Source organism: Cygnus olor, chromosome 3 (genome assembly GCF_009769625.2).
Source record: "Cygnus olor isolate bCygOlo1 chromosome 3, bCygOlo1.pri.v2, whole genome shotgun sequence".
In the NCBI taxonomy this organism is placed as follows: Eukaryota; Metazoa; Chordata; class Aves; order Anseriformes; family Anatidae; genus Cygnus; species Cygnus olor.
Genome location: NC_049171.1, coordinates 38,551,723 through 38,623,375, shown reverse-complemented (window position 1 = coordinate 38,623,375; position 71,653 = coordinate 38,551,723). Strand labels below are relative to the sequence as shown.

Below are 71,653 nucleotides of genomic sequence, written 5' to 3'. Positions count from 1 at the left end.
TCAACAACCTTCCCCCTTGCCAAATTGCTAAATTAGAAGCAAGATCTGGATAAACGCTGGGGGAGCACAAGGCACGAGGGGTCACAGGACACCCCACAATGAAGAAGGCTGAGAAGCTGGTGCTCGAGTCACCTCTGGCTACCGATACATCTCCTGCTGAACTGCTGCGCCTGTGGGCTGAACTGGCAGAAGCAACTGTGGGGGATTTTAGGGGAAAAAAAAAGCCACCTCAGTGTGTAGGCATGGCTACATTTGTCAACATCGCAATTTCCCTCTCCGCTCTCCGAGTTTAGAAGTGACACAAAGAAGGATTACCCCAAGATTGGAGTAAATCCCAGTTCAGGATGGGGATCTTTTAGCCAGCCGTGAGCACGGAGGTGGAACGAGCAGTAAGTAACACGTTGCCCTAAATTTACCCCGTGGGCTGACTTGTGTCCAGTGATGTCCTCTGGATGCAACTTGCCTTTGCCGAGGAGCTGCGCTCCTCCATGACTGTGGAAGAGAAGCTTAACCAAGTAGGTTCACATTAAAGGCAAAAGTACCAACCTTTCAGAGAAAAAGAATCAAATGAAAACTCTCAGTCCTCTGAGGGAAGTCGGTACTTTCTGAAATGTAAAGCCAGAGAGAAATCTGCTCTGATTTTACTGCAGTGTTAAATAAAGTTCTTTTTACACACCAGCACTTCTGAATTACCAAACAGACTGACTAATATCAGAAGCTTGAGTTGGGCACAGATGAGTTAGCCTTTTTTCTTCTCCAATTTTCTCACAGGAATGCCACTTGAAAATACTTCCTTTCTTGTTAATTTAACAATTATCATCAGGAAGAGCCAGCGGTGGGGAAAAAAAAAAGCAAAACGTAGGCAGTAATTACGATTGAGCAGAATCGGTATGGGACTAAGCACAAGGAAAAACGAGACCAAGGCAGCGGGTCTGGGATCCTCAACAGATGCACCAGCCCACTTCCCCAGATCCCTAAGATGCTGAGTGCCTCAGGCCCTGGGGGCCCAGCTGGAGAAACCTTCGAGGGGAAGGCTCACCATCAGATGGCTCACACCTCTCGGGTTGGGCACCCCCGAAAACACTGCCACCCAAAGTCTTTAATCCTCGCTCGTGAGAAACCCTGTGGGTTTCTCCTCTGAGGAATGAGGGATCCGGGATATTTCTCTGCCACGGGTGGATGTGGTAGATGGACCTGTTAATGTCTTTAGACACTATGTCAAACGATAAATATTTATCATGTTTCTGTATTAATACATGTGAAGACAAATACATATTTATGACACTGCAGAGGGAGAAGCACACCGAGCAAAGCCAGCTGGATATTACATTCTTTAAGAACCGTCTTTTGAACAAACCCCAGCCTGCTGTCCTTGCGCCTTCGGAGCCACCTCAGCCCTGGGAGATGGGGGATTCCCCGCTACTTCTGCCCGCCGCCATGACGGCTGTTGCACCAGCACAAGAACACCACAGCCACGTCTGTCGGGCTCGGGGGTAACGTGGAAGAGGGAAATAAATGATGACAAAACTCTGGTGCCACACGGCCGGGCGCCACCCCGCAGAGATGCACCAAGCCTTGAGGCACACCACTGAAGGGCGAAGCCCCTTGGGGTGCCGCCCCAAACCCACCCTTAAGCCCTCGGGAGCTTCTCCAGCCCCTCACGGGAAGCCGGGCTCCCTGCCCGCGGCTGCCCCGAGGCCTCGGCCCCTCAGCCGCCACCGCCACAGCCCTGCGGGGCGGAGAGGGCGGCGGGCGGGTCCCTGCCGGGTCTCTCCCTCCCTCCCCTCCGGCGGGGAGGCGCCGGCCGCCCCCGGTGGCCGCAGGCGGCGCTGCCTCGCACGTCGGCTGACGGCAGGCCCCGCGGCACGACGACGCTAATTATAATTAATAATTTAGAGCCCCTCGGGGACGGGAGGGGTGGGGGGGGGGGGGGAGAGAAGGGAGCGGGAGGCGGCCGCCCGGCGGGGTACGGGGCACGGCCGGGGCAGGGCGAGGGTCCGCCGCCCGCCGCCCGGTGCCCACCCCCGGGGCGAAGTTTGGCCGCCGCCGCCTGGCTTCCCCCGGCGCTGCCCGCGCGTGAGGAGCGCCTCCGGCGCTGCCAGGGCCAGGACAAAAGGCACATTAACACGTGATGGCAGCCGGGCTTCATAAATGGGACCGGAGAGGGGCGGCAGGCTGCGGGGGGTGACGGGGGACGAGGCGGCGGCGGCGGTGGTGGTGGCGGCGGCGGGTGCCGGAGCCCGAGCCCGCTGCCTGCCCGCCTCGCTCGCTGCCTGCGGGCGGAGGCGGCGGAGGAGGGCCGGGGGCGGCCCGCGGCGAGGGGGGGGGGGGGGGGGGGGAGGCGGCGGTGGAGGAGCGGCAGCCGCCCGTGGAGCGAGGGCGGCGGTGGTCGGAGAGGAGGCGCCAAGGGGGGAGAAGAAGTCTCCCACCTCCTCCTTCCCCTCGCCGGCACCGCCTCCTCGGCGCTCCCCAGTGCCGGGGTGCCCGGGCGGGGCGGCGCTCCCGCTCCCCGATCCCTGCCGGGGGTCGGCGCGGCCGGAGCAGGAGGGGGACACGCGGCCGGTGCCGTGCCGAGGGTAAGGAGGGCGGGGGGGCTGCGGGGACGGAGGGAAGGAGGGAGGGAAGGAGGAAGGGGGGTCCCGGCGGGGCCGAGCCCCTCGAAGTTTGTCGCCGGGGGAGCGACGCCGCCTGCCCCGACGGCGGGGCGGCCGCACCGCGCTGCCCCCTTCTCCGCCAGCCCGGAGGGAGCCCGAGCGGCTTTGGCGAGCCGGGGGTCGGGGACGGGTCCCCCGGGACACCCGAGGTTTGCTGCCCTCGTCCCGGCCCCGTCTCGGTCCCCGTGCGCTTCACCCTCGCCAAACTCCGCAGGGGTGCTGGGTGGGAGGGGGGCAGCCCCTCCGTAGGGTGTCCCCGCGGGGTTTTGGGGCCGGCTGGGGTCCGCCTGAAACTGGGAGGTGTGTGTGTGTGTGGGGAGCTCCGTAAACTTCAGGCGGTGTCTGTCGTGTGAAGCCTTCGGGCGGTCCGGCGCCGTGCCGAGTGACCGGATGGGTTTCTCCTACCCGGGCATCTTTTTGTTCCCAAGCCGGCTGCAGAGCTCCGCCGGGAGCACCCCTGGATGAGGTACGTACCCAGCCCCCGGCAGCAGGCAGCTCCTTCCCGTGATTTCGGTTCGGTTGGGGGAAAATGGTGTCAGATGATGAAGTCCGGAGGTTTTTTCTGGTTTTGTTTTTTTCTAAAATTATCGTGAGCGGTGCTTTCTGTATGCCGGTAAATGATCGCATTAACAGTTTTGGCGTGTGTCTTCTCCCTTCAAGAAGGAAAAGGGAGAGGTGCTCCATGGAGCCAGATAGCAAAATACTCCTTCTGGAGTACCCGCAAGTTTTTCTTAAAAAAAAAAAGAAGCCTAGCGTGGCTTTTTTGACCTGTTAAAGGTGTGCGACGTTTCTTTTTTTTTTTTTCCTTGCACGTATCATCTTGTTTTCATTGTTATTGTTCACCTTTTCTTAAAGGAATATGGCAATCTCTGCTGGGGGTGGCATTGCTGCTCACATGTATCGAGATCATGGGGAGGATCAGAGTGCTCTTTAGTACAGTATTTAATACCAAAATGTGCAACATAAAAAAAAAAAATACCTTGGGAGTACTTAATTCTCCTCAAATTACACCTAGTATCAACTGCTAGCGCAGGTTTTTTCTTCTAAAAAAGAAAAAAAAAAGGTGTGACTCTGCCTGCATAATAAATATTCGTACTAGAGTTTATTAAATCAACTGTAAAAGAAATGAATATAATGTCTTTAAACACTTTAGAGGATGAATGTGTAATTCCTGATTTGCTTGAGGTTAAAATTAGTTTTGTAGCAACCAGGATACATCTTTGCTTTATTATCCATTGGTCTTTGGAATGAGAGGCAAAGCCATTTGAATAAAAGCATTTTAAAACAAAACTGATAAAAGCAATAATCATTTGACTGAGCCAGCAGGCATCTATTGCTGAGGGGGGAGAAAAAAAAGTTGGCAAGGTAAAGAAATTGATTATTTGCTTTGAATTTATCTCATCAACTGTTCGGTAACACCTGAAACCACAGTAATGAAATAAAAATACCTACAAAACTCTAGGGGAAAGTGGAAACAGGTTTTAGTATTGTGAGGGTGGGCTGGTGGGTGCTTTGATCCTGGCTGTTGTTCTTTGGTGAATTATGTTAGCTCAGTTGCATAAAGAACGCTGTTAAGAGCCTTCATGCTCTGCTGAAGGAATGGCACATCTCAGCCAAGGCATGTCTGTCTTTCCATTTCTGTGTTCACAGGTTTCTGATTGGGCAACAAAAGTTTAGAAATGGAATAACTTTTTTTTCCCCCCAGTCATTTCTGACTTCCATCTTTTAATGTGGCCATCCCCCAGTGCTTGCAAACTGTGATTCCGCTCAGATTTTGGTGCTGACAGTGTTACACACTGGGGAGGGAGAGCTCGGGTGGCTTTCCTTTCTGTTGGATAAAAGTAGGTGAGGAGATTAAATGGCAGGGGAGAACCCAAACCCGTGTACTTACTTAGTGTTGCCTGGGCGTTTTGCAAATACATCACCGCTCCTGGTTCCTCAGGTCTGTCTCATGCACTGTCTCCCACTCCCCCGGTTTCTCTACTTGTGCGCTTTTTAAGGGGAATTACCTTCACTTCTCACGTGCAAACTTTGTGACCTCTCTCTAGCTGTTCAGTGGGCTCTGGAGGCATCGGCAGAATTCATTTTGTCAACAGTGATTTCTCTTCATTTCTTTGCAGATGTCTATATTGACTTTATCTCATTCTCCTCGTGAAACAGTAAATGGTTTTAGATACATTTTTGCTGTAATTTCCCAGATAGGTTGGGCTATCTACGATGATGAATGTTCTACAGAACCACTCATCAACCATTTAAGTGAGAATTTGGAGATTTTTCTCCTCCGTAGCAGCAAATTCGCACAGTCTGCTGCTGATTTAAAATATGTACTGCAGGCGACCCTAACACTGGGATTTGGCCAAGTTCAAAGCAGCTGTGCAGATGGACATAGAAGACAGAAGGCAGAGGGAAATAGACCCTTTTAATCATAACAAGGCTGCTCTTGTTTTCCTATCTATAGTGGAGATGCATGCCAGCCCCTTGTACTTAAAAGCAAGCTTGCAAATGTGCCAGAATAGACAGCAACAGCATTTGTTATTAATGCAAAGTTAAAAATGTGACAACCTGTCTTCTCAGTATTGCTCTTTATGTCTCCATTTCTACCCTGACGCTGCGCTGCTGCAAAAAAGCGCACAGCTAATTGCTGCTGGTGGGATAAGGATGCCCCCCAGAACTCAGGCTCGGTGAAAGTGCGTGGCTTTGTTAATGATCACTGAAACCAGCAATGACCTGTCCTTTTGAAATGGTCATAATGACTTACAAATCAATTGCTCGTTAGAAAGAACTTTTTTTTTTTTTTCTGAAGGTGCCATTGTTACCCATGAAAAATGATTTGGCTTGCAACATAAGGGTGGACCACGTTTTGTTACGACGTTGGTGCCTCATGCAGGGGCATTATGGTTATGCACACACAGTTCTGCCTCTCTCGAGTGGGAACATCCTTCTTTTTTCATCTAGCTGCCCACATCCAGATTACAGATAAAATAGATACTTCACTACTGTATTAGTTAATAAGATTTCATTCATTATACCTCAGCTGGACTGTTGGTGAAACCGGCTGCTTTGTGCCTTTCAGATGTTGTCTTGTTTGTGTAGATCAAGGCTAGATGGCATCGAATTTTACCTCAACCTGTATTAACCTCTTTTTATGGCAGTTGTATATTCTTCTTAGCGAAGGCGTGCTCACATACTACAAAGTACTGAGCAGCAGCAGTTCATTAGGGAATACTGTAAATTCCATTTCAGCCCTCGCTGGAATAATTTTCATATCTGCATTTTAGGAAAGCTTTTAAAGTTTGTACTTTGGGGTTTTGGGGCTCCCACCTTCCCTTTCCGGCGAACACGTGAAATGTGCTTGTTGCTCTGAGAAGTCATTATTTCTACCCAGTTCTGCCTCTGTTGAGCACAATCCAGTGCTGGATTCCAGACTGTGCCTGGAAAATTGTGTGGAATAGGTTTGGAGTGTGTGTATATAGATACCCATACGTATATATTCTAGCAAAATAATTTTTACAGGATCTCAGTGATAGATGTGCTAATTTTAGATGCTTGTTTTTCCCCAGGAAGGCTGTGTATGAGGGAATTCAAAAAGATACTCAGCAGTTATCTTGCCTGTATGTTTTGTACCTACACTGCTAGCTTGTCTGTCTGTCCTCTGGCACCAGGAATTTGAGTTTCTGCATGACAAACACTACTGCAGCGTTTGTGAGACTTTGCACAGTTGTTCCTCTAGGCATGTGTATGTGTTTGTGTATGTCTATCTGTAAGTTTATACGTGTATATATATATACACACACACACAAATCCATAGCTCATCCCTCAGTATCTTTTAACCATTTCTTCAAATAACCATGAAATATTGGTTGGAGTCTTCTCTGCATTTTGTTGTTCTGGTTACTTTGATACCAGATTCTACTGTAATTCTTTCTCACTTCTCCTTTTCTCTCCCTCTCTCCTTTTTTTAAAAAAGAAAAGCATCTGCATATTTCAAAGACATGCACCATTGCCAAGCAATCTGGTGTAGTAGCTTAATATGCTGGCAAATAATTTCACAAGTTGTTTGTGTGTGTGAAGGCAGTATATTTGAATATCATTATATTCTGAATGTAGATATGAAGAGAGTTATCTGAGCTTATTTAAATTTTATGAAAGGCCAGACAGCTCCAGAAATGAAAAAATGTTTTACATCTTTTAATTGGAGTGCATATTACCATCCTCTGCTGACGGTGTGGGGGACATCACGTTCACCAAAAGCCTTTCTGTCCCAGCATCTGAGCACGGCCCATACGTGGTGACCTAATAACAGTTTTCAGGAGAAGTAGGCTCCCGAGGGCTGAGCAGAAGGAACATTGCTTTGCAATGTGCTGCTGACCTTCTCGGCCATTATCTGTGAGCCCTGCGTTCCTATTTCCTTCTCGGTGTGTTTATCCACCGTGTGGGTCATCCAGTGGCCACGTTCGAGCATCCTGTCTCCCTTTTCATTCTGAGGTATGTATCCCTTGCTTCATTTTCCTACGGAGTCTGGCGGGCTCGGCTGGTCTCCGCTGACTGTCCCCAGCTCAGCGCTGTGTGTCAGTCCGTACAGCGCTCTTCCTCAGGGACCTTGCACAGGACGGCTTCGCAGGGCCCTGTGCGTCTTCTCTCACCCTTTGAATACAGATCAAAAATGGACTTTCAAAAGAGCAAGCTGTTGCCTACAGAGCAGTGGGTCTCTTCTTTCTTTCAGGTGAGATCTGAAAGTCCCACTAGCTACATCCTTCAGCCTGTGGAGGTGTCTCTGAAGTCCTCCTAGCTCAGAAGAGCAGGGAGGTTTTCTCTCGTGAGTTTTCTCCTTCACCCAATCTGCTTTCCCCAAGCCAGTCACAAAGGCAATTCTTCTATTTCCCTAAAATCCGCATCCCCTGCCTACCAGGGACTCCTTCCACTTGTCTTCCTCTCTTACCTTCCCCTGGTTTGCACCTGTCTCACTTGGAGACATCCTATTCCCTGTCTTGGTCATCAGTTTTCTTTCCCTTCTCTTTGCACTCCCATTCACACTGCTTAACCCCCATTACTTTGCCTTTCATCATCTCTTTGCAGTCTAGCAGAGACTTCAAATAAAACTTGTTTCAGACACGGTTTCTTGCGAGGGGAAGGAGGAGAGCAGTCATGCACTGTGTGGTTTATTAAGATTTCTCCCTGGAGCCTAATGTTTTTCCTGCCTTTCTGGTTCTAATCTGTACTCTTTTAATAAAGTTCACTAATATTTTCTGCTGCTACAAATTCTTGACCTTTTTTCTTCTGCTCTGGCTGTTATGTGGAAGCTGTTTTCTTGGAGTGGTTAACTCTTTGCTAATAAATGTGTTTCTCCCACAGCTTCATGATCTAGATGTCAGGTTCTTCTGGGGACCTCCAGCATTCAGCATCCAGTGGAGTCTGAGCCCTTTATGTCCTGTGCCGCTCTTTGCAGTTACTTCTATCTCTTCAGATACATCTTGTGTGCCAAGCTGCTGTCTCTTCCAGGAAATCAAGTGTTCGGTCCCCATCTCTTTTGCACCTTTCTGGGCTTCTCTTTCTCCATTTAACATTTATGTCGATTCTGCCCAGCAGTGGTAAGCATCTGCACCTCTTGGCATTAGAGAATGATCAGAAAAGGTGCAGGGAAAAAAAAATCCCCTTTTTTGGAATATTGAAATCCAAGATAAGTCCTCTTCTAAAAAAACTTTGAGAGTTCAAAACTGACCAATTTAATGAGTCCTCATCTGTTTTCCTTAATGTTCATTAAGGAATATGTATCAAACTACTCTTATTATGTTCTTTCTGTTTTATTGGGAAGTTGGTCCCTATACGGGAGCTGTTTTTCAGCAAATACCAGGTCACTCCAGTGTTTCCGTTTCATCTGAACTTGTTAGACTTCAGCAAGCGTCTTCATTGCCTCCCAAAACTGTCTTTCAATGTTAGGATACATAACAAACTGTGAAAGGTTGCCAAATCCCATGTTTGCACTATGTTTCTGTTATAAAAAAGCCACCTCTGCGTCCCCTCCTTTCTCCCCGAGGACAGGCAGGCTGGGTGGCTGTGCTTTCCCTGTCAGGACTTTGTCTTGCCCAGAACCGTGTAGGAAATGTGTGTGTTTCACAAGGAACACAAGGGGGTTTTGAGCAAAATCAGGAGCTTTGGAGGGTTTTCACGGCCAGGTGGGGCATTTGCCCCCCCGCTCTTTCCTCTGCAGCTGCATGATTCATGCGTTTCTCTGGATATGGGAGACACCAGTTGTAATCCTTGGTTGGCTTGATGAGAGAGAGGGCTTCAAACCAAGCTTCTCTCCTGCATGGCGTGCTGGAATATCCATCAGCGCCATTATTTCTGGGTGTTTAACTCGTGGTACGACGTGGAACAATTCCAACAGGTCAGAGAGTGACGGCAGAGCAGAGGTTGCCATCACGCTCACCTGGGGTGCAGGAGAGCAAAGTTCAGGCCCTTCTGCACCAGACGGAGCAGGACTTCAACCTCGTCTCTGCAGCACTCCGGCCTCTCCAATCTGAGGTACCTGGCCGTGTGGGAGTGAGGCGCGGCCTCTCCTTCCCTGTGCCTGCAGGCCCTGCCTGTGCTACGAGTGCACACACACCTCACCGACAGAACTTGGGAGGGAGGAAATAATGTCATTTCTTTGAGAAATGTTGTCAGTCACCAGATAACTCTCCCTATGCCCCCCGATTGTTTGGCGTTTGTCATTCAGACTGTCAGCTGCTGGGGACTGTCATTTAGGGACAGTTTGCCCCCAAATTAGAACAAGCCAGCTCCCATCCCGTTAGTGTGCAAATGGTATATTAATTAGCATAAATAACCAGGTAGCTGTGGCTTCTGGCTAATTCATATTCCACTTGAGAGAGGTACCAATCAGCATGTTGCATAAGAACCAAATTTGGTTCAGTACTTGCATGCAGTAGCTTACCCCATAGCTGGCAGTGCCTTGCTGTAAGAAGATATCATCCCTAATTTGCTCCTGTCCTAGCTTCAGCGCTCTGTCCTTCTCTCAGAGAAAATCCCCGCTGAAGTGAATGCAAGTTTTCCAGAATCAGGAGTGACAGTGTATTTGCCATTCATAGCCTAGGAGTTATGCAGTGTTGGCGTGGTAAAACAGTAAATAGGAAAGGGATAACATGGCTTTCATGTTCCCCTCAACATTTTTTTTTCTTGCTTGATGTTATTGAGTCTTAGAGTGCCATTTCTCAGGCTCTGTATTTCTTTCTCTGAGGCGTAGAAACCTTGCTCTGTCCTCGAAGCAGTATTGTTCCTCCTTATATGGGTTAAGGTAATTATTAACCATATAAATTTTCATTTTATAGGACAGTTCTGATTCCTGGAGGCCAACAGTTACTATAGTGGCTCCCATTTCTCTCACATGTTTTCAGCCGACTCCATATGAGTATAAATTATTCTGTTTCTCATGTGGCAGAATTTGTGGACCTCATTTGGCTGGAGTCTGAGTGTACTGGGTGCTGTGCAGACATATTAGCAGATAAAAGACCTCTGAAGGACTTACAAGCTTTATAACATGTGAGCAAGAAGAATGAATTTATGTATCTTTGCGCAATCAAAACTATGTTTCAATTATACCTACTTGTCCTTTAGCCTGTTCTTAATTAGCTGTAGATATCATAGAAGAAATGTATAAACATGGAGATCAAAATATTTTAAAATAGAAACTGGGAAGGTTTGGTTGTGGATTTCCCTTGTTTTGATTTCTTTCCACATCAACATTTTCTGCAGTTATCAGTAGCATCACTGTATTGCTGATAATTACTTTCTTAGGAAGAACGTCAAATGTTCAGTGTTTCTATCCAGGCTATTAAAATTGCTCTATCATTCAGCCTGTTTTGAAAATTGTAATAAATTCTGTCCTTTTATAAATGACTATAAAAACTTTCCAGCTCTCCCTCTCCCCCAGAACAGCAGGAGAAGCATTTTAAGGAGTCACCTTCTTGTTCCTCGTGTGAACTGGTGCTGTGGACCAGCTAGAAGTCCAGGGAAAGTGTAATTCTCCCTGTTGTCTGAGGTGGGTTTGCAGCCTTTTGCATATTACCTCATTTAGATTTTATCCAAGGGGTCTTGATATTCTGATAGCACCCCAGCTTCTTGTTAGGCTGTGTATAACCACACAGCAGAGGGCAGCAGAAAGATGTGCCCCTGCCTTCACCAATTCTTTCACTTTGAGGGTGAAGACTTCCCAACTTGGGAGTGTCTTCAACACTCAGCTGATGTTTTACACCTCGTATGTTTGGACCCCGGTAAGGCAGGCTGGAATAGGCTAGATGAAGTTAAATCCAGGTCTCTGAAGACGCTAACCAACGTGCTTGTAAGAGCCACTCCATCTAGTGGCAGTCCCTTTGCACAGCTAGTCTGGCAGTGCCAGCCGACAGCGGCAGGCTAATGGGAGAAGTGGCACAGTCTAAAATGGTGTGCAGCTATGGGCTTGCTGTTTTTATCCTTTGGGAAAAAAAGACACTCGATTTTTTTATGTATTTTTTTTTATCCTTATCCGTCGTCAAAATTCATTGCTTACTGCGAGTTGCTGCATGCACTCACATAAATACACTGAAAATGTTGAGCGCCGGCATCAGCGCAGGCTCTTACTCATCTCTAATCAATGTTTCTGTTCTTTTTAAAGCCATTTTAAAATGAGCAAAGTTGTAGAGCCCATTTAAGGAAGGGACCAAGCTGTGAGCTCGGGAGTCTCAAATCCTGTGTTAAGGAGCTCGCCAGGCAGGAGGGCTCGTCCTCTCCAGCTGCTGGTATCGAGGGACCTTGGCTGGGGAACGGAGCCCTCACCTGCAGCCTTCATCCAGAGAGGAGGAGGGATCGATGCAGAGGACCCTTGTCTGCCAGGGAGGCTGTAAGAAGCCGCAGAGGCTCCCAGGAGGGATGTTAGTGGGTCTCGGGCAGTGTTGGATTGTGTTGGATGGAAGCCACCTGGGAAGAGCAGTGCCTGCCACAGGTGTCTGGCTGCACACGGGGACAGAAGAGCTCAGAGCCAAAACTCTTGCGATGCTGATGCTTCCACCTCACCAAACAAAAAGATCAGCTTTTCAGTCGATTCTAAACCGTGCAGCGCCTCAGACTGTGACCTGGACACCCAGTGCCAAAAGCCCGGTCTTGTTTTCACTACGTGGCCGTGAAAAACCTCAGTGATTGCTTCACTGCATTTCAGTATTGTAGTTTACACTGGGACAAGCTCTATCTAAATTAAAATAAAGCAAATTCCAGTAAAGTACAATTCCAGATCACGGGAATGGCTGTTTTACTGCAACTTTAATAAAAATCAACTGCTACTTGAATAGGTGCACGCACACATACTGCTAGAAATTTCCAATTATGATTTTCCCAGCAGCAAACAAAAACAAAATTAATGTCAGCTGCATCCCCCAAAGCCTAAACTACACTACTAATGAACTCCCAAGTACTCTCAAAGAAAACTCTTTACAGAGACAATAAGGTGGAAATTACTGTAATAATCTCAAAGTAAAAATACAGAGGAAAAAAAGTCATTGAAATTCAGAGTAAGGCTTGCCTCTCCTGATCCCATTAACCACGTTGTTAGCATAGCATATGCATGCATAGTGATATTGTCACATAACTCACTGACACCTTTAAAAGAGCACACGGGAATTCGTGTTCTTTCATTTGTATTTCAAACAAAGGTAGGGGTTGTAGCACGGCTGGCACCTTATTATGAGGATGTATATACTTAACGTGACTCCAGCGGGGACTAGCTACCTCATAACAATTTGTTTGTCTGTCTGGCAGAAGTGCTCAGTCACATACAATTTTTGAAGCTTTACTCAAACATAATCTTCTCAACATGGGGCTGTGGCTTTAATCATTAAAATGGTTGTCTTTCTTCTGACAGAAATAAACTGGAGTAACTGAGTACCACAGCCATCTTCACATCTTTATAAAACTATTTTTTCAATAACAATTTACTCATCTCTGGTTTTAAACTGGTGGTGTGACCCTGAGTTTAAAGTTGCCAGATTTCACCAAAAGCAGACTTGTCAGCAGGGTCATTTTTACAACACGTAAAATCTGCAAGGTCTACCAGGAACAGCTGTAAGGCACCTTCTGGAAGAACAGTACCTTGCCTGCAATTAGATTATTGCAGTTCTTTTTTAATGTGCCCTTCAGTGACATTTCCCTCCCTCACTAATCAAACCCTCAAAATTTAATTCCTTAACGTATTTTAAGATTGTCTAATAATTCTTTTTTTACTTGCTGAGCAGTGGCGTCTGCAAAAGCTGACACAGCGAGTATCCGTGTTACGTATTTGACTGTCCTGTGCATCCTGGCTTTTCTGTAGTCCTCCTCATCTTCAGCACCAACATGGCAGTGTCTTCTGGAGGTTGGGGGTCATATGCTTCCTTTAATGCTCTATGTCCAGGCCTGCTGAATTAAATGGAAAATGTTGTGTTAATGAGCTATGGATGAAGTCTCAGGTGTCTAGATGCCCAGTGAAGGCACAGTATAAATATAAATCTCACCAGAATCTCAGCTTCTTTTGGAGGTGATCATGGCTTCTTCACTTTTTAAGTATTGGTATTGTTGTAGAGAGGTATCCTTTTCCTCTTTCTTTCAGTTTTTATGGAAAAGCTGTGGTACTTAGGGTGCGAGTCTCCTCTTTCAGAGTTGCAGTTCTCTGGATTTTGGCAGCTAACCTCTGGTGGTCTGGCCATTTATTGTCAGGTGTGTGAAGCGCAGAGATTAGGCCAGCACAAGCCTGTATATGGCATCGGGGATTTCTTGGGTGTCTCAGGCAATTTCCTCCATTCTAAAAGCATGAAAAAGATAGCTTTTGTTACTGCTGCTGACGCAGTCATCTAGATATCCCATAGCAGATACAGAATAGCTGTAGCACACCGAACCAGTGATTCCAGCTCTTTGCATTCAGGCCGCTCACTGCCACTCTCGCAATAGAAGGGGACCCTAAAGCAGATGTTCAATGCATATTCAAGGAGTGTTACATGGGCAAAGTTAAATAAAGGAGCACAGCATAAAAAGAGCTGTAAGACCTGTCTTACATGTTGATGCCTGTGTGATGCTCAGACACTGATGAGCGTGCTCTCCCAGGGGTACCCTGACCAGGAATTACATCCTGACAAATCACCACCCATGAGCACAGGCTGGGCATGACAGGACTCAGAGACCAGTGGCTACCTGGGCACCTTCTGCTGGGTTCCCAGTTTCTGGGGGGACCAAATGTCCCCCCAGAAATTGAATTAAATGGAAAGTCTCCAGTGGGAAGAGCTACCTTTCAATGTTTCTCATGGGAGCAGTGGCTCCTGGTCCCTCTTGCCTGTAGTATTGGCTGGAGTTGCACCCTGACCCAAACTCTGCACCTTGTTTTTCTACGCAAGTGTCAACTCTCCTGATTGAGGCTTCTGACCCAAACCGAATGGGTCACTGCTACACACACTGATTTAGCAGCCCTCTTCATTTTTCCTGAAATTGTGGAGAGAACTGGGTAAATACTCCCCTCCCTCCTGTAGTCCAGGCATCCCAATTGCCTTGGTTTGCTTAGCAGAAGGAAGGAACTGAGTACTGAAACTATATCCAGGTCCCCATATTTATAGATGAAACACCTTGCTAATAAACTTGCACTAACAAATTCAGGATCTTAGTAGACCTCAAATTACTGAACAGGTTAATATGAATATGCAAGGTGAAGTAGGAAACTTAGAATGCATGGTTCCTTCCCTGTTCTCTCTGTGTTGTCAGGTTTTCAAAGCCCTTGGTGCCTTTTGAAAGAAAAGCAATGAAGGTGATGATTCAGTTTAATGCTGTTCCTGCAGTTGCACTTGGTATTATCTAAATGAAGCAAGCCCAAGGAATATTAGTCTGCAAGGTACTTTGCAATCAGAAGCTAAGTTCAGATCTAGAGAAAAATATCTTTATGGTGGAGCGGCTTGGAACGTTTTGATGAGAAATGAAAATTACTTTTCTGTGGAATACTCAGTTCTCTGCACCTCCAATTTTTTTGCTCCACTGGTAAGGTAATTCAGTTTTAGTGAAATCCAGGTGATTTCTTTCTGAGTGCGCGACTCATTCTTACTTCAGCAGGTGGCAAAGGCTAGACCTGCAGTGAATACAAGAGAAAGGTTGATTTTGTTTGTCACAGTTCAACTAAGTTGTTTGTGGAGTTTGTCTCCCTGTTTATCTTAACGAGGTTTGGTCTTTTCCCCTTCTAGGACTTCCTCAGATGTGTTTTTCCGTCCTCCAAGTCTCTTTGAAACCAGCAAGACTGGGGTTATGAAGTCAATCCTAGATGGCCTCGCAGATACAACTTTCCGAACAATTACGACAGATCTCCTTTACGTGGGCTCCAACGATATCCAGTACGAAGACATGAAAGGCGACATGGCATCCAAGCTGGGATACTACCCCCAGAAGTTCCCCCTCTCCTCCTTCAGGGGTGATCCTTTCCAAGAAAAAATGACTGCGGGAGATGATCCCCTGCTGAGCATTATTCCCTCAGACCAGATCAATATCACAGAGTTTTACAACAAGTCCTTGTCCACGTTTAAGGATAATGAGGAGAACATACAGTGTGGGGAGAACTTCATGGATATGGAGTGCTTTATGATCCTGAACCCCAGCCAGCAGCTGGCCATCGCCGTTCTGTCGCTCACCCTGGGTACCTTCACGGTCCTCGAGAACCTCCTGGTCCTGTGTGTCATCCTCCACTCCCGAAGCCTCCGGTGTAGGCCCTCCTACCACTTCATCGGCAGCCTGGCTGTGGCCGACCTCCTGGGCAGCGTGATTTTTGTCTACAGTTTTGTTGATTTCCATGTTTTCCACCGGAAGGACAGCCCGAACGTCTTCTTGTTCAAACTGGGTGGAGTTACAGCCTCCTTCACCGCCTCCGTAGGTAGCCTTTTCCTCACGGCAATAGACCGGTACATCTCTATACACAGGCCGCTCGCTTACAAAAGGATTGTTACCCGACCAAAGGCTGTCGTAGCGTTTTGTGTGATGTGGACCATCGCCATCGTAATAGCCGTTCTTCCCCTGCTCGGCTGGAACTGCAAAAAGCTCAACTCCGTGTGTTCAGACATATTCCCTCTCATCGACGAGACGTACCTGATGTTCTGGATCGGGGTCACCAGCGTCCTCTTGCTGTTCATTGTCTATGCCTACATGTACATACTGTGGAAGGCGCACAGCCACGCTGTTCGCATGATTCAGCGTGGCACGCAGAAAAGCATAATCATTCAGACTACGGAGGATGGTAAAGTACAGATCACTAGGCCTGATCAAACTCGTATGGACATCAGGTTAGCCAAAACCTTGGTCCTTATTCTAGTCGTTTTAATCATATGCTGGGGCCCTCTCCTCGCCATAATGGTGTACGATGTCTTTGGGAAAATGAACAAGCTCATCAAGACTGTCTTTGCCTTCTGTAGCATGCTCTGTCTGCTGAATTCGACAGTGAATCCCATCATCTACGCTCTGAGGAGCAAGGACTTACGACATGCCTTCCGCAGCATGTTCCCCACCTGCGAAGGGACTGCACAGCCTCTGGATAACAGCATGGAGTCTGACTGCCAGCACAAACACGCCAACAACACGGGGAACGTGCACAGGGCTGCCGAGAGCTGCATTAAGAGCACAGTTAAGATTGCCAAAGTGACCATGTCTGTCTCCACAGACACGACTGCTGAAGCGTTGTAAGCCAGAGACTTCTCAGCATTGTGAGAAAAGGAGTTAGTTTAAAAAAAAAAAATCAACAACAGAGAAAACCAAACCCATGGCTTAATGTGTTTGTACCCTCCTGTAATATTTTTCTTTTTGGTTTGTCATTGTAAGCTAAGCAATGGTTGTGTTAAGAGCATTACCATCAGCCAGTTCTTCGAGTTTTACAATTAGGGATTCGAGCTAAATTTTCAAAAGTTGTTTTTGTTTTTCTCAAAAAGGGTTTACTGAATAATAGTGAGTTTCCTGAAAGAGCACAGAGAAAAATATCAAGCTAGCAAAAGTTCCTTAAGGGTGTGTAAAGAAAAATTGTGAAACCTAATTGAAAACTAATGCATCCTAAAACAATACCATCAAATAAGAAAAAGCCTTGTAATCATGCTGTTCATTTCAATGTGAAATGTATTTCATGTCTGTAAGTAATAGGAGTTTTTGATTTTTTCCAAAAGCGGCAGTGCTGAGTTTTAGAGGTTTTGTAAAAATGTGTTGTCCCGTGAATTGTATGCTGTTTTATTATGTGTTATTGATATTTGTCCGATTAAACAAAGTGATAAGGTAGATTTACGTGGAAATAATGTGAAACGTGATATGTAAACCCCATTGAAAACACTTACTGTATTTGAAGAATTCCTATGAGCTATTTTGGAAATTTTACACTTTTAGTGGTCTTCTGTGGACTTAGAGGAAAGGCTTTGTGTTCTTCTACTAAAATTATTTCCCCACTACCTTTTACTTTCACATGCATATGAGAATAACAGCAACAAAGGAATAGAGGAGGAATATAAGAGAGGAATGCACTGGTTCAGACTTATTAAATACCACTGCGTTTATACAGGAGGACATTTACTGTTGTACAGACTATCGCCCTTCCCATGGGCGTTGTGTGAATACGAACACTGAAAGCGAAGGTCCCGGATTTTGGCTCCTTGAGTCGCATGCTGGTGCTGGACCACTGAAGACAGCATGTGTCTGACTCCATGTGTGATGTTATCACTGTGCCGTCGATGTATACTTGAAGTGTGTTGCATTCCTGTATCCCAGGTTTAAGCAGATCCAGAGCCTGAGATGCCAAACTCCAGCCTTCACTAAAAGAGGAGGAAATACTGTCAGGTTTAGGCATTTTCTTATCGTGTGAGCGTGTATATAAATAAATATCTGTGTGTGTGTATGTGTGTATGTATGCGTGTGTGTAAGTACACTAAGTGTGAGTCATGGTAGCATAACTAAGATAGGACACTATGACCAAATGTAAGCTGTATTTCTTGTTGCACGCTTTGCACACAAATTCTGTTTCTAAAATTGAGTTCTTCCAACTGATTACCGATGAAGGTACCGTGTCGCGAACATACAGATCCACGCTGAGGGGTGTATCCATGTGCTAGAGAAAGCAGCCTTCCAGTTGTGTTTGAGAATAAGGTGAAGCAGGAGGCAGAGCATGGCGTGAGCCAGCCCTGACCACCGCAGTGGCTGTTGAGGGTGATCCTGAAAACAGAGAATGCCAGGAATAAGGGATCGTTCACATCCTTCAGTACTCAAATCCAATTGCTTGAAGCAAGGTGAGCCTCACTGTGAAACCAGGATACAGATGACAAGTTTTGACACCGTGATCTTCAAGGAAGAAGTTGCTGATGAAAATGGTGACTGTGCTGCACGGTGGGATTGTTCTTGCAGCCTGGGACTTACACAAGGTGCACGTTGCTAGATAGTCTTTGAGTCACGGATGTTCTGTAACATCAAGGGTACTGGGTCCTGTTCTCTGCTGCCTTGCTTTTCTGGACCGTTTCCTCACCCTTCTTCAGCTGAGTTCTGCCAGAATAGCTGCGAAGGAGGCTTAGCCAGCTAGCTGCCTGACACGTGCCTGAGGTTGGCTCCCTCAGTGGCAGCGGGTCAGCAGAGCCAAATCCGTGCCATCCTGCAGTGGGATTACATAGCGAAAGAGAGCAGGGTGGTGCCCCTGGGGTTGCTGGCCACCAGGATGTCCCCGTGGCGTTTTGGATACGGTAGCACAGGTCAGAGCAGCTGGTAGCACAAACATCCAAGCTGAGTTCAGCTGGTGGCTCTTCAGTGGCTTAAGAGGCTGTGAGTTCAGGGCATGAAGACCTTGTGTGGGGTGGCACCTTCTGAAGATCTGGGCAGCAGAAGATGCAAGGGTATTCTCCTCCTCTGCCTCCCTCCCTGCAGCTAACCTGGGTGGTGGGACAGGGCGCCCTGCTCCCCAAGGGGCCAAGGCTAATCCTTCTCCTATCTAGATGTAGTCCATCCTAAAGCAATCCTCTTGGAGGGGAGGGGGGAAGCCCATTTCAAATGTAAAGGTGTTTTAAGAGCCATTTTTTAAACCGTCTTCTTGTGAATTAAATGCAAACTTTGTGGACTTTTCATTGTGCATTCAAGTTCTAAATTTTACGTGATAAATCATGGGACAATGGGGCTGTCTTGGCACTTAACTTGGTGCTTATTGATATAATAAGAAATAGCATCCTGTGAAACGTTACCGTCTATCATCAGTATCTTCATTTGCATAATGAGTTTTTCTAAAGCTCTGGGAACTGTGTCGGTTCACTTCGAACCATTTATTCAAGGGGTGGCAACCATTCCCCTGCAAGTTGCAAATGGAGTAGGATGACTGCTTCATTAGGAAAATCCGCTGCCGTCCCCAGATAAGCTGTGCTCCACCTTCAGCTCTAGGTATTCCCCGTTTGCAGCTGCCTGCCTTCACCTGGTGATAGCACAGCCACCCTGTGTTCCCCGGCCACCCACACCGTCACCATCCGACCAGCGATAGTTGCCGTTACGTGTCCCTGCCCACTCCACGTGTCGTGTAGCTAGACAAAGACCATCCGTGTTATGTTGCGTGCAGAGTTAGATTTCTCAACAGTCTTGATTGTATATTTGTAAAATATAATTTCCTCGATGCTGTGCAATCACTATCCACGTTTTTCTTGCACTGGCCTTTGGATGAAAATTTTTGTGTGTCTATTGTGAGATAGCGCATTTTACCTGCTGTTACTGGGCTGAATGTATGTAAATAAGTGGGGAAAAAAAAAAAAAAAAAGAAAAAGTCATCTGTACAAGCAGTGGCCTAAAAAGTCTGTAATTGTAGACTAGGACAATTGTTGAAGTTGCTGTGACATCTCAAATACTACCTTTGAATAAACTGTTTACAGGGTCTCTTGGGATGCTGTTTGATGGTGAAAGGAAAAAAAAAAATCCTCGTGATACTATAAGGTAAAGAAATTGGGTTACCTGAGCTTTTTATTTCCAGTGTTTCAAAGTGGAGAACATAACTCTTTATTGTCTGTAAATCTAACATTATTACTTCCTCTTAGAAGAATATTGTATCATTAGATGTTTGTTTGAGCTGGTAACATCCTTGCAACTGCTGCAATATTTTTCATTAGCAACCTGTATAATAGTTTGTACACAAGTACTGTTCAGATTGTCATGAAAAGTAGCTTTTTCCATTTACCTACCAGTAGCAGAATAGTATTTCTGTAAGATTTCCAGTGTATTACTACCATATCATATTTTATTTCTATAATGTAATTAAACTGTTATTTATTCAAGGAAAAAAGAAAAAGCATTCCTCTACTTTTTTTTTGTTTTCCAAATTTTGAGATAACTGAGGAAGCCACGTGATGATGCTGCCTCATCCCACAATCTGGTGCTCTACGTTTTGTTTATAAGTTTGTCTGTCAGATTCTGAAACAACTGCTTAAACAACTTGACAACAGGTTGTCAAGCTTTGTGGGGTTTAATTGTACACTGATATCTTTGAAGGAGGAGGTAGATTGTGTATTTCATATTTGTGTATTCGGTACTGTGGAGACAAGAGAGAAATGACATAGTTAAAGCTGAATCTCCTGCTCCATTATGTAGGCAATTTCCCCTTTCCTCTGTATTAGCCAAAATGCAATAAATCTCTTTTGCCTTCCTCAGATGCATATGTTTGCACAGAGACATCACGTTAGGAAAAACCCGTACACTTCAGAAAAACAAAACACAAAAGAACAGAAGAAAGGAATACAAATAAAACAGTGCTGCCAATACCAATGGCAACCTAAATTACTTATTGGTGGTTGCAAAAGTAATAAAAGATGAGAGACGACAAAAAGTTGTCTGGTTTTGGCCACTGACAGTGGGGACAGAGCTATGGGGGTGAAATGAGCATGTCCTGTGGCCTTGGATCATGGTTTTGCCACAGGGCATGTGCTGGGGACAACGGAGTGGTCAGTGATGCACAAAAGCTGTGCAAGAAGAACAAGCTCAGCCATTGCACTGCCTACCGGGCACACTACCGGGCTCCCACCGCTGCCCATCCACAGCTGAAAAGAAGGGTTGAAAAACCACTTCTGCTCGCTTTGCAGTCTCACGCACCCAATCCAAAGCCCACTAAATGCCACAGGAAGATTGCTGCTCATCCAGAGGGTCAGTTTTCCTTATGACTCCATATGAATCTCAGATTCACGTTACTTGGGTGTTTTTCCTTCTCAACACGCATAGTTTCAAAATAGTGGGTGTCCTTAGGGGGGGTGAAATGAGCATGTCCCGTGGCCTTGGATCGTGGTTTTGCTACAGTATTTGTATTTTTAAAAATCAGATAACTGATAAATTGAGATATCCTTGACAAAACAAAAGCAACTAGAAATGAAAGATTAGATCTTAATCTTTAACTGTATAGTACATTTTAATGAAGAAGTGGGAATATTTCTGCTGAAAGCTCTCTTCCAAGACAGCCAGGACAATTCCCTCTGTATTCACATGTTCACTAGAAAATAAAGGCTGTACTGCTGCAAACTGACAGTTCCTCTTGACAGTGACAGCTCACCACATCTGTAAGTCTATTCTGAACAACACAAGAGGAAATGATGACAACTTTGCAAGCAACTGTTTTCCCAGCCTAAACCAACTCTGGAAGTGTGCAGGCAAATACACCGTCATCATTTCAGCCTTTCACGATGACATCCATTACTATTTCTGCTCTTCTGATAGTTGTTTTAAGAAGTCACAGGATCATCATGCACACACAAAACAATAGTTTTTGTCAGTAAAATATCTGTGTTTGTTTGTTTGTTTGTTTTTTGAATATGATTTTCCCTTGGTGAAAGACTGGCTCTGGCTTGATTTAGAAATCTTAATATCTGGGAACAGATTAGAAAAGAAGAGAGAAAAAGCATTACTATCATTTTTTCCTGTGTTTAAGAGGACATCAGGGTGAGGGGTATTATTTGATAGTTTAGAGTAGACCTCCTCCTCCCTACTGCCTTTATTAATTTGTCTTTTTAGGTAATGAATATAAACAGTCTCACCAGAGTTTTCTTTAAATAGCAGCACAACATATGAAGAACATGATTGCCTTTAGCAGGTCTCCTTAATGTGAATGGCCATCTATTATTAATCTTTAAAATTCAGTTAGCAGAAATAGTGATAATAAGTCCAAGGTAATCTTAGTGACTAGATATGACATGTCCTGGTATTGCTTTTCAATAAATCATCTTTGGTATTCAGAACAGCACTCAGTTTCACATTAAAGCATATTAAGGGGCGGGATCCTGCCTCAATGAAGCCACTAAGAATTGTACATTGACTTCAGCAGAAACGATAGCTTACCCCAGGTTTTCAAACTATGTCTGCATTTGGAAAGTGCAATGTTATACTCCATTGTACTTGCATCTTCACTGACATTAAAATAAAGCTGAGACAGAATAAGTAACAGCCTCTACACTCCTTTTACTTTTTTTTCTTTACTTCCAAGATAATCCATGTTGAATTCTGGTGGGTCAGTGCAGAATCATAAAGCCTTTTGGGAGTTCAGTGGACTTGCCATGTGTAGCAATTTATTTACCCATGTGTGTGCAGATGGGTAGAGAACGTCATGAACAAAACATCTCTGACTGTGCTGCTGCTGACACAGTCACTCATGACCATACGCACCGATGCTGTTTTGGCACTGTTTTCTCTCCCTCTCCCCGTATATATGCTTATATGCGTATGCATGATGAAGACAGGATATACAAGCATTCAAAATTCCCCCCGAATCAAGGTCTCTGCACATGTATAATAATAATAATAATAACAATAAAGTAATGCAAGTTCACGGCCACTGATTGCACAAAAGGAAAACCTCTTCTGCCATGTATAGCCATAATGGGGTTCATGGATCCCAGCCATTGCTCTATAAACCATTTTTTCTTCTTCCCCCTAGATCTTACTGAAAGTCCCTGCAGGGATCAGCACCATTGGGATGCCCAACTCTCCTTCAAGCTGAAGAGAAGGAGAAATATCCCAGTTATCTGTGGTGGCCCATTCCTAGACCCGCTGTGTGTGTAATGCTGTGAGGGTCTCTGGGACACCCCCATGGCTCCCCATCCTCCAGGACAGGGCTTGGTGGTTGCTGTAACCTGGTCCAGAGCAGAAACCTCATCAGGAGGGGTGAAGAGCAATATTTGCTGGATGAGACACCAAAAAGGAAGGATTTAAGGAGTAAATCAGTGTAATGCAGAGGTGGGAACTTCACTAAGCATCATTTCTTAGTTAAGGAATGAGGATTAGGGGTATTATTTTAATAAAAGAACATGAGGAATTATACAGACTATGGATCCATCCAACAAACACTCCTCCCAAACCTTCACAAGAGTGAAAATAAATCCAGTAAGGCCTTTCATCAGCAGCCTGGGAAAAAAATATACTCATTGTCTCTGCAATGCTTAACTTGTAACCTAATTCAAAGTCATTTTTAAATTATACACCTGCCTGCTACCAATGCAGCCTGAATAGGCAAAATTAATAACAGGCATGCTCAGTAAATCTGAGGTTTAGAGCTTTAGCTCAAATGTGAATGTCTAAATTGAGTAATACCATCAGTCATGAGAATTACAGTTTTCTGCCTCCTTATCTTCTCCTATTTATTTCAGGGCTTTTATTTATTCCTATTATAAAGCTGGCAAAACCCAGCTGGCTGGCGGCACTGGCAGGGGGACTGCCTCCCAGCATGTGGCTGCTGGAGCTGCTGCGTGGTCTGCAGGACCAGGGATGGGGATGGTTGGTGGGAGAGAAGGGAGATGAGACACAAGCACAGCTCTCCATGATCTCTACTGGATCACCATTGGTTGTGGGTCATGCATAGTTTGCTTCTTTTTTTTACTCCATAATGGTAAGGAAAGCTTCCACTTTTGTATATATATATATATTATTATTATTACTATTTGCCCTTCCTTTTCTGTCCTATTAAACCATCTTTATCTCAATCCATGAGTTTCACCTTTTTCCAGTTCTCCTCCCCATCCCACTTGGGAAGGAGGGCGCAAACAGCTGTGTGATGCTGAGCTGCCTGCTGGGTTAAACCACAGCACAGCAAGAGCAGCACAACGGCAAAATGCCACAAAGGGTTCAAAAAGGACCGCACTATCCGCCTAGGAATTTGGCATTTAACCCAGCTTCCTTTGCACCTGATATCTGCAGGTAAATTGTTTAACCTCGTTAGCTCTGAAGGTCTGGCTGAGCTTCGATAAAGGGCTGAGTTGTCTCCTGATGGCAATGCAGGCAGCAGGACTACTCCTCTAGTGACTGGCAGCTGACCTCCTAAACAGAAGTACAAGCTGAGACCTTTTGGGTTCCCTCATTCAAGAAGCTCAGCCCTGATCTGATGTGAAAGTGCCCATCATTTCATTTCCTTTTAACCCCATCCGAAATACCGCTGGGCCCTGCAGACGCTTTACTTCATTACCGCAGACACGATGAAGCTACCGGCTATCATACGAAAGGACAGACGGAGCTTTCAAGCTCAGCACTGCTCTATTCTTACGTTTTTGCTCTTTGCCCTTTCTTGCCAATTACATGGGGTTTTTAAATAGTTGTTTGTGATCTAATCTTAGCTGGTGTGTCAGCTGGCCCCTGTTGAGGCTTAAATCCTTCTACTGACTGTGAAAGGGTAGACTGAAGTCTCAAAATGGAGCAGGGCACTCGCCTTCAAGAGAGCAGTGTGTGGAGGTGGGGATAAATGAAAAGTGTTTCTTGTAGGAAAGTGAACTATGGTGAAACATGAGAATATGGGCTGATGTACATTTTCTGTGGCCCCTTGCCCTCCAGCAGTTTGCTTCATCTCCTCCCTCGTGCCAACACAAGTGCTTGCAGGGATGTCCAGTGAGCTGAACTGATCCAGCTAAAAACTAAAACTGCTAAAAACTTTCTTTATTGGACACCCTATGTCTGCCAGATTTTTTCCAGGTGTGTGACCATAGCCTGCGTTTCAGAGCTGGGGAATAGTGCTGGAGTTGTCACATGGACAACTCAACAGCTCCATCAAACCAGGTTCCTGCTGTGCCAAGCGTGTAATGGGAATTTGGGGTCTTGGTGTTCATTACTGGAGCAATCTAAAAGTGTTCTTCTCTTCCACACAGGCAGCTCTGAGGGAAACCTGAGTTTCAGAGCGCGTTTAAGCACCAGAACTGCAGGGCTATTTTGGAGCTGCAATCTGTGACCTTCAAAGGCAAAGTCCTCAACAGAGCTAGGAAAACTCTTCCCATTCTCTTTGCAGGTGTGAACACCTAATTTTTTAACAGAAGCGACTCTTGGATTGGAAAACTTCTATTGTCTTTTCCTTCTCTTGAAAGATACCTGTGCTTCTGGTGAGTCTTTGGAGGTTCCTGTGCTCAAGCGGATGGGCAGAACACACAAGTGATCCAGGTGGCCAGCCTTGCACTGGGCATGCCATGGTCAATGCCTCTTTCTCATTGCTACACCAAATCCCAGAGCAGGCAGGGTGAGCTCGGTGCTGCAGCAGCCCTCATATGGCAATGGGAGCACCCCTGGGTGCAGATGCCCATCGCCACCTGCGCAAACCCACAGCACTGCCTGCATTGTGAAATCCCTCTCTCTGCTGCTGTGCCTGCTTCTGCACTGTTGCTACTGGGAATCAAGGTGGTAAGCTACTGGGAATCGAAGCAGTCAGTTTGCCATTGCTGCAGAAAGGCACAGAGATGCTGTGCAGCAGGAACTGCTGGCCTGTTGACGGGCAACAGTGGGCACAAACATCTCACAACAACTACAACCACTACGTCCTCTCTTGTACCATGAGCTCTTGGTGCCTGTTTGCTCCTCTAATTTTATTTGAATCCCTACCAAGTACAACATGAGCGCATGGGAAATGCTCACTCTTAGAAAAAAAACAGGTCAAACATTGATTTTACAGGAAATGTTTGCAGACCTGGATTGTTAAAAAAAGAAACCGTTTAGTTCTGTATCAAAAAATAAATAAAAAATAAAATAAAAAAATCAATCTTCTCTAGAGGCTGGGTAGGGAAATAAATCAGGAGGAGAATCTGCTGTGAATTAGAGGAGCTTTACCACATTCCCAAGGAGTGCAACAGAGGCCAGCCGTACATCAGTCAGTCACGCTGCTGAGCCGTGGATGTGTTTGCTGCACAGAAGTAATTGCAACCACATCCTTTCACAGGAGGGCAAAGCACCCCACTTGTGCCCTGGGGTGCAAAGATGCACATGGGGAGCTGGTGCGGGTTGGCTTCATCCCTGGCTTCAACCTAAACTGGGGACCCAGCGAGCCAGACATTAGCAATAACGTGTAGGCTCTCTGGCCAAAGAGGACTAGACTCATAATATTCTCCTTTGCAAGCCACTGAGTTAATGGCCTGCTTTTACATATATTGCTGTTATACCTGGCAATTCACGATAATAGGGGCTTGGGGTAATAGCAACAGCACAAAAAAATAAACAGCCTTTATCAAGCCATTCCTGTGAGAAGAAAAAACAGCACTGCATATGTCAAAGGCTGCATTATTAGAGTGGTATTTAGTCTGTAGCTAAAAGGCCACACAAGCCTTTACTTTTAACTGCTAACTCAGGTCTCCTCAAGAGACTTGACTAGGATTTAAAGGGTAAGTATTGTGGAATGGTCTGCAGAGGAGAGAGCAGTCCCCTTAATGCTGTCTTTTCAGGACATAATTCTTTCCATTTGTATAGAGACAATTGCTCCAGCTAACCTGCCTGTCCTGTACCCTAGGCAACCTGACAAATTAAAACCAACTGCCTAATCCATCAAACAAATGGTTTTCACTGGCTCCATCAAAAGTAAATAAATAGCTATCCCCCCTCCCTGGAAAATAAAATGTTTCGACAGCAAGGAAAGCTTCTTCCCTGCCTCATCTTTCCCTTCTGCAGGTGCCCAAGGGGAAGGCCTCGCACCATGGCCTTGAGTTTTGCAGAAGACCAAGATCCAGAGAGTATACCCATTAGCATAGATATTTTCTTTCCAGTATGTCCATGAGCTCAGTGATCCAGGTAGGACTTGGGTGAGACAGATAATCCCACCTTGACCCCTCTTGTGGGGCTCCAAGACATGAAAACAAAACCCTGAAGCTGATGGCCTGTCAGGGCAGGCCTGGCAGAGCAGCCAGCCTCACCTCCTCCTTCCTCTCTGCCTTCAGCAGCCTGCAAGCACAGTCACTCCCAGTGCCCCCCACAGTATCCAAATCTGCTTTGCGAGGCTGAATTTATTCACTGCCCTTGATTTCCTGGCTGGGGATGTGTGCTCGGAGCCTGCTAATGAAGCTCAAAGGGCTTCCACAGCACGGGCTGGCACAGGCAGAAGGAAGCTGCCTGGCACCAGTTGCCATCCCTACATGCGTGCTAGAAGACAGTACCGTGAAACACCATGCAGCAAGGGCAGGCACGGGGCTGGGGCTGGTGCACCCCTGCACAGGGAACTCTGCCCAGTGCCTTCCCTGCCCTGTACTGCCACGAGCCACAAACAGGTCTAAATCCCATCACGTGCCAACTTCAGGCACCCAACACTTCATTAATTCAGCATGCTTCGGGAGCACCTAATACCTAAAAGCACCTAAAACCATTAGCAACCACCACTCGCGCCTCCGTTCTAGAGCATCAAGGTTTACAAGCCCTGCATGGGAGCTCTGGGGTGACATTTTGGTCCTGGGATGAACTGATGGGCAAAGGCTGCTGCCTCAGGCACCTACCCATTGCCTGCGACTCCAGCCACATCTAACCTCTTCCCTCCAGCAGTAGAGCCAGTTTTGGCAGCAGGCACAATGATGGGTATTGGTAGCTGGCTGGGATTTAGTTGAACACAGATGGAGCTGAGGCAGCCTGAGCCTGATGCAAAGTGCTTCCAGTCCTTGTTTCCCTTGGGGTCCTCAAACCGCAAAAACAACAGTGCGTTCCAGTTCAGCCATAAAACTTCCTTAAAGATATTTTTTTGTTGGTGGTGGTTTTTATGTTTGTTTTTGTTTGTTTGTTTGTTTTTTGAGTGAAGCTTTCATAATCTAGAGGAGACATTCAGAGACACAGCTACTTATCGCTAATAAAAATAAACATTAGCCCTGGACATGCTAGGAACATCAGTGCACTTGTTCAGTAACTGCCTTTTCCTCACCCAAGTACCGGATGGGAATGGCCACTCAAGAGCTTCTTCTCTGGAAGTACCAGAATTTGCAGAGAACTTGCCAGCCTCTGTGGGAGCAGAGCACAATACAACAAAACAAATTCTCCATGGTAGATCCCCAGCAGACCATCTCCAAGAAGCCTATCTACCACACCACTGTGCAGTAATGCATCCCTCACACCACACATTGTACCTCGACACACGTCTTGCTATGGGAGGTTTGCTTCAGAAGAAGAACAGCAGAGGCCAGGAGACCAGCATTGGAGAGGCACACCGCCAAGCTGCTGCAGGTTTTCCAGCCAGCTTGGCCAAGGGAGTTCACAGCACCATGGGACTTCTTGCCAATCTCACGATGACTTGGGAAAGTGGGAGGAAGGAGGCACATCTGGATAACGACTGTGCTATTGTCCTGAGCCTCCTCATCCTGGGAAAGGCAAGACTTAGTCTTCAGGCTGTGTTGAGCTCCTTGAGAAAGCTCATCAGCTGCCGGGACTGGACCCTGAGTTTTGCATTTATTCGTGACCATGTCTTGATAGCATTTGGGTTGTATCTTAAATGGATGGAGAAGAAGGCAGCCAGGCTTCCTCCTGCACATCACAACACAGAGGTGACTTCAGACACATGAATGTCATTTCTCATGAGGGAAAATTGAAGAGGGTGCCAAAAAAAGCCATAGAAATTATTTAATAGCTTGAGAAACAATTTTTCTGTGAGATACTTTGTTCATAATTTATTTTATTTATTTATTTTTTTTTTTTAATCAAATAGAAGACTGAAAGACAACTCTTTGGTAGCACGTGAAGCATTTCCATGGGAGAGAAGACCAGCTACTGAAAGGCTCCTTAACCAGCAGAAAAATGCATAACAAGAGCCAGTGGCTGGAAGCTGAAGCCAGACAAATTAAAATGGGAAATAAGGCATATGTTTTTAAGAGTGACGGTAATTAACCACTGGAACAAATCCTCAAGGGAGGCTGTGGATTCTTATCTCTAGAGAGTTTTGAATCATGGCTGGATGCCTTTCTAGGAGATGTACTTTAGCCAAAGAATCTATTAGGTTCAATAGATGGGTAATTGTGTGAAATGTAATGGCCTGTGATGCACGGGAAGTAAGAACAGATGATCTAATGGTTCTTTCTGGCCTTAAACCTAAGAAGCTATTCATCTAGATGGGAGCCCTGCACCTATAGCTGAGAATTTGATCCCAGGCCCCCACTGCAACATTTATAAACCTGTGAAAAATGAGTGTATAAATGTGCTAAAGAGAATAGAATCAAACGATGGATGGGGAGCTAAGGAAGAAGAAACACGCCCATAAAATCACCTATTCCTATTTTTTATGAATTATGTTGGAATGTAATGAGCACCTATAGAATCCAGGACTGTGAGGCAGTAATTTACACTGGAGAAATTCAAATGAAATGGGAAGATATGAGGCTATGTTTGGAGACTGTCAGTTTTCTGCGATAAAATTGCGTTAGTAATTAATAATCTCCCAGAAAAGAGAGAGAGAGAGATCATCTGCTGCCGTGTGTCTATTAGCAGATAAATCCAAAGTGAAAGATATCCCCTCTGGGACTACTTGATGGATTATATTAAATTTAATGGTAATGGAAGGCATACTGTAATTGGAAGATGCTGGAGGGGAAAGATATGGGGGGAGCAAGAGCACTGCTGATATGGAAGACCCCATCTTATAGAAATGGGCTCAGTTCCTGCCAAACTGCACCCAAAAAAAAGCAGAAGAGGCTCCATTCCTCATAGGCAAGGACCAGCAAATGTACAGGATGATCTTAGCTGATATGGAAGCCAACCTATAGCATCCCCGAGGGAGATACGTTTGGCAACTGCTATGTGGAAAATAAATACTAGAAATGCCAGGATTTTTTGAATCTATGACTACATTTCAGAGGAATAAAATGACAAGTTCAATTAGGTTCCTCGAAGCAGAGGAGAGAAACTGATTAATCAGGCATGGAAGTTCCTAAGTAACCAAAACAACTGTGTGGGCTTTCTCCTCTTGACTCATGTTACAGGAGGAGGGTGTATCTATTTGGAAATGGAATACATTTCCACATGCTCTATAAAGGAATGTCCAAACACATCTAGATAGAAAATGGTCCCTGTTACCCAGGTCTCTCCAGAACATCTTGTACATCGTGTGAAACTCCGGAGTATGTACAGGAATTTTAGGGTGTTTGAAGATAAAGCATCTTTTTAAATAATGCATAGGCTCAGTGCCAGCATCCCAAAGGGGCTACAGAAACTTCACAAGTAAACTTGTATTGAGCAGAGAGATACCTGCAACAAACGGGAGTCAAGATTAAAATAAAACAGCAAGGCATTTATTATGTCTGGAGTTCAAAGACGTCTTGGAAAAATAACAGTGCCTGTCAGAATGGCAGGATGCAGAGAACCATATCCCTGCAAATTGCCAGCAGAACAGCAAGAGTTACCATCCTCGGCCAGTGAAACATCAAATGATTATTGCATCTGAGCTGGCTCTTTCCCAGAGCATTGGATGCCGTCTCTACCAGCTTCAGAAAGCTGCCTTCCGCAGATGGGCTTTTTCAGAGGTGTCGTACACCTCACCGCTCAGGGGGAGAGACAAACAAAAGCCAACGCATGTGACACAGCACTGAACCATGCAGATAATATCATGCAAGAGGACACATCCTGATCATAACGCCACAGGAGGCCTGCAGAAAAATTCAGCTTCCCGGTAGCACTCTGTTTGCTCACTTCGGCTGAAGGCTGAGGCAGGGGGAAATGAACCCCCCCTAGTCTCAAAAAACCCTCATGTTTTAAAAGGGATTTTTCTTTGGGTCATTTTTATGTCATTTTTGATGACAGCTGATTGAATTTAATCACGACAGGGAGTAGGAGGGTGACCACGGTAGGGCTGTACTCTTCGGTCATGAGCCTGGCAGAGCAGAAAGTCACAACAGGGCTGCCGTGCTCGCCTTGTTTTGGGTTTTTCTCCGCCACCCAGCACCCTACCCTGCCCACCGCTGGAGCACGAGGGTGCGTGGCTGCGTGGGCACCAGCATCACAAGCAGCATCACTGATCCGCCTGGCGTTGCCTCTCCTCGACAGCCCCAGCCCCTCCAACCCGGGGATGGCAAGTCTATTTTTGTGGGATATGTTGTTGATGTGGACTTGTAGCTGCTTCCCACAGGAGCACGCCTTGGAGTAGGAAGCGTTCCAAAAAACATACGAGCTGCTATGTACATCCACCGCAGAGCAGGGAGAGAATAAATGAAGCACAAAGCTCGGTGCCCAGCACTCGCAGCGCTTAACCCTAAATCCGCCAGCGACACACTGCAGGAGCAGGGATGAATTTTTCAGCTAATGCCTCTCCCCACTGCCTACGGGGCTTATTATCAGGATGAATTATTTAATGTGTGTGCACAGCTCTGATGCTGTACGCACCATTTCATATGTACATAAGTGCTAAAGATTACTGGGCGGTTCTGTCGTCACTAAAACATCAAACACACATTTCTGGGTTTAATTAGGTGTGTAAAAGCGGCTGTACAAGGCCACACTCGAAAATGTGAGTCCTGATGTATTAGTAATTATGGGGCTGAGGCAAAATGGATGTCGGCAAGAGGATTCATCCCATCTGGGTATAGCCCTGGCCGAAGCCTGCTCAAGTGCTTCTAATGGCCTCCAGGCTCTTAAGTCACCCAGAGAAGTTCCCATCACGGTCTGCCCAGTGTGGGTTTGAGCAGAACAGGGTGATCCTTTCATTGTAAAAATGAAATCAAACAGAAACCTGGCCAGAAGTCTCAAAAGCTCCGCTACAAGCCCAATTCTTGGGCAGGGGCTTATCAGAGGTATTGCAGAAGCTCCTGGGCACTCTGGGAGGAGGCTGGTGGGATGTGAGCTGCCTGCCTCACATGTGTGTCAAGCTGTCCCTAAGCATGTTTTGTGACATCCAAACACCTACTAGCCTTTAGCAGCCCTGTTGAGATGCTCCACTTACATTTCCAATATACTGACACTGGAGAAACCCTTCCTGCAGGTTAGCAAGGTGCGGCAAGCTGCGATTTGCATTTGTGCAATTTACGGCTGCTTGGGGGCCTGGTAATCTCCACCAGCACAAATAGCAGCTTTGCCTCTATGCGCTTGGGGACAATGCAGACAAAGCCCCGTCAGCGCTGTCACCAGTGGATATAATATGACCAAATCCCCAAACCAAACAAGACCTTAATTTCTCATTGAGTTTTGGGTTTCCTGAAATCTAAACTTGAAAGAGGTTTCATCCCTTGCTCAAGGGGTAAAATCCTCTGGCGAGGAAGAGCAAATAAAGGTTCACAATGCACAGGCTTTCTGCAAATAAATGGCTGAGTATCTCACTAATGGGACCACCGCAATCTTACAGCTACAGCATCTCACCCTCATCTGTGGTGCAGGAGCTTGGGAAATGTAAGTTCAGCTTCTTCTGATGAACCTGTGCTAACATGGGAACGTTTTCAGAGTATATTCTTCATACATTAATAGTTTTGCACGTTGTTAAACTGAATATAATTATATTGGGTTTGCTATGAGCAGCAAATCATATTCACAATTGTGTTTTCATTAAAGAAATTATTCTATATAAAGGCTTCATTAAGACGTTAATTGCTACCGGAATTATATGCACATAAATAATAAACAAGAATATCTACTCATTATTGGAAAATAATTTCCACATCTCCCAAACCATTTGCTGTAATTTGCTTTAGGTTTTAGTGGGAGGTAGTGTGCTTGGCTAGAATTAACAAAAGACCCTCTGTTATGAAATGTGACTTTATCTCTTTCTGTGTAGAGAGCAACTTACTAGGCCATGCTTGGCCATACAACTTGCTAGGCCTTGCAACTTGCCAGGCTATAGGAGATGTCTCATTATCATAGCTAAAAAGAATAGCTCGTGTGAAAATACCAGTGATGGGAAACATTGAGCAGGTTTAAATCACTGAACGAGTCGACACAAAGACCAAGCATGGGCTATGAGAGGCCTCACTATGTGTGAGGCAGCAGGCTCTTCTCTGTCTGTAGGCCCTCTCTTTTCATCAGTCAAGGGCAAACTCTCAGCCTTCCAAGAGCTCCGCATGCTGCACCCACACCTCCTGCCAGAATCCCTTAGAATTTCCCGGTCCTCACGTGTGGAGGTGAGATGGCGAGGGAGCTCCCTGGTCCGTGGGTGACCACCAGACCCCTCACAGCACGGGCAGCAAGGACAACAACAGAGGACGAAATCCTGGCCGTGCTCCCTCCTCCGCTGATGTGGCAGCCGCTGGAAATGACACCAGCAAGCTCAGTCACGTCACATGGCAGGAAATCATCTGTGTTTCTGCCAGTTGTCTCAAGGCATAATGATGCTTATTTCTGGCCTCCAGAAAGAGTATTTCTCACTCTTGCAGAGAATCTTGGACAGTGAGATCAAATATACTGTATGTAAGCCCTGCGGACATGCCCTGTTGGGCAACAGCCATCTTCGGTGGCATGGAGAGGAGAATGGAAAGAAAAATGCAAAAGGTCTGGCAGTATCAACAAATTCTCCTTTCTGCGCCTTTCCTCTAGCACCGCAGGCTGACTCTGTGTGGGGGAAAAGAGAGCTTTCACTCGGGAGGAAGGTGGAAGGGAACAAGAGGAATGTAAATGCAGCGTGAATCAGAAGGCACACGCAGAATTACAAGAAGTCTCCGCTTCGAGAGGAGCCACAATAGAAGCCTGAAAGCCTGAGCAATAGGAACTAGGAAATAGCAAGAGGAAATTAAATTTTTAAGACCCTGTATGTTTAGTTGGTGTTATCTTCAAGACAACAAACAGCAAGGGATCAGGAAATTCAAAATTAAATCCAACACTCTCCTTATTTCCTGATTTTCTCTTGTTAAGCATAAAAAGCACAGCCAGGATCAAGTTAATGTTATATTTCCTGCCATGTGATTCTATTGGCATCGTTTTTGTTGCTGTGTATATGTAGACTGACCCACACTGAAATTAATATAAAAATACATCAAATGCATTGACTTACAGAGAGAGGTAAGCCAAGAGCTGTAGTTCACGAGAAACGTAACAAGGCCAAGTGCTGGTCCTACAACATGTTCTGTACATCCAGGGTGCATGTCTTGTGAATGGAGTTCACATCTGACGGCAGAGTCTGTTGTTATGAGATGACATTTATCAATTAGTATGAGCTATCTGTCAAGTGTTTATCACACCACAGTTAAGTCATGTAGCTCTTTGGTGCTGTTCCAATACAGGTGCCACCTTCTGGATGGGTCTTCAAGCAACCTGGTCTGGTGGGAGGTGTCCGTACCCATAGCAGGGGGGTGGAATCATTAAGGTCCCTTCCAACCCAGGCATTCTTTGATGCTGTGATTTTGTGATTCCAGAGAGCATTAACTGCTGGGATTTGATTGTGAAAGGCAGGAGGAGAACTTCATCAGCTCAGGCAGGAAATCCTGGAGTGAGGAAGCAATACCCACAATCCCAGACAGCGATGCGAGGAAACCTGTGCCTTCCTCAGGCTCAGCCTCAGCCTTCCGATAGCTTCACAATTATGAGGAAAAAATTTGGACTCCAATCTCATTAATAATAACATTTTGCCTCCAGGAGCTCTAGAGCTCAGTGGCCTCAAGCTCAAGGGCTTGCTTTCCTCTGTGGTTCCCCCTGCTTTGATGGTAACTTTGATGTAAGCCTAAAAACATAAAATGACTTTTACTTTCTTGAGTGAAGTCTGTCACCTGCCCTGATGGCAAACTGCAGCCAGGAGGTGTTGCAGACCCTGTGGGAAGAGCAGCTGCTGTCCGGTCCCCCTGGCTGTGCCCTGTGTCCTCAGGCAATGCCAGGCACACAGGTCCCAAAACGCGGCCCAGGAGCTTGGCCACAGGCTTCAAAGCAAAGCATTGGACTTTGATTATTGCTTTGAGATTATTGTTACTGAGCAGTTTTAGTCATCATGACCTGACTTTTCACTGATATCTGTGAGAGTTGACCCAGACTCCTGAGCTAATTCTGTGCTTTCAAAAACTATTTTTGGACAACCCTGGAATCCTGAGAACGGAGGATGAGAAGTGGCAGTACATTGTACTTTTCCCTGTGCCGATTTTAATTTTAAAAACTCCTTTTACCCAGAGTTGATAGTCTTTGAAAGGAAGGAGGGGGAGAGGGAGCAGGCAGGAAGGAGGAAAGGAGGGATGGGGAAAGAGAGGAAGGAGGAAAAAGACAGAGGGGGAGAAAAGAAAGGGAAAGAGGGAAAGAAAAGAAGAGAATACATTGACAGAATGAGAGAAGGGGGAAGGAAGGAAGTTAGGAAGGAAGTTAGGAAGTTAGGAAGTTAGGAGGGAAGGAGGGAAGGAAGGAAGGAGGGAAGGAGGGAAGGAGGGAAGGAGGGAAGGAGGGAAGGAAGGAAGGAAGGAAGGAAGGAGGAAAGGAAGGAAGGAGGGAAGGAGGGAAGGAAGGAAGGAGGGAAGGAAGGAAGGAGGGAAGGAAGGAAGGAAGGAAGGAAGGAAGGAAGGAAGGAAGGAAGGAAAGGAGGGAATCTGCTCTGTAGCCAGAAAGATAAGGTGAATTATACTTGCATTTAAAAGTGACACCTGTAAAGGATTCTACACTGCATTCTGATCCTTCCATTTTGCTTCCTAATTTAATGTGTTTTCATTCACATTTGAAAAGCCTGGCACTACAGTTCATATGTCAAACACCACTGTGAATCAGTCTGCCAGAGACAGACATCTCTTTTGAGAGGCAGGGAGAGATACAATTCTTTATCTCAGGTCTGACATGTCACTGCCTGATGAACCAACCTTGCCCAACACCAGCTGAAATGTTAAGACATCACTGAAGGGTACGGCAGGTCCTTTCCAGGATTTTCAAGGAAGTTTTATTGAAGAGTTAAAAGTCAGGCATAAAACCCATCAGAGTTGTTGGTCTGGAGATGATATAAGTGATGCCTGGATACAGCTTGACCGTGACATGATTTATGGAAACCATGAGCAAGAAAATTTGTGAAAATGCAACACTAAATTTGCCATTTTAACTTCTGAAACTTTAAAGGTTTACAGACTTTCTTTTTGCCACTCTGCTCTCTGGTTAAAAGAGCTTGAGCAAAAATCATGGAATCATAGAATAGTTTGTGTCAGAATAGACCTTAAAGGTCATCTAATTCGAATCCCCCTGCCATGGGCAGGAAAGAAAGAAAAGTAAAGATGAGAAGACCACAGTCATGGACCATTATCCACTTTATTGGTCCTGATTGGAAAAAAAAAAAGAGAGAGAGAGAGAGAGAGAGAGAGAGAGAAATGGAGCTAGAACTTTTTAGAAAAATCTGGATTTTTCATTATTAAAGATGCTGAAACATATATTTCATACCCAGAATGAAAGACAACATGAAGAATCTATCCAGTCTACCCAAGACTAGCCCCAGGCAGAGGCAAGGAGAGCTTCACCAGGTGCATGCCTCATGTGGCAATTTGTACGAGTCAGGAGGCAAGGGAGCAAGAGAGGTCTCCTACAAAGAGAAGAGGCAATTCCTGCCTGACAAAGCACCCAAAAGCACTTCTGAGTGCAATTTTGTGGACTGTTCTCTTTATTAACTAACCTGCTGTGCTGCTCACTGGCACAGCAACCAAAGAACCATTCTCTCAGCTGAAGGAAGGGCAGGTTTATGTCCTCCAGGAAAGTACATCAGCTACCAGGCTGGGGACTAACATCCACGGTTTCTCCCTGCATCCCATGCCCTACCGATCTATTCAAGTTGCACCAGTGTGTAGAAACATGAGAGATTCCTGGGGTATGACAGGAGGGGAATCAGAGACCTACCCTTATTCAGCCTCTCTGCTAAGAGGCTGTGTGTGGTGAAATGGTGACCTGTGCTGCTTCTGTAATTTTAGTGTACAACCATGTAATGCAAAATGCAGACACAGGCTTACTCTTCAGACTGAACAGGATTCAGGGTTGTGTTCTTATTAGCATCTTTTCACATCCAGGCCAAGGAATTTTGAATTCTTCTCTGAATAGTGGCTGTGCTCCAATAGCCACCACTGCTGAAATGGGTGGAGGACGTGAAGATAGAAGAAGCAGTGACATGAAGATGGAAGAAGACATAAACAAAGATGGGACAGATATATGGCACAGTCAGGAACATATAGGAACAACTCATCCCTGTGTGATTTACCAGGGCCAAATGAGAAGTTGGTCCAGGAACACAGAATGTAGGGTGTATCAACGTAATGAGGAACTGTGTTTTATGAATATGTGACTCTGCAAAGAGTTTAGGATGTGGATACAGCAAGCAGTTGAACATGGCTATCAGTGTCATAGGGCATATATTGTTCTTGGCTGAAGAGAGGGTGCTGAAAAAAACAGAAGCTGTCAAAAAGGGAGTCAGAAAAAATGCCTAAGTACAAGAGAGAAAGGCTTCTGAGATGACTTTTAAGAAGCTTCGTCATAAAAGAAGACTGAGAAGTGATTGATTAGAGTGTGTTAGTGAAGAAAAATTTTCCCATAAAAAAAAAAAAAATGAAGCACTAAACGACTGCTGAATTTAGCAGAACCAAAAAACAGTGGCTGCAAGATGAGGCCAGATGTGTTCATATTTTGAAAGAAGAGCAGTTCTTATTTAGGATAGAAGGCAATAAACCTCTGGAACAAATTGCCAAGTGCTGGGCTTCCAGTCTTTCCATGTTCCCCAAGCAAGGCTGAGTGATTTTCTGGCAGATATCACTTAAACACAAACTTCAGTTGAGCTACCAGGCTCAGCATGGGAGTAGTAGAGAGATGGGGAAAAGCCTCTTGCAGGCACAAGATCAGAGCAGATGATCCAGTGGGTCCTTCCGGACGTGTGCTCTGTGAACACACAAACTCAACATCTTTTAAGATTTTTTAGAAGATTGCAAACATTTTCCCCCAAGACTAGCAAGTGCAGCACGTGAGCAGCCTGGATAAAAACAGTGCTGCAACAATAAAAATAAGAGATTCAATTATACATGACCTGCTTCTATGCTGTTCAAAGGGAGCTGTCATTTTGACTTCCACTGGCTGAGAACCTGCTGTGAATATCACTCGGACCAGGAAGACTGATGACATTTTGAAAGAACCACATCATTCACCCGCTGAACATTTTATGAGACAAATAATTTACCTTTATCTATTTATCTATAACAATAAAAATTTGCAGGCTTTAAAAGGTTAAAAGTTTTTTTTTCAGGACCATTTACAATGAGGTAAATAACACACATGAATCTACCAGATTGTGAGGTTTGTCTCTCAGTGTCCTACCACATCAAATGCTCCAGTGTCCTTTCTTATCCATTCAGTCCTGGTCTTCCCCTCCAACCTTGCTTTGTCGATCCCAGTCTCATCCCTCCACTCCCCATCCATTCTGTCCCAGCACTCAGATGTGGTTTCCCCAGTGTGAATGTCTTCACCCTGTCTTTCTTCTCTGCATATTCTTGTTCAACATGCCCAGCTCTCTCTCCCAATCTCTCTCTGCCACTCAGGATCTCACAATCCCAGTCTCCCTCCCCATATTCCTCACGATTCCCATCTGGCCAGTTCTTCCACTCAGTGAAGGTCCTGCTTACAGGAATCTCCCTTTTCAAAGCATCTGTCCCTTCTCCCCACTTCCATTTGGTTTCTAGGCACAGCCTCTTTGTACCACCAATTTTATGATGCTGTTCCTCCTAGTTTATTTTTTACCTCAGCCCTCCTTCCACAGCCACTTCTTCAGCACTCCCTGTCTCTGTCACCTTCCCAGTTTGGGAACTAGGAAGGAAGCAGAAACTAGGAATGCTAGAGAAATAGTCAGGATGGGATTAGCAGCCTATTTTTGCATAAAGTGACTACCCAGAAAAATAAAACATTTGGCTGTACTTTCTGCGTTCCCAGAAAGAAAGATAGTAGCCTGAGGACCACATATTCAGCATGGAAAATTTCTGCCTAAAGACTAAAATTTGGCAGTTCTAAGCAACAGAAAATTAGATCATTGCAAATATCAAGGGATCTTAATTAACAATTTGCCATTATTCTAGGTGTAATACAACATAATGTTAGATGAAAATAGTAACTGATTCATCTGCAACACAACTTCATACCATTATTTAATCCTTATGTTGTTATAATGTGATACCCTCAAAAAGGATCAAGACACTGTGTTATAAGACTTCGTAGGCACATGTAACCCAAAATCATCTCTTTGGGAAAGGGTTTGCAGTCCAAAATGAAAATTTAAAAGGCTAAAATCTTCCCATTTTGCCCAGTAACTTTCTCCTTGTAAGAACAAGAGGACAGAGTGCAAAACACATGTAGGTTAAGTAATTTTAAACAACCAATTATCCACAACCAGCCATGCTGGATTTGGGGCTTAATTGCTTCAGACATGCAAGCTTTTCCTCCAGTTATCTTTTCACAGCCCACAAACACAATTTCCTGTTAAAGTAGCGTTGTCCTGAAAATTTGCCATAATGAATTTTCCAGTCTGAGCACTCTGACCTAGTTCTAAGTAAAAAAAATTTTCTATACAGCTAAGTAAAAACTTAGGAAATCAAAAGTGAACAATATTGGCTTAATATAACAAGTTTCTCATAATAAAGTAGAAGCTGAATGCCCAGCTCTCCTGAAAAATCCATCTCTAGACTTTACAGAAACAACTGGAAACCGCAGAGCTCTATTTCCAAAACCCATATAAAATGCTGTACGTTTGACTTAACGGTTAGCTGTAGCTTTCTGATTCACAGATCAAATTATTTGCTTATTTATTCCCTGTAATATCTTCACAATGCTTAAATTTTGCCACCAACCATGGAGCACTATATCTGTTTTGAACTATCATTTCTTTATTTTATGCTATATGGCATCAGGTTAAAAATGACCAATATTTCTGCAGCGATTTCTCTCCTGCGTGCATAGCAGCAAAGAAAGAAAAAAACATTAGTACTTACTATTTTAAGTGTTTTACTAATTAAGTTATAAAGAAATAATCAAAATCTCTGCAATTCACCATAAAAAAATCATTTCCAAAAAGAGCCAATTAAAGCTGTCAAAGAAAAAAAAAGATCATTTCTACAGCATATACTATTAGACCATACATAAATGAAAGCGCATATACATCAAGACCTAAATAACTATATAAATGCATCCTAAATTTCCTGAGACAGATGGTGGATCATATACGGACAAGCTATGCATTCCAAAAAGATTTTTCTTTAAGAAGAAAAGGAAGATGAAAGAATGGTGGGGAAATGTTTAAAACACTACTAAATTAAAGCAAAACCCACAACCTTATGCAGAGATATTAAACTATGCAAAGCAAGTGAAAGCAAGGGTTGGCAGATCATTTTGGCCCTGATTTAGGAAATCACTTAAACACATGTCCAAGGACATCTGAATTCAGGAAAGGACATGAGTACCAGCTTGAATTTAAGCATGATGAGATTTTCACCTTCGCTCTGGCCCATGCACGCTGGATCCAGCAGCTGGAGCAGCGGGGTGGGGGGGGGGGGCAAATGCTGCAAGCCCTGGGTGCAGCTGAGGCAGGCGAAAAGGTCCCCTGGAAGATGTGTTGTAGCTGACAGCCCTCCAAGGTGTGCTGTGGGAGGACGTCAGAAGGAGGGCAAAGCTACGAGCTCCCAGGACACTGGGATTTCTGTACGGACTGCACTTTACAGAGCAGACTAGAGAGGCTGCCTAGACTGCATCGGCCAAAAGCTCTTGCAGGCAGCACAAACTGCCGAGATCACACCAATATTTTCATGTGACCTCTGCCCCTTCTCCTTCTGGTTCCTCTGTGCCTCTCACAAGTGGAGCAAATCTCACTTCAAGTGCTGAAGTGACACGGGCTTTAACAGGAGCTGGGCACATGCTTCAGGCCTGAGAATAAGCAAACTTCATTGCTTGGGGTGAGCAGCAGACATAAGGTTTCCACTGCAGTCAGCAAGCTGGAGGAGGTGGAAATACTGTGCTTAAACCTATGGAAATGGAGAAACCCTTGTCGGTTCTCTTAACTAATCCACTACCGGAAAATAACAAAAACAATCTTTGAATTTCTTAGGCATTGCAGACAAAAGGAGTTGCATCAAGGACAGTTATATATCGTAGATGGTGAATACTTTTTGTCAGAAGTGCTTGAGCAGATCGTAGCATGTTCTTCATCTCTTTAGAAATACTTACAGCATTTATTTCTGGATGTCCTTTATCTGTCATAGCTGTTCACTCTGTTGCCAAACTATTAAGTATATTTTTCAGATTATGGGATCAAAAGTCAGAGAAGGTTGATAGGGGTTATATTAAGACAATTATTTTGCACTTTCTGTGTGCTTTATAGTGCATGCGGTACAAAGAGCGATCCGTTCAGGTTCACATTTAGGGCGAGAGAATGATAACACAGTGGTTGTGTGATGACTGCTTGGCCAGAGTAACCTTCAGGAATTTCCCCACTTCTTTGAGTTTCTGATTGCAGCTTCGGCAGCAGAACAAACAGCACGTTTACCCTATCTGTTGAGCAGCAAGGCACTCTTCCACATTTTGTGCTACAGTTTCTGCATCAAATATTCTAGAGATATATTTTTTTTCTATTTTGTAGAAAGCTCTAAGGGGTTATAAGAGAGTGAAAAAAGGCAGAAGGTAATCATATTTTATAAAATACGAGCCAATAAAGAGCAAAAGCTGCTTGATCTACCCTGAGGCCCCCCACGCTCCAGTGTGGATTAGTTCAGCCTTTCCTGAATTTCATTTTCTGAATACTCAGACTATGTATCTATTACTTTTCGGTGGACTTGCCAGCAAACCATGGAAATCTAAAACCTTCAAAACGTCAACCCAAGGAAGTCTGGAGGTTCTTTGCTAATGCTATTAAAATACAAAAAGGTTGTATCCTTTGCATCCTTATGAAAAAAGAGTAGTCTAATTCCCTCTCTTTTGGTTATGCCCCACCTAAATTACAGCACGAAAACAAGAGTTCAGAAGTCACAGAGCTGGTGGTAGGGCTTCATATTTCCCACAACTTCAGTGGGAACAATTCCCTGAGTAACAACCACTGGTTTGGGTCTATTTTTGAGACCTGCATTTGAGACCTAATCCCAGACTCACCACAATAGCCTGTCTTTGACTGCATGGGATCAAAAACTCACCTGGAATGCATAATCTAGTTTTGCAAACTGCAGAAGTGCTATTGTCTGCTCTTTCCTTCTCTATGTATTTTCTTCTTAACATTGCCAGACTTGTAGGTTTGTCCACCAAATGATATGACATAGCTAATGACAGTGTTACCAAAAATACCATTTCCTTTTGAAAAAAGATATTTTTATAGAATTAAGTGCACGTCATTTTTGAATATGATGTTTTATTGCAAAAATGTAAATGATCTTTTCACTAAACAGAAAACAAAATGATGTATCTCTGAAAAATATGATAATGCTTTTTAAGGATGTGCAGATGGTGCAGTTAAACATCTGCAGCAATAGAGGAACTGAAGAGAACAGGAATTCTTCGAGAGGATGAGTTACTACCTCCAATCTATTTTTTTTTTTAATGTTCTTTACTGAGAAGCATTCTTTAACCTGGAGCGCTTAATATTCGGCCTCTTTTCAGAGTTTCTACCAAAGAAAAAAAATCAATCATAAAATCTATTAAATATTTTAATCACTCCGCAATCCATTTTTCAATATGTTATCTGCTCTTTTTTTTTTACTTGCATCAAACAATGTTTTACACAAATAGAAAGCACCTTCATAAACACTAGAATCACATAATTGAGGATGGTTAGAGAAGGTCAGCAAGGACAGTCAGAGGTATGGTACAGCTTCAGGATGAAGAATCACTAAGAAAGCTTACACTTTTCAGGCTAGAAAGAAAATAACCAAGGAATATGTTAGAGACCTAGAGGACAGTCCCTTTCAGGGAGAGGATAGTACCGATTGACAGTTCACTGCCCTTTCGAGAAGTCAGGAGCAACAAATGAAGTTACCAGGAATTGGGTTCAAAATGGACAAAAGATGTTTTTGTGCTCTGGATCTCCTCATCAGAGGATGTTTGATGTGACAGAAGCTTACTAAGTACAAGGGGACATTCAAGATTCCTAACTGCTTGCAAATTGCGTCTGGTTTAGAAAAACTTTAAGTGGCTGGAGGCTGGAAGAATACATGGGGAAAACATCATACAACCTTGTCTTGTTTTTGTACTCTTCCCTTCACATCCTTTTTTGTCCATTGATTTGATTGAGGTAGATGAACCCTTGGTCTGAACCCAGGGGACTACTCTTCTGTTCACAAGCTTTGGTGCCCTTGATGGCAGAAATGGTTACATGTGCAAATGTGAAGATAAAAAATTAATGACGCTTATGAAACACCTTTTATTGATCTTCCCTAACAATACACACTACCCTATGTCTCTAGAAGACACCGGATTACAGTGACTACATATTTGAGGACCACCAGGGAGATAAGGAGCATTTTACAAAACATAGTCTTTGCCTAGACTATGTGCCCCGTTTCACACAGTGTAGATTAACCACCTCCAATTTAAGAGGTGTTAAATAAATTGTTGTCAACATCCTCACAAAAATTTGGGTTTGGTTCTCCAGTTCAGACGTGCTCAGACTATTATACTACCTGGAAGTGCTCAGACTATTATACTACCTGGAAGTGATGTCCACCTTAAAATAGGAGTATTTTTACACATTTTATTTAAAGTTCAGTAATCCAAAACAGTGAATGAACTGTAAAAAGTATTTCTTAAAACCAGTATTCCAAGCATATATTAATCTTCTTTATATCCTGTTCCTGTGTAATCCGATTGTTCTTTTTTCTCTAATTCTGTTCATTATGCAACTGCTGGAAGGACTTCTGTACTTCATTCTCTGTGGGTGATGGCTCTGGCACTTCTTGTATTGTGGCTAATGCAGATGGTGAGAACACTGTAGCTGCAGCTGCAGACTCCCAGTTCCTCCAAAAAGCAATGCTGACCCTGAGCGGGACGCTACTTACTACATGTTACTCTGTGAACTTTTGATGGTCAGCTTTTCGACCGTGTCATCTTGCCCATTTTTTGATTCCAAAACAGTTTTTACAATTGCCCTGAAATGGAAAAAAGAATTAAACAAAAACGCACATTTAAGTAGGTTTACAAAAATTGCTCTAATCATTTCCCTCCCATTAACAGTCACTGTAACTGCTTTGTAAAGTACTTCTGCCTGATCTCCAGAAGCTTGTTCATGTTTTCTTTACTGGCAACACAAATATTAAACTATAGAGAAACTTAAATAGTTCACCCCAGGTCATGTTTGTCATCAGTAACATCATATTTTGATCAAGTAACACATAAATCATATTGTATGCTGTCCACCTACCAGTGAAGAATTATAAAGATGATGGCAAAGATCACGCCAACCATGAAAATGATTCCAGTTACCAGGCAAAACACCAGAATGGCGTCTGCCCTTTTTTTCCTTGATTGTCCTGTGTCTATTCTCTCTGATTGTTTTGTTTGCAGCTCTGAAGAAAAAAAAATACATGGTCATTATTATGTTCAAATTTTCAGATGAATCAGGCTTTTAATGTCATGAACAGAAATGAGAAGGAACAGGATTTTATTCTTTACCTCGCTGACATCTTTTACGACCTTCATGCCTTTATGAAATCAGCAGAAGTCAGAATAGTAACATTTTCTACCTTCTTTGCATCTAACCAAAGAAGATGCAAAGAAATGGACATCAAGGCATGTGGAGTGGAACACATCTCACTTAAGATAGTTCACTATGTAGATATTTGTGATAGCTGTCTTAGGTTGTCTCTATAGGCTTTGGAAAGGAACTGGCACTTCCAAGCTACCTTCCGTTGACTTGGTTTAGGCATCCAGGACAAGATGAAATACTTTATGATTCATCAGTAACATTCCAATAACTGTAAAGGAGTCTGGATACAGATCTCAGATGCAAACATCTACATCTGGCTGGAAGAATTCCACTCTTTCCACTCTTAACATCTGAGAAGATCTACTGTTTTAAATGGCAGACCGAAAGATCAGACCTTGGAAAGCCATATTTCGGCAGGAAATAACTAGCCAAAACATTAAGAGTACGCAAGGGATTTCACTACACACATATACACAAGCTAATCTCAGTGTTAGTCAGAGTGGGACAGCTCTCAGAATACTACCTATAGCTGTGTAACACAAGGGACTGCAGTTCCTAAAGACCAACAAGGAAAAAAATCAAGGAGAGGAAAATGTATCTACTTAGTACTTGTTAAGAATGACTGATACAACAATGCTTTTGCTTTGGGAAATGCTTTAATGTAAGATTTCAAGACATGTTCAAGTAAGATAAATGAATGACAGAGAGACAAGAATTACCACAGACTGTCTGCGGCTCAAGGCAGGCTGACTTCTTTGTTCTGTGCCGGGTACCAGGTGCTCTGTCATCCACAACTGAGGCACCAAGGAACCACCGTGATACAGGAGAATGCTAACAACGTTAATTGCTGCAATACTAACACTAATAACGAAGCAGAAAGAGAGTACGCTAACAAAGAACTGGATTCAATAACTTAAGCGCTGCTTTTCAGCTCCCTGTCTCTATCTAGGTCTGCGATGCCTTTATTTAAAGCAAATAACCACTGAGCACGGAATGGAGTTGTTCTGCATGGCCCAGGAACACATAGCGAGGAGCAGCTGCATGAAGATGAGAAGTGAAAAACGTAGAAAGGATTTCAAGTAAAAATGCATTCTGCAATGCTACAACCTGTTCAACCTTGGAATACTTTGAAGGAAACCAATGGCCCTGCCATTATTTTAGCTGTTTATCTAAGACCAAAGATTCCAGTTAGGAGATGACTCTAACAAATCCAGGAAGAGTGGAAAATGTTGAAGATGGTCAACCAATTTCCCCCATCTATTTTTTGACCCTAGATAAAGAAATGCCTGGAAACCACACCCAGTCACCTTGGTCTGAGATTTAATTGAAATTATTTGTTCAACAACACTCAGCCAAATCAATGAACTACAGTGCATCTTTCCAGATCCCTCCAGGTTTGACAACTGTACACAGGCCAACCTTAATTTTCTTTCATTTTCCCTGATAGGAGTTTCTAGGACTGTAATGTGGTATCTCATTGCTCCCTGGTACACAAAATTCTTGTTACGCTGGTTGGTATTCTCTGTAACAGAATGACTGTAGGAAAACCATTTCTATTTCTATTGCATTGCTATTTCTACAGAAGCTCTGGTGCCACTGTCATCACTGTAGTATCTAAGCAACTCTTCCATCACATCATTTGAGTTTCGTTCTCCTGCATCACAGAATTTGTTGACATTCTTAAACCGCAGCTTGCCTATAGGATTCTCCTGATCTTTCTGCAAGATACAAGACATGTAAGAATGGTGAACTAGCTAAGAATATCATACATGGTAAGTCTAAATACTGGGGTTTTCACACAATGCAGAGCTAATTGCTTTTAGACCAATTCATTTCAATGACTGGACAGTCTTTTTAGAATTACACGCAGTTGTGGGGAATGGACATTAACAAAAACTGCCTTTGATTTTGCAATTTCATTAATGTAATGTATTTTTCCCCTTGACAAAATGTGAATTTAGACCTCTAAGAATACCTCTTTTTACAGGCTGTAACAAGAGCCTGCTGAAGAGGAAAACAAACTTTCTCTTATCCACTGCTGATCTGCTCGTTTTCTTCCTAGGCAGGAAATTCTTCCAGTAGTCAAGATCTAGAACTGCCCAAGAGACAACCTGATAATACAGAGGGAGTTCCTTCCAAGTAAACGCACATTTAAAATGCAAACAGGAAACAAACCAAAAAGCAGCTTCCCGATAAGCTGTTTTACGATGAGCAAAAACTGATTCACATCAGGAGCACTTTTAAGCCCCTGACTGCACTCAGTCCAGGCAACATTCCCAATTAGGCAGTGAGAATTTTGCTGCAGCCAGAATATGCCTTAGAAACATCTTCAGCTATCAGAAAAGGTTACAAAGACATATTTACATCAGCTTTTTTTTTTTTTAAATCCTCTTGCTTAATACAAGTAGGAAGAACAACTACTTTTTAAACATGTGAGGTTTAGTTCAGTGACATTCAACTTGAAGTCTACTTATTGAAGTCTACTGTGGACTACTTTGCCCTTAAGAATGATGAAGAAAAACACTATTATATATTCCACAATTACACTGTAAAGAAATTCCTAAAGTTGTATGTACCTCCCCTGGAAATTTTCTAGGGTTTTACAGAGCAAGAAGAGATTGGTAACATACCTACTTGTTTCAAGCAGATTGTCTCCTGCTACAACATGTCTCTTGCATCATTTCTATCAAAAGGAAACACCACTACCTCTGCCAGCAGCACCATTCCTCTTCATCCTCTTCTCCCCCCATGTTTTTCACTGAGCTGGGGTTCCTCCTAGATCATGATGTCAACTGTACAGCAGTGATCCATCTACAAGCAGCTGCTCAACCAATTGTTTATATGGTCCAGCAGCCAACACCAGTTCTTTCCACCAGTTTTCAGATCCAGAAAGCATGTATCAGTTTGGCAGAGGGCAGTGAGTTTCTGCCTCTGCAGACTATTTTTTCCCCCTTAATATAATGATGATGCAAAGCTTTTTCTGTTTCCCTTCCAGGTTATCTCTAAGACTTTTCCTACATATTAAAAATGCATGGATACATGCAAATGTGAGAGCAGGATTGCACACAGAAACACACACACACAGAGGATCCACGCTGTTACACTCGGGCACTGGGATTCCCCATTTCTTTTCTGTGCAAACACAAGGACAACACAGTAATGCTGGTCATGCATTTGTACAGTAACCCATCACAGAGATGTGGCTTCTGCCTCTAAAGGAAGCTCTGGCATTGAAGCCATTATCAGGAAACAAACAGAAGAGAAGTGAGGCCTGGAATGGCCTCTGAAACAGTTAACACTGTTGCCTCCATCTTCTCCACAGAAGCAGTACACACACAGACCGACTCGCTCTTCCGCCCATGGGAAGTGTGGAGCTGGGGGCACAGCTGGGATCGCAGAAGGCTGACACCCTTCACACAGCGTGGTAATGAGGATCGTTCTCTGCTCTCACATTCCTCCCTTGCAAAGTCCTTCCTCCCTCCTCACAGGACTATTATTAGTAAATATGAACAAACTGCCTTCCAGCTCCAAAGTCTTCACAAAACACCCAACAACGTAATGGGTGGGAGTGTGAAACAAGACCCTCTACTGTATTCCAGGGTAGTGATTTAGTAAGAAGGGCATAAAGAAATGTCAGTTATTAAAAGATGGGATTTTCCTTGCACAGATGTCAATAATTTTTGAAGATAAAGTACAACTTTGTTCCCTTTCTCTTGCTATAAAAGACAAAAAGGCATCAGTCTGAACAGTTTTGCAAACAAACGGAAGAAGAAAATTACTAAAGACCACTCACTCATACAAAAAGGTCATTACTGTTGTTCAACAAAAGGTCACTGAGAAGAGCAGTGATCATTGGTAAAGGACACATGGAAGTTCTCCGTGCACAGTATGAAAATCAATTCATAAGAAGTTTTGCCACGTGGCAGTGGCAAATATAACCACATTCATTTAAGGCTTTACCTGTCTTTTTGCAATACATCCTCCCCACTTCACATGCATTAAAATCTGAAGCAGAACGTCATGCTATGTATTTTCAAGTGTTGTCTTTGGGGTCAGGTTCTCAGATGGTTTTTCTCAATCTGACCACTGCTGTTCACACAAGTAAAACAACAGAGCACTGGAGAGAGTAGAAAGGATGACACCAAAGGAAATACATTTACTCCTTATCAGGTGTCTTGATTATTTTTAGCCCTGTTGACCACCTCAAGTCTTTCTCTCTAGGAAAGTGTCAAGAAGAAATAACAGCCACCAAGCAAGCGTAGTTCCACTTCCTTGGCTCCATTCTGCAGTTCTGGCACTATCACAAAGAAATGTACCTGTGGAACAGAATAGGGAGGGATCGAGGTGATGAGAAAGACAAAATACAAACTTAAGTTTATTCATTTGAGTGACCCAGAGAAATGATCAGAATCATCTCAGTTGGTGGCAAAAAAAAAAAAATCATTTAGGAGGTAAAAATACACAGGACACCAAGCTCAGGGAAGAAGGAGGTGAAGAGGTGCTCCAGGCAACAGAACAGAGATTCCCCCGCAGCCCATGGAAGACCATACTGTAGCAGATCTACACTGAAGCCTGCGTAGCATCCCATGTCAGACCAGGCAGAGATTCCCTGAAGGAAATACAACCCTTGAAGAGCCCATGCTGGGCCAGGTTTACCCTGAAGGACTGTGGCCTGTGGTAGACCCAGAAGGGAAAAGTGTGAGGAGGAAAGAGTAGCATCGAGGAACTGTTATGGACTGACCCCAACCTCCCATTCCCCATCCTCCTGTGGTGCTCAGGGAGGTGGGTTAGAAGAGCCAGGAATAAGCAGTGAAGTTGAGCTTGGGAAAAAAGAGGCAGGAGGTAAGGTGTCCTAGTTTTTGTCTTTGTTTCTTACCATCCAGCTCTATTTTAATTGGCAATACATTTAATTAATTTAGGCAGTATTCTGAACTCACTAGATTTCTGACCATCTACAGACAACAAAACTAGATCTACATGATGAAAATCTTAGTACATTCTCAATCAAAACTTCTGCTGATAACTCTTTCCATGTACCTAATTAAGAGCTAATAACTTCAGAAGTCCAAACAGTGGCACTCTTGGGGAAGTAAAGCCCAGAAACTCTTGGATATCTAAATGCCTCTACAAACCTAAAGGAAGCTAATCTGTCACTAATCATGACAATCCACTCCTAAATTACTTAATAAACCTTAGATCTTGTCTTCTTCATATTTCTGTCTAGTCATAAATAGTTTCTGAACCAACAGCCTCAAACCTTGTAAGAAGTTCTCGGTAGGTCATCTGTTGGATGGGTTTCATCTGACCACTTTTCACCAAAAGGACTTAATCACAGTTTAAATTCAAGAGCAAGAGTCGTCCTATTGATGACTCACCAACTCAAGTCAATAGGACTATTTGCATGTTTAAAACTAAAACAGATTATGTGCTCTGCTAATGCAGGTCTCAAAAAGGAAACTTCCTCTTTGTACAAAAAGAAATGTAGAAACTGAATAGTGGGAGAAGAAAATAATAAAAAGAAAAAGAAAGCAAATTGATATAATCAAAGATTTGGATGTTTTGTGACTACCAGATGGATTTAGGAAATAAATTCCTCATTACTGTACAAGGCAGAAAGAACCTCAGGAGACACGCAGGAAATAAATAACCCATCCTACTGAAGAGAAAGGAAAAAAGCTTTCCTGATGGAGTCAGCAAATATCCCATTAGCAGAGGAGGGGAGAAAGATGTTACTGGGGAACTGTTTCACCAGGTATTCTTTTCAGCGTTAAGCTTCCCTAAATATATTGTGCATAAGCAAATTCCAGATGGCAGCTAAACAGAAAACACAAAAGGTTGTTTTTCAGCTTCAGGACTGAAGTGGAAAGGAGACTTAACTGCAGAACTGCCCAGCGTGCTGCTGGTTCTATGTAGCTCAGTGAGACAAAAAGAAGTCTATGTTAACCAACTTGGTTGCTGCAACAAACGAGTAGGTAATAGGAGAACCTCCTTATTCTAGCTTGAGATTTTATAAAGGTAAAGAAAATACTCATGTTTGCCACAAGCAACCTCTTCATTCCCAATCTGTCATTTCCTTTTTTATGCCTCTTTTATTGGCCTGCATTTCATGACAGTCATTACCACAGCACACAAGCTCCTGCCTATATGCCACTGGTGACGTGCAATCCTATGATGATTGAATGCCACATAACAAACACAAGGCCATAACACTAGAAGTCTGTAAGTGTCTCTATGAGCTTACCAGTTGTTGCGTGCACTGTGTATTTTACGGAGGCAATTACACTTTCATTTCCTTGAGTTTCACACTGGTAAGTAATTGGACGCGTATCTCTGCGCACTTCCATAACAGCTGAATCATTGGGAAGAATGCGTGCTGTCTATCCATATGCAAAAGAAAATTAAAAAAAAATGGTTTGTCTCTTTCCAAATATACTCACTGAAAAGTGCTCATTCTAATCCATCAGTTTTTCAGCCTGTCAGGACCTCTCAGACCCTGGGAAAATTCCTCCCACCAGCAGCACCTCCTTGAACAAGTGGGAAGGGCAATGTGGTTGTGACTTGCTAATGTGTAATCACTCACCAGTCACTGGGCCCAATTTTTCTAAAATAAGAGTAAAGAAACAGTATTCTCTAAAATTATCGTTTCCCTTACATAAAGAGGAAATTGACGCTGCATAAAGGTGCAAAGCCAATTAAGTCCTTATATTACCAGCTCGCCAGTGAGAAATCAGGGCTTATTTGCATTGTGACAGCAAAGGAAGTAATCAGCACAGGCATCTGGATGTTTCATATGGAGCATGTAGTAAACACATCCAGCATGCCATTTTTCTGCACAAAGTGGGGTTCAATTACTCACCTTGTTTGGAGTTAAGATCTTCCAAACATATTTAAATCGATTTTCAGGAGGTATATAAATACAAGTCATCATCACGCTTTCAGAGTTCTCAGAAATTGGTCTTCCCACTACAGGAGGAATTTTAATAGGTATATTCAACTATATGAAACATCTCCGTATAGACCATAAAGCTCATAATTCTTCAAACCACAAAATGTTACTTCGAAATTATCTTCTCCCTTAAAATTACTTCAAATATTGTTTTTGCTTGGTGAAATATCTGGAACTAAGCTAATAGCAGAAAAATGGTATTTTACAGGGGCTTGAAACCAAATGCACATCGGTTCAGAAATGAGATCTTAAACATTACCAGACTGCTTAGCCGGGTAATTGGAGGGTGGAATACAATCAATTCATTCCACTTCCTCCACACTCACAAAGAATAAGGATGTTTCCTTTGAATCAACTTATTTGCTTTTGATTACTGTATCACAGTGTTCCACTTACACCCACAGTCCACTGGCCCGTGGCATTCCTCCACACCGACAATACATTTTGTTTCACTCCCAGGGCATCCATTCGTTAACAGAACTTCTCGAATGCCAATCCCTTTGGGGGAAAAAAATAAAAATCTTATGCTCTGCACTTCTTCATCTTCTCCATACTGTTTTTTGCTTTCTCTTTCTTCATCCTGGATGTTAGTATGATGTATCTACCAAATACCAGGAAAAACAGATCTTCTTAGAGTGCCTGCTAAAGCCATCCCATGTGGGTATCTAAGATTTTAAGACAACATCTACGTCTGTCAGGCTCTGCACCACAGGGAGCCAGATCCTTAGAATCATCACACCCCTATGTGTCAGAAAAAGAATTCAATATGAATTCAGAACTTTCCTTACAGAAAAAGAATTTGAAAGGAAGCTAATGTATGTTCTGCAAAACAGTTAATTCACTTTAAAAATCAAAGCTTTCGGGCTCCTGGCCTTTACATGCTCAAATCAGATGGCACAGAGAACACTGTACAGGCTGCCAACTCAGTCTGCCTCCAGTCTTGTGACCGTCTGTGTGTCTTCAGCTCCCACCAAGGTCAACAGAAACCAATGGCTCTAAAACCTCCTGGGACTGGGCTTAGGACTGGGACTGGGGAGCCTTAATGGTAAGTGCCAGCCCGTGATACTGGAGTTCCTCCAACAGACTCCAGAATGAAGCCTCCAAGAGCCCAGTGGTCCATAACACAGGGCTTCGTATGAGAAACAGGTGACAACAAGGGTTGACCAGGACTCTACCTGCAACGTGGAGGTTCCTACTGAAGGCAAAGAACAGGAGACAACCTGTCACAAATGTGTAAAGGAAAATTCCAGACGCCATGTTCAGGTAGGCAGAAAATGTTCGGTCTCGTTATCAGGGTTTCAATGGGAACATCCTCATTTTAACAATTACGAACAAATTCAAAACAAGTGCTCTAATTGTTTTTGCCAAACTGTGTGTACACAGTTCACTGGAATGACATAGCTTGTGGGGGAGGCAGGAATAATATGCTTAGGCCCAGTAAACAGAAGAAGGCTTTGCCATTTTTTCCAGAAGTATTTTGTTTACTAACAGGCATGGAAAGAGGAGAGTTAACCCCCCTCCCTCCTTGCAGTATAATAATAAACGGGAAATTGGTTTGAATATTGCATTTACGAAGCCTATGCCTTTCTTAAGTGTGTATTATATAAACCGATGGATTTCAGAATGTTTCAGAGATGTCATGTTCCTCGTGAAACAGTACTTCAAGTGACAGAGGGAGACAACACCACTTACTGAAAATGACACAAAACGAGGATCGTTCTCCACTCCAGAAAATGTCTCATCTCATGGATGCAGAGACAGAGGTGTAAATGGCAATGAACTGACACTTTTATTAAAGGCATTCCTCTTTCTTCAGGGCCATGTAGGTTTTTTTTAGCTAACGAAAAAGACAGGGAACCTATGAAAATCCAAAAGGATGGCTTGATAAAATCTGGGTGCTGGGCTAACTGTAATCGCATTCGTCAGGAAAAAATTTCCCCGTGTGTTATCTACTGCAATATTAAAATCGGGGAAGTATATCACACTCAAAAGGTTGATGCAAAAAGCTCTTTTAATGAGATCTGCAAGTTCTCTTAGCACTCCTCTGCTTCTTCCTTTTGGACAGCTTTTTTCTTTTATTCCCATGTTTCCTTTCTCTACCTCTTCTTCGTAGCTGCCAATGCTGATGAAATTAATCTACTGAGATGCTCTAACAAACGAAGTCTTAACTTCACCAAGTCATCCAAGCTAACCTAGCAGAAAAATGGCCTGGATGCAGGAGAAATAAATGATCTAAATGAAGTTCACCTTGGAAAAATGTCAATTAACAGACTGGGAGGGCAGGAAGGGTGACCCACAGAGAACTGAAAAACAGCAGCTATGAGAGAAATCTAGAGGTAACAGTGGCCAAAACAGCAAGACAACAATGAGACTAATGCAAAACCAAGGCAGATATGACAAGACATCATTAACATGTTTTAATTATGCTTTAATGTCTCTGTAAACCTGGACTATGGATAGAGAAGCAATGGATCTGAGCCACAGTGGTACTGGGGAAAATTAAGACAGTGGTGTCAGTTCTGAAAGCAACAAATATAAAAGGCTAGACAGATGAATCTAAGGGGTAAGAAAGGAGTTGAAGCAGACAAAGGGTTCACAGTTGTACTGGAAGAACTAATAAGGTACCTTTCAGCCTTTCAACATACCAACATGCAATGCATTGTTGGTAGACTAGAATGGCAGACCAGACTAGAATAAGGGCTACAAACATGGATTAAGTCCAGATATGAGATGATGCCTTTTCTTTTTTCTTTTCTTTTTGTTAGAGCTTTCATTTCCTGCTTTCTCAGTAAGAGTATATAATTTCCAACATTAAAGGGGTTAAACGTTACCTCTGAGGGACCCAAGATAAAACTGAGGCAAAACTGACTGAAATTCTCTGAAAATAAAGAACATTTGAGAGGTCTTCTAGAGGTGTTGGACATGAGGAGCAGTTTCTCAGTATCCAAAAAATGTGTACGGTATGGGGGTATGGGGATACATATACAGTATGGGTATACCAAACACATAACCAACTTTGAAATTATGAAGAAAGGGAAATATTAAAGTATGTAGAAGCAAGATTTTTATTTTTTTTCTAAAACCATAATATCCTATGTGAAATAGTTTCCCTGAAGCACTCAAGGCAGTTATCTCGCTGGAAATATCAAAAGTGGCTGGAAAAAAAAAAAAGAAGGCATACTCTAGAAAACTTCAGACTGATGGGGGCAAAACCTCTTCTTTCTCTTTCCTATGGTCTTACAAGAAGCAGAAATTGTTCAGAAAAAAAAAATAATGGCATTTCTGATTCAAGACTGCTTCCTAAGCACTATAATTACTACCTCACAGCAGATTCTATCACCACCCTAAACAGAGATGTCTTCCTAAGGCTCAACTCATTTTTCCTGTCTCCCCTCCTACTCCAGAATGATACCTCTCCTCTCTGTTGCACGATTTATAAATTGTATAAATGTGGAATACAGAACAGGCTACTGCAGGCAAGCAATTTTTTGGCAATATTGTATGTGGGAAGACATCTGTGAGAAGCATCAGAAGATCTTTCATCTTCTGAACATCTCACAGATGTTCACAAATAGCGAAAATTGTTACTTTGGGGAAGGCAGCTCATGTGCCAATAAACGTAGGGAACTGGTTTAAAATAGGAGCTTGCAGGCTGTGAATTTAATAAAACAACAGATCTGACCTAAACTTCTAATGACAATCAGCCTGATTGTTTTTGTTAATTATAGTTATTGGCAATTGAAATCAATGAGAGGTGAATGAGGGCAAGCAAATTACAACTGCTAAATTGCTACAGTTAGCATTTTTTTTCCCAAAAAACAAAGGACAATATGTTTTATTCATCTGCTTTGTTACTCACCACATGTAACTGTGCATACTCCAAATTCTAGCTCCATGGACTCAAGGGCATTCAGACCTGAACACAAAGTCTAAAGTTACGTCTTTAATACAATGACAGGGATGGAAATGCCCAATTAACAGGAAACTCATTCCTTGAAATCTTTACTACTTTTTAGCTAAAATGTGAAATTTGCCAACGTTTTTGCTTTCATGAACTAAACCAGAAAAACAAGACATTTATGAAAAATTTATCATAAAATCCAATGTGAATAGCATTCGTACTTAAACCTTAAGATGATTCTTTAGGAGGAAAAAATGTATTTTTCTTATAAATCAGCATATGATGTTAAATTGTCTTCCGAATGCTCAGGAAAATGCCACGTCTAGGTCCTGTGCAAATTACAGGTCTTCCTTGAAAAGAGTTAAGAAAAATTTTCATTAAACAATATTCAGTCAACTCATTTCCTTTTTTTTTTTTTTCTTTTTTTCTGGCTAACACAAGCCTTGCTACATGACTTTTTCCCCATCACACTTCAAGGTCAGGTTTAGACAGCTAGCACGAAGATGAGTCAACCAGGTACAGTATTTTAATTAGGTGCTGGGCTTTTAATCACTGTGATTGGGTTCCTTCCATTTTTTATGGTACTTTGAGGTTACAGAATGGATTTCACAGAATGTACAGAAGCAAAAGGTTCTTGTCTCCATCTGGGATTCAAATCTGGATTATAGATTTTATTCCTAACAGCATGCAATTTGAATGTTTGTTTATAAGGATATTGAGATACAGTAATTGTTCCACAGAGAAACTTAGTGAAGCACCTTTGGAAATTATTCATTAAATAAGCAATGGGTCTTTTCAGTTCTTCCAAATGTGAAGAGAACAGACAAGTCACTATGACTGTTTTTACAAGTCTGCATTGCCAGTCCTGCCTACTCAGATTATTTTTTTTCTGATAACAAATACTTACTAATGTAAAGTTTGCTTTGCTGTCTCTCAGTTTTTTATATTCAAGATTTATGTTTACAAAATGTTATTTCTGTGCAGCAATGCAAGTTTATATATCACTTCTTGCTATTAAATCTTTGTGCAACATTTACATTTTTCACACACTACCCAAAACTTTAAATATCTCAGGTCGAACAGAATGGTTGCATTTCTCTTGCTGTCATTGACGTACAAACATAGAAGCTTTATTCCTCCATTGTAAAGGATTTACACTGCAGCAGCACACTGAATTCTCCACGTTGATAAACTGATACTGAACTCTTTTTCCCAACATTATAAATGAGCCATCAAAACCTTATTCTTCTGTTATCTCTGTCTCTATGGTTCTGACATTTATTTCAGCATATAAGTCGTGCTCGTCAGAACAGTCTTATAGCGTATGAACAACAATCCTTAAGCAATAACTTAACTATCCAGTTGAATACTAAAGTAAGACTCCAACCTTAGTCAAAGCATGAGGAAAAATGCTAAGATTTAAAATCCTATGAAAACAGAACCAACCTGTAAAACAGTTTGTGTGGCCTCAAACACCATTATCTAATGAGCCTTGCAAAATAATCACTTCTTTAGAAGACAGTCCCCATCCATGATATGATAGGAAGACAGTCCTATCACGTTTCCATTTGCTTCTTTTAAATTAATGGGACAGTCATTCAACAACAATCACAGCACCACAGAGAAGGAGGGGAATGTAAGGATCCTGTCTAGAGTCTAAATACAGCCCTGTTTTAAAATGCCTGTTTTCAACTTGGTACAGTTTACAACTTGGTACAACATGACATATGCTTGTTTGTGTGTGCACAATAAATGTAAGTGTGCAAAAAACGCAGGAGGGAGGGCTAGGACAGCTTCAGATGGTGCAAATTCTCAGCCCAACAGATTTCTGACAATTTGTATCCGGTTATGATAAACCCTAAACCTCTACCCTGTAAGTAGGTGTTAATTCAATTTTGATGTGTCAACTTAAGTGTAGCCATGGCAGGGTGTTGTATCTGAAAGAAGCTGTCATTTCCTATCCAGACACAAACTAAAAAAAAAAAAAAAAAAAGAGTAAAGGAAGAAAAAAATTTGTAAACAAGCAGAGAAAGTGAACTTCAGATATTGCTAATAGAAGGCTGAGGGACTTCGATGCCAGTGAAAGCAAACTTCTCCAATTATAGAGTAAGATACCAACCATGGTGCCCTTTAAGGATGCTTCTGGCTCCAGGAGCACCACAACACATAACATGACATTTTTGCCAGAGAATCAGAATGATGAACTGATGGGCAATAGTTCTAAATAAAAAAGATACAGTATTGTCTAAGTAAAAATACTCCAATAAACTTTACTAAAAGGTTATTGGTTCTAAATTAACAAGTCAGTCATGAATCAGTGGTCCTGATTTCTGATCAAATATTTGATTTAGTGAAATTTTAAAAACAACATAAAGAAACTTCAACGGAAACCGATTCACTGATAATTCTCCGGACAACACGGTATTTTTTATATGAATGTTATGAACCATCCATGCCATGAATGTTATGAACCATCCATCCATATTACAATGCAAAGCTTGTATTCCTTCCTTTACTTGTATTTCCTGCCTACATTTAAAATGAAGCAACGTTTTAAGTAAGTTTCCCATAAGAAACTACAGATCTTTCCACTTATATAAGATGGCTGTTTCCAGTTGCATCAGGTTCAGATAAAAATATAGTGTCAGCCCTATGCAAAAAGAATTATGTACATAGCTGCCATTAGCATTAATAGGAGTTATATATGTAAATCCCACACATGCTGAGATAAGAATGTGCTAAGGAACTGCATTTGCATTCCTGTCAGGGGGCTGCAATTAGTACCAGCGCAGCAAAGGCAGCCTGTGCTCCTCTCTACATTTGGAAGCCTTGTAAAACCTATGTAGAACAGAAGTCCTTCCCGTTATACGGCGTTTTAATTGCAAGTCACATCACGCAAGACGTGTGGAACACCCCCAATAAATGCTCAAAAACCCCACAGAGGCCTTCCTAAAGATGCCGGCAGCCAGCATGCTACATCCCAGCGGTGAGCTGGGTCCTCTCGCTCCCGCCGGGTGCTGGTGGGGCCCCAAGGTGAAGGTCAGAGCGTGGGGCAGCAGCACTGCCCCATGCCCACCGTGATACACCAAGGGGCAGCTATAGGGGCACGGGGAGCTCATCGGGAGACTCGAATAAAGCTCCCGATAAACTCCGCCACCATCCCACCGCCGGCACCGGGGAGCAACCCCTGCATCCCCTTTGCTCAACACACCCAGCCTCGCACGGGCAGCCCTGTCAGTGCCTGCCCTGCCACACGAAGCCCTCTCCCCGCCTCACCCGGCAGCGCCAGACCGCCCCGGGGCTCCGCCGCCGCCGCCTCCTCCGAGTCGCGATCGTCCTCGGCGCCCGGGGGCTCGGCGGCGGGCAGGGGCAGGAGCAGGAGCAGGAGCAAGGCCGCGCCGCCCGCCATGGCCGCCCCACCGCAGAGCCCCGGCGACCGCGGAGGCGTCACAAGGGGCCCGGTACGGCTCGGAACGGCTCGGATCGGCCCGGATCGGCCCTCGGGACCGGGAGCCGACCCCGGAGCCGCCCCCGGGGGCCGTCAGCTGCGGCCCGGCTCGGTGCCCGAGTTGGGTGTTGAAGGGGTTTTGAGCGGTGTGTGGACGCTTGGCTTTGCCATCGCTCCTGACAGAAACACTGAGCTCCTGAGCCCCAGCTGCAGCACGGTTTTCTCATAAAATAAACAGTGGGCTTCGTAGTGCTCCATTGTCTCCTTGTTGTAGGTGGTCCTGAGTAATAACGTTTTTGTTTGCTTCCAAAGCTTCTTGTTCTTCAGTGAGGTTCAAATCTTTGTGGCTGGCTCATCTTTCATAAAATACCGCCTTAGGTTCTTCACGGTGCCTTTCAACCCCCAATATACCAGAGCCTAACGCAAGGTGGGCTGTACAAGCCCAAGAAAAGCCCCCACATTCAAAGGGGCAAGTGGCAATTGGGCACATGTCTGGCACATAGGACGGCATTTTGCATGCAGCAGCCTACTGGCATGAGCACCCCCAGACCAGGCTGCGTGGGCGATGCTCCCACATTGTACGTAGACCTCGTATTGTCACCTCCCCTCTCCCTGGACAGAGGTGTACTGAGATATCGGGGAGAGAGTATCCCCATCAGTGAGCACAGCTTCCATCAGCAGTCACATTTATTTCCCCAGCATAAAGAAACGCAGCCCTGAGTGCAGGGTTGGACCTGGGTGGTGTGAAACACATTTCTGCAGGAGCCAAACGTGAGCAGAGGCTTCGCTGCATTTGAAATTGCACATGTGTCTTATCTCTTTGACTTATTGTCAAAAAACTTATTTTCCTTAATAACTTCTTCCCAGCGCACCTGCTCTCAGGTGTGCAACAGCAAACATGGAAGAAAATTCCCGTAACTGATCAAGTTGCTTTTCTAAAGGGAAGAAGGGAAAGATTATTACTTTCACAGAATACTTGGTACATCCTCAGATATTGCACCACGGAAGGCAGAGGAAGTTGGAGAAGTGTGAAAATACTATCTGACGGGTAGTGAAACATTGCTTATTCAATAAAGTTCATGAAGCTGTCAAAGTCAATGTTGTCAAAATAATAATGATATCCTTAATAACAGCCCCGGTTACTATATCTTCAGAACCCAACGTCATCTAGAACCGGAAAAAAAAAAGTCAATATTGAACAGAGGATCCATCTCTAGGGACAGGAAAATGAATGAGGAAATAGGTTAAATCCAAGTCTGCATTCTAGTTTTGCTTTCATCAACACATTTTCAACACACTTTTTTAGGTATGTGTATGCATAATACGTACCTATACATAAACACTGATGCATGCATATCCTATGCCACTGTGGCTGCTTGTGATGGGATGCAGGAGACAGCTACCACAAAGGAAAGACAAATAATTTCCAGGACTAGCAGAGATACATACTTCTCTGGAAGAAATAGATCTTTATTATCTATACAGAATAATCAGGAACTCAGCTTTTTAGGCAGGGACCTAGTAAATGGCTGGCTGACATTTTGTGTATTTTCTCTATTAGTACAAATGTCTTTTCCATTCCTCCTTTGTACTTCACATACTTACTCTTAGTCTCAGTCTCTCTGCAATCTATCCTCTGCCCAGGTTCTCCCTCGTGTTTTCTAACCCTCCTTGTTTTTCTGGTCTAAAAAATAAAGAGATAACATTAGCAACAGCGATGGGCAAGATGCACTTGGCTCCTGCTGTGAAGTGGCTCTGGAGCAGCAGCGAGCTACCGAGTGGGCAGAGCTGTTACACCTACTTGTGTTGCTCTCACAGCTGGCTGTGCCACAGGCTGCCCAGAGAGAAGCCTGGCAGACAAACAGCTTGGAAAGAGCTTGCAGCTGCTTGTTCTTCTCCCCAGCCTCAGGACAGCCATAAAGTGTTTCTGCAGTGGGAGTGTGTATTTGGAAGCTTTCTTCCAGGCTGCTCCTTTTCTCTCCTCGCTTGGCACCATCTCCCACACAATCGCTTTCCTCAGCCATTTACAGGAAGAACAGTCTGCCTGGACTTGTAGCCAGTATCACTCCCATCCTCAGGGTTAGGAACAGTGGGCAGAGTCACCGTCCTCCTTCAGAAGTACCCGTATGTGAAACTGAGAATGAGAGATGCAGCTAGGAGCCGCAGACAGCTTCTTAAGTGTTACAAACAACTGAGATACGATTAGTTTTTGATTCCGCCTTCAGGCTACATGGGATGTGGACCTTCAATTTAGCCATATAATGCAAAATGGTTTCTTGCTGACTTTATTATTCTAGTTGCTAATTAATAGACCAAATAATGGCAGTACCACAACACCAGCAGATTTGTACTTTAGCATGAACTCATTCTCAATAAGAACATGGCAAGATTAGATGCTCATTAGTTTCTTGAGTTAATAACTGTACTTGTGAAAGGTTCAAGTGGCATCGAACCACATGGCATAAACAACACTCACAGTGAGCCAGAGCACCCTTATCTCTTTTATTCACAACGAGAACCCAGCTTGTTAACGATGTAAGGAAGATGTTTGATACTCTTAGAAAACAGGAGTTCCATGCAGTGCTGTTTTCTGTGACAGGACTCTATTGCTCAATACAATTTCTTTATTCTCTGTGCATGGGCCAGTAAATAATTTTGTAGGTCATATCTCACTGAAAGCTCCTGCAGCAGGAGCTCATGCCTGAAGGTCAGCGCATCTCTAGTGGTCGAGGGGAGGTGGGCAACAGCTCTGAAAAAATGCCTCCTCTCGTTTTATTCCTATGCACAGATAATGGCATGCTTCTTCCACTGGGTAAGAATTGTTGCCATAGTAATGTTTCCAGCACTCCTTTGGATCAATAGCAGAACAGAGGGTTTTTCAGGTACTCCTGTTGTTTGCAAGCCTGCAGTCTTACCCCATACATATTTCTATTCCTTTCTTTAAAGTAAGTTTGTTCAAAGGTCTTTCAGTGCTGTACAATTACGCAAAGAAAGCAACAAAAACATGTTGTACACAGATCTTAGGCCAGAATCCGACTTTGAATGGGCAAATGCAGTTCTGACTAGTGAGAAGAGTTGTTTTTGCTTAATCAAAGCCCTGAACTTAGCCCTTGTATTCCTATCAACACCTCACCAAAAGCAGGAATGAAACGAAGCTGCAGAACTGGTTGCATTTTTACTGACTGTCCAGATCTATTCACAGCTCTGTGGCATTGTTTTAGCCTATTTAAAGTTCATTACTCATTTCATGGACACTTTCTGTAGGGACCTGACATTGCCACAACATACATAGAAGCTGATTAGGTGCTATTAATTCTAGGGTGGGAATGAAATGGGAGCTTTCCATAAGTTAAGGGATGAATCTACAAAAGCATGGATTTAGACACTGCACTGGCACTTTCAGCAGCTACCTTCAACACATAGATCATCAGAAGGCCTACCCATCTGCTCTCTGGCTATACACATGCCAAATGATTGTGTACATGCTGAATAGAGGCCCCTAAATTTCCCCTACGTAACCTAGCAGCTCAGGCACATCTCAACACAGGCAGTTTAGATATTTACTGGGAATGGTCCTATTGTCAGTAAACGGGTTGCTACAGCTGTGCTGTTCAGGCTATTTTAAGAGTCAATGTGGTTTGTTTGAGCCAGTCGACCTCAGTGTTGGAGAATGGCTTCAAGTATGGCTGTTGTACAAAGTCAGGCATTAGTTGAAAGTGAAGTGTTGCCACATCTAGATATTTTGCAATGAAGAGTTGTAGATAAACTCTTCTCAGGTAGAAAAGACAAACTTTTCTCAGGTACAAAGACCAACTTTTCTCAGGTTCTGCTTGCCCTACTGATATACAAGGAATTAAGGAGAGCACAATTTGCTAGCAATATATTTTGCATCTCTGTAGAAAAAAACATCTCAAGCTCTGCTTAGATTTCTCCGTGGAACAGTGATTCTCTTACTTCAGTAGTTTGCATCTAAACCTTACCATTCACAAATCTATTATGCATTTTTCTATGCGTAGATTCCTTTACAAAGAGCAGTATTTACCTACAGATGCTGCACAAGGCTTCTTCAGGTATTACAGCTATTCACTCCTAATTGGAACAGGAACATGCTATCTTCTGCAATTATGCAGTACATTTTTAAATAGCGACTAATATTTCATTGCCTGCTGTAAACATCTCCAAATCACAAATACAAGTGGCTTCTGCAGGAACGGTGGTAATCAGCACCATAGACACAACTCAGAGAGATTCGTTAGAGTTCCCTGACAGTTCCTAGGCTGGTGTCTGCATATATCACAGCTGTGCAGAAAAACTAGGCACTACTTCTCTTATTCTTCTTATCTGACATTTCTCAGGAAATCTGGTACTCCATATCTACTTTGTTAATCACAAAGAATAGCTGCAGAATGAAATGTAAACTTTTCTGATGATATGGTTCTGTTCATGTTATTTAGGAGGCACGCATGCCTTCCTGACACTCAGACTTTTCTACAACAATACCTGCTAAAGATTTTATGCCAGAAATATCAGAGAACTCGCATATATTCTTAGACTTTCTCACATAGTCTCATCCATCTTCCTATCACTCTGAAGAGACTTTTGTGACAAAGGTTAGAGGCATGGGAACTCCCTGTGAAGGGAAGGGAGTTTGAAAACAGAGAATGACTGCTAAAATGTCCTACTACATCTATACGGACCAGAGGCCACATTGAGCTCCCAGAGTTACACCCCTTTTGGTCAGAGTGGTTGTTCAAATGTATGTGGGGACTAAGTACAAGCCCAATTAGTTAAAAACCTACTCATGTGAAGGATCGTAGATGTTTTCTTTGTAACATGGAGGGAATCCATGCTATGAATCTAAGCCCTGAGCATCAACAGTGTTGAGAAGGTGTGGTTTTATGTTTCTGACTTGCACTCAGCACCAGCAAAAACAAAGTCTGCAAAGTAAAAGAGATTCTGTTTTTTGCAGGTAACTGGGTAAATACATGGACTGTCATTTCAGGACCAAAATTATAGCCTTAAAATAAAGCAGCTGCAGGCATGCACCTAACCTGGTTAGCCAGGTCTTTCTGTTCCAAGTCTAGCTGATATCTTAGACCAGGTCAGGAAGCTAATTGCTGTGGTGAGGCCTTACTTTCTAGCTCTTACCAATAATCAGCTGCTGTTTGTTCCTTAAGGGAATGCCCCCAAGGCTACCCCTGGCACTTGAGCCTTTCTGTTTACCCACTCTCTCATCCAGAATCCACCCGCCTCCACATGGTGTTCCTTGGCATCTTTGCTAGCACAGAGCTTGCAGTAGCAGTAGCTTTGCTCGTCTCTGCACACAAGCGAGAAAAACGCCTGTTTATAAGCCAACACATGAATGCTCTGCCACCTGGCCAGAGGCAGATAGCAAGGCACTGCTAAATAGATGCCAGAGCTCCCACACTGTCCTGCTACCTCTGCTCTTCAGGCAGCTCATCACAGTCAGGAATCGTGCTGTTTTCGTGTGCTGTCCCCTGCAGTTTGGCAGAAGCATCCTCTGAAGAGACCTAGCAAGAGCTAATGCTTATTAACTCCTCCTCAGATATCCATGGGTCTGGATGCACCGAGATACCATGGTAATGAGAGCAGTAACAGTGTCTAGACAGACAGATAGACAGACAGACAGTAGTCCCGCAGCTAGGGGAGGAATTTTGCCAGCAGATATTTCATTAAATTAACTGTTATGTATTCTGAACAGAGGAACATGCGACTACATGACCCGTGTATTCAGTGGACCTGGTGTTTGTTTTCTGTGGCAGAGTTTTTATAGGACATTACAGAGCCTCTGGCCAATATGCAATTAATAAAATACTTAAAAAATTAAAATGACATCTAACATTTGACAAGCTGTGTTATTAAAAGGGCCTCTTCAATAGTACAGGGTTTTCCTGGTAGTAATGGGGAGCCAAACCAATCTTCCAGATTGCAATTCTTAGAAGGAGGGAATTAAATCACTTTAAAGACTGCCTCTTCGATAACCTACACTTAAAAGTCACCACATCATATTCTGATAAGGAATTCAAAGTGCAAGATCCATTTCTGTCTTCGATGTTGATCTGCTGTGCACCATTCTCTTATGTGCATTTGCCTTGATAAAAATAAACCTTGATCGACTCAGGTGCAGAACTTAGGAGCTGCCTTGAACATGTTTGTTTGTTTGCTCTCAAGCATAAATTACGTTTGAACAATAAGGGCATGGCTCCCTGAAAGGCTGAGCACCTGCAGCTCCCATTCCACTCAGTTGGAGTTATAAATGCCATGCAGCTCCAAAAACCCAGGGTTGTAGCTGCTCAGTTGGATGAGATTTATCCAAGCGGTATTGATCTACAAGTAAATCTCGGTATAGGGCTGCCTTTCTCAATCCAACTCACCGCGTTTACTTGGAGGCCTAGATTCTGTGTAGAACATTCAGAATAATTTTGTTTAATTAAAAGACTGCAGTGAAAGGAAAGAAAGGCAAAGATGTGCCTTGTTCTGCAGTACAATAAAAATAAGTAAATACAATTCCAGTTAATTATCCATCACTCAATACAGAGACTTCTACTTAATCTAATCACTGGTTAATTAGATTGTCTGTTTTATTTGATCAAATCTACTGTAACCAAATCATCTGCATTTGCGTTGTGCTTTGTTTATTTTTGATGATTTTCTATTATTAAAAAAGGTCACTGTCAGGTCAATTTAGGCCCATATTTGTTGTTTCATACAACAAGATTTCACATTACATAAATATCTTTCTGCAAAACCCAGTTGGAGGCTTATATATTTAGAGCTATGCATGTATTGAAGAATCTAAAACCTAAGATTTTCAAGGGAATTAGATGCCTAACCCCAGTTACAAAGCAATATCTCTGACTGTCTGGGCTACATCCAGTGAGGTATTTTCCAGCCAACAAGGTGTTTCCGTAAGGACTTAAGAACCTAAATGGAAAATAGGGGCAAGAAATGGTTTGGGATCGCTGTTTCTAATTCAGAGTCCACTCAATTTCTCCCAGCGATACCTCGTCAGGCCAGGGCAGTATGAAGCTGCTGCACCTGCATTTGAGCTGCTCACCTGATGTGTGGCAACTTGTTAAGCACTGTGATCTGTTTATGTGGCTGATTCTCTACAAAGTCCTGTTTTGGCTTTCAGTAAGACTTGGAGCTGTTCCAGAGGTGTTTTACCTTCCTGTGCACTAACAGGTATGCTTGCCAGGTGCAGCTCTCTCCTCCAGCTGCTGAAAGTGGTGCACAGGCTAAAGCCGGACTAAGAAGCTGGTTATTCATGTGTGTTTTAAAGGATCAGAAGGAAAATACTTTTTTCTTTTTAACAAATGACAAAGATTATGGATTACAGTCGAGGGGATTATGGTGGCATGGTCCCATATTGACATTAGCCTAGTGCAGAGGACACCCTCAAGCTACTCAAGCTGGGATAACTGATAAGCAACCAGACCAGAGCTGGGACACCGAAGGGTTTGGAGGACCTGAAAACACAAATAGCAACAACTCCCTAAATTTTCCCATGTAAATGTGAACACAGTGGCGTTCACTGTTTCTCTCTAAAGTCTGATCAAGACCATGGTGAGTACATGAGGGAAATTTCCTTATCTTGAATTCGTGAGAGCTGGGGATGGTGATAAGAGCAGGGATAGTATAATAAAGAGTGCTAATCTCATCACAGCAATCCCGCTGTGCGTATTGCTCGGGGCCCGGCTCTAGGTATAGGCAAAATAGGCAGTTGCCTATGGCAACAGACTGCTGGTGAAACCAGAGAGAGTTCAGCTCCGGCAGACGCCTTTGTCAGTGCCAGGGGCCTGGGGCTGCTGGTGGAGGAGTCAGGGCCCTGGCCGTGGCCTTTGGTGGCAGCAGTGGTGACCTGAGGGCTTCCCCACGACCGTTGTCATCGACCCCATACCCACTGCTCCCCCAGGCCCTTTGCCATGGCAGCGGTGGGAGGCCTGCCTCTCCAGGACCCTCCCCTGGCTCTGCTGCTGCTCTTCTGCAGCAAAATTCAATTTTGCCAGCACTTCTTGGATGTCTGGAGCTGACCAGCACTCATGAGAGTCTTGCAGGCTTACGGTTGCTGGGGGTGGCTTGAGGTTACCCAGACTTATAGCTTCATCAGCTCCTCCGAGCAGTGACAACACCAGCCCTGACAGAGAGCAGTCAGGAAGGTGTCACGCTGCGGCAGGAGAAACAAGCCAGGCCTTGCAGAAATGTGCAGGCGAAGATCAAACAATTTTTCATGAAATCATGCCAGAGAACTAGGGATGTTTCTGTGCCAAAGTAGTGCAGAGCATGGTAAGTGAAGAAGAACTGTTGCTGGGTCATTCTGGGAGCTGAGTCAAAGCCAAGGCCCACCAGCTAGCAGCCCCGCGTTTCTAGCCTTCCCCATTGCTGCTCGGAGCCTGAGCATCACTTGTTTTGGAAAGTTGTGAGCATGACTTTTGGTGTTTTTACATCATAAAGCATTTTCTGAAAAGTCCTGATTTCTCATTGGCAGGTCCTCCATCACTGGGAAGCACCTGAAGACGTGCTTTTTTCAAAGTATTTTATCCTGAGGCTCGTGTATTGGTTTGAGTGCATTCGTGTTTACAGAGCACTGAACTGTATTTGCCTTGTTGCTTCATTACTAGAAATAATATCTGCTTGCAAAACAATACATGTTTGGGAAGGGATTGGGTGGGAGGGTGAGGTTGCTCAAAGTTTATTTTTTGCTCGCATTGCCAATGACTGCTGATGCCTGCTGTTTAAGCAAGTAGGCTGGTTGTGAAAGGCAGCTCCTTTTTCCATGGCCATAAATGATCCATTGCCATTTGGCAGTGGTGTGTGAGGGTGTAACAAGGGCATAAAGTTAACAGCAGGGTGCATACTGACTGCCAGTGCCCTATGTGGGCTCAAACAAGGTGGTGAGGCCCTGGCACAGGTTTCCCAGAGAAGCTGTGGATGCCCCATCCCTGGAGGTGCTCAAGGCCAGGCTGGATGGGGCTTTGGGCAACCTGGTCTGGTGGGAGGTGTCCCTGCCCATGGCAGGGGGGTGGAACTGGGTGGTCTGTAAGGTCCCTTCCAACCCAAGCCATTCTATGATTTTATGATTTTACAGTAAGGTGAGATACAGCTCTGTCTCAAAGACCTGCTGCTAGGCATCTGGGGGAATTACATAGTCTCTGCCTCACTCAGCCAGCTTTGCATAGGTGGGCGGTCTGGGATTCCTAGTCCTTGTCTTGCCTGGACCACACCCGCAAGTAATTTCCAGATTTTTTTATTTTTTTTTTCTTTTAGCTGCACCTTATTTTCAGTTACAGTGTGAACCCAGGGCCAGCAAAGGTGAGCATCTCCAAAACTGGTGGGAATTTGAAGGAGGGTCAGTAGTCAGTCAGTGAGTGAATCAAAATTCAGCAATGCTGGTCACTGTGCCTGGTTGCTCACTCCTACATATTACCGCTGGAGAATTTAATTAATGCATTTGTAGCAAGCCTTTGGAATCAGCAATAGAGTCTTCATACCTCCAGCTTAGCTATGCCATTATTCTGGAGACATTGCTCCCCCTTCTTTCCCTCCCCCAAATAGGCAGATATTTTGTTCCCCCGGCGTGATAGCTGTTCACTGAAAGCTGAGTTGTTCCGTGGCCTCACTCCTGAAAAAGTCTTCCAGCAATACTCTCGCAGTGTCCCTGCAGCAGTGGCTGAGGAAACCTTTTCACAGAGCTGCTTTTTAATTGCTGTTATCTGTATTCATAGATTCATGGATCGAAGGCTGGAAGGGACCATTGGATCATCTCTTTTGACCTCCATGAGCCCTTAAATGTCATCACTTACCCCTGTATTGAACTCCTGTTTAGCTATAACGCGCGTTCCAGTGGGGATGCAGAGCTACCAAGGGAGAGAGAATTCAGCACTTCTCCTGGTGGTTCATCTCCTCTGCTGTTAGAAATGCGGTGGCAGTGCCTGAGGGAGCCATCCTAGGGCCTGAGGCCCCATTATGCTGGCCTGGCTATACATAATTTTAAAAGACAGCTATTGCCCCAGAGAACTCACAGACTGTAAAGTATATGTGAGGCTTAATGTCAAATAGAATATTATGCGGCTGGTTTCAGGCTGCTTAGTCAAGTGAGGAAAAAATTAAACAATACAGTGGCCTAAAGTAGTTTGGGACTGAGGGCTCAAACAGGAGCAGAACGCAGACACGAGGCTGCCACAAATGTCACAGGCGCAAGAGGAATGATTCACAGAGGACACTTGCCCTTAGCGTGGTGGTATAATTTAGGAATCAGAATAGATAAATAGAATGTGGAAAATAAATATAAAATAATAATAAACAGATAAAAATTCAATCGGGTCCCTGAGGATTAAAGAGAAAAAATAGCCTTGAGGAAAGCTGGACTCTCTGATCTTTTTCTGAGCTCTGGGTGCCTGTCTTCTTTTTGCAAAATGGTAAATAATCAAAATAAACAGCAGGCTTAAGGATTTTTGAAATGTTGAATAGAATCAGCTCCCACATATGCAAAATAATAACAGTTCCTGGTGTATATATTTATTAATCTGATTATAAAAAGACTGGACTGAGCAAAATGAAGTGATTGTGTCGTTGAATGCATTGTTGAAAGTAATTTAGGGGTTTAACTCATTCTTATGTGCTCTGGATATCATCTCAGTTTGGGGGCAATACTTTTTCCCTTTGGAGGGTGTTCAGTACTGGTTAGGGTGTTTACATAATTTTCTCTGACCTCCTCTGGAATATGTGTTGGTATTTTCAAGGGGGTATTTTTCCTTCAAACTAAGAAAAGAGTTAAAGCCATAAAATCTGTTGGCCTCATTCTTCATTTGCGTTACGTTTGAGCCTCCTAGGTGAACTGAGTTTGGTGGACTATCTCCTGCTTGATCCCAGTTTGAGAGGGGAATGAGGGCTGTTATTTTGCTGACTAGCACACAGATACAGGCTAATAGTCACAGGGTCTTTGGAAGAGTCAGTCGTTACTGCTTAGGTTGAAGAGCGTTCAGCCTCTTGTGTTTCCACTGTGAAGAAACATTTCACTGAATTTTAAGTTGACCCTAACTTAGTTAATCAGAGTACCAGGCTCTTATAGTAAGGCTTGAGCCATTTGTAATGCACTCAGGTCTTCTAGGGGCTGAATTAAAGTGCTGGCAAAGACAAGTGTTTGCGTTGCACTCTGTGTATCTGGTGCACAGTGCTCCCACCATCACAGTCAAGTCAGCAGCAGCTGTCTGCCTCTGCCCTCTTGCATCCTCCATCACTACAAGTCGTCACACAAAGATCCAAACTGAGGAGAAGCTCAATTAGCTCCTGAAAAGAAACACTGGAAAGCTAAATTCAGTGAAATTAGCTACAAATTACTTCACATGGTAGTAACACAATCATATACAAAGGATTTCAGCTTCTTGGGCTGTTTCTGCTTGGATCCAGCCTTCCAGACCATGGTGTGAATTGCCTGACATAGCTCTGTATGCTCAGATTGCTTCCTCTAAGTTTTCAGTGGCTTGGCAAGGGGTCTACACGGTCCCATAGCAGCCCCAATCAGGTTGATACCTACCCTAGCTGCCTTTGAGGCTGGCAATGGCAGTACTGTTGAAGGATCGTGCCATGAACCCAGGCAGTTACAGGGAAATGGGGAACATCAGTGCCAAGGGCAGTGTAGGCTGAGCTTCACGGGAGCTTCAGCAGAAATCCTCTGGCCAACTGCTGTGCAGGAGGAGAAGTTGTTGTGTAATATTTCTTGCTCGGATATGATGGATGTTCGAATGCCTCTAAACGCATTTATCTTCTAAGACAGAAACAATATTTAAGATAATCCGTAAACTGCCAGACACAAAAGGCTCTGCGAGCAACTGAAGGAAGCAACCGATAGACCTGCATTACCCAGCACAACACAGTTCAGAAGGCTTGTTGATGCGGCAGATACACGTGAATGGTGCCTCTGATTAAATGCCACCAGCTGTCTGTTAACCAAGGATTGAGGTTAGCAGGTTGGCAGAGACATCCCAGCAAGGTCTGGAAGGAGTCCATCTGGGTCTGTCAGACCAGGCTCAGCTCTCCCCAGCTGTATGCACCCCACCCAACCCTACATACCCTCCCCAGCCATTTGCACCCTACCCAGCCCTGTGCATCTTACCCCACCCTGTGCAAATTTTCCAAGGCTGTGGGTGTGGAAGAGCAGGATATTTTAGCTTGGTAAAGAGCCAGCTTGGCTCTGAAAGCAATAGCTGTTTGCAGTTGTGGTCTTATCATTTCTTCGTGCTTTTTTCTTAGCATCTCATGTGTCAGGCTCAGTACCCCGTGCAGTGGATGGGTGAAGGTCAGTGCTGAGACAGCTTCTCCTGTGCATGGGGCATTGGAGCTGGAGCAAGGGTCTGAGGGGAGCATGGTCTCTGGAGGGACGTCCTGCCAAACTGACTGTGCATGCCAAGGAGCTCCAGGGACAATTCTGCTCACAGGAAACCTCCCTAAATTTACTACTGCATGGGAAGACAAGAGGGTGCTTAGGAAGCAAGACCAAGATCATTCTGGTTGCTTTATACAACACAGAAGTGACCTGACCAATACTCTCAGAGCCCCCTCCTCCTTCCAGACTTGCACCCTGGTATAACTCATTGGACCTCGGTGGAGCTACACCTTTATCAGCCAGAGGAGGCAATCTGGGTCACTTGAGCAACATAATGTGGGAACAAAAAAAGAGGCAGAATTATTGGTTCAAAGAGTAAAACAGGTCAGTAGTGGCTACTGACAGTAATAAGAGTAGGAGGCTCTGATAGGAGTTCCTCTCAGCCCTTCCTCATCTGAAGGACAGGAGCTGTATTGTGGAGCCTTCAAATGCACAGAGGAATTAGAGTGAAATTGCAGGCTCTCAGGGACCTGTCACATTTTAAGAGGAACTCCTGGGCAAAAAAAATCTTTTTTTTTTTTTCCTATAAAATTGAAATAAAGCAAG

At 43.9% G+C, this 71,653-nt stretch overlaps 2 protein-coding genes across 9 annotated transcripts; one reads left to right on the top strand and one right to left on the bottom strand.

Moving 5' to 3' along the window:
• The first annotated feature begins 2,345 nt into the window (after positions 1-2,345).
• CNR1 (cannabinoid receptor 1) lies at positions 2,346-19,455 on the top strand. Of its 7 annotated transcripts, none has more exons than XR_005818504.1 (3): positions 2,479-2,576; positions 10,582-10,689; positions 11,302-12,674. XR_005818504.1 is itself a non-coding variant. In XM_040552825.1 (3 exons), exon 3 carries the CDS (start codon positions 14,934-14,936, stop codon positions 16,353-16,355), a length of 1,422 nt encoding a protein of 473 aa, XP_040408759.1. In that variant the 5' UTR covers positions 2,479-2,576; positions 10,582-10,689; positions 14,873-14,933; the 3' UTR covers positions 16,356-19,455. The 7 variants fall into 7 exon arrangements, 5 of the variants coding, with proteins under 5 accessions (XP_040408757.1, XP_040408759.1, XP_040408760.1 ...); XM_040552825.1 differs by lacking the exon at positions 11,302-12,674 and adding an exon at positions 14,873-19,455; XR_005818505.1 differs by having other exon boundaries at positions 2,489-2,576; positions 10,587-10,689.
• A 23,986-nt stretch (positions 19,456-43,441) lies between these two features.
• Positions 43,442-58,705, bottom strand: SPACA1 (sperm acrosome associated 1). Of its 2 annotated transcripts, XM_040553216.1 has the most exons (7): positions 58,530-58,704; positions 55,212-55,268; positions 51,749-51,850; positions 51,263-51,369; positions 50,648-50,783; positions 44,122-44,266; positions 43,442-43,849 (listed from the first exon to the last, which is right to left on the bottom strand). In XM_040553216.1, the coding sequence occupies exons 1-7, from the start codon at positions 58,660-58,662 to the stop codon at positions 43,759-43,761; spliced, it is 771 nt and encodes a 256-aa protein (XP_040409150.1). In that variant the 5' UTR covers positions 58,663-58,704; the 3' UTR covers positions 43,442-43,758. The 2 variants fall into 2 exon arrangements, with proteins under 2 accessions (XP_040409150.1, XP_040409151.1); XM_040553217.1 differs by lacking the exon at positions 55,212-55,268 and having other exon boundaries at positions 58,530-58,705.
• Positions 58,706-71,653: the final 12,948 nt, after the last annotated feature.

Excerpts from the sequence above, each read along its gene's own strand:
- SPACA1 (XM_040553216.1), bottom strand. The coding sequence starts at position 58,662 with ATGGCGGGCGGCGCGGCCTTGCTCCTGCTCCTGCTCCTGCCCCTGCCC. Across the intron at positions 50,784-51,262 it reads AGATCTTAACTCCAAACAAG|ACAGCACGCATTCTTCCCAA; the intron begins GTGAGTAATTGA and ends GCATATGGATAG. Across the intron at positions 43,850-44,121 it reads ATCTTTATAATTCTTCACTG|GGCAATTGTAAAAACTGTTT; the intron begins GTAGGTGGACAG and ends TTTCCATTTCAG.